At 37.5% G+C, this 72089-nt stretch overlaps 1 protein-coding gene and 3 non-coding genes across 4 annotated transcripts; 3 read left to right on the top strand and 1 right to left on the bottom strand.

Annotated features, from left to right (window-relative positions):
* Positions 1–4436: 4436 nt before the first annotated feature.
* Trnav-aac (transfer RNA valine (anticodon AAC)) lies at positions 4437–4509 on the top strand. The gene has a single exon. It is a non-coding gene; the product is annotated as a tRNA-Val (tRNA).
* A 13504-nt stretch (positions 4510–18013) lies between these two features.
* On the bottom strand, positions 18014–18086 carry Trnav-aac (transfer RNA valine (anticodon AAC)). The gene has a single exon. It is a non-coding gene; the product is annotated as a tRNA-Val (tRNA).
* Positions 18087–20673: 2587 nt separating this feature from the next.
* Trnav-aac (transfer RNA valine (anticodon AAC)) lies at positions 20674–20746 on the top strand. The gene has a single exon. It is a non-coding gene; the product is annotated as a tRNA-Val (tRNA).
* Positions 20747–32863: 12117 nt separating this feature from the next.
* LOC135085421 (peptidylglycine alpha-hydroxylating monooxygenase) lies at positions 32864–52899 on the top strand. The gene is made up of 9 exons (XM_063980247.1): positions 32864–33177; positions 34340–34397; positions 34599–34686; positions 36858–36933; positions 46526–46652; positions 48754–48802; positions 49639–49784; positions 50873–51062; positions 52673–52899. The coding sequence occupies exons 1-9, from the start codon at positions 33070–33072 to the stop codon at positions 52839–52841; spliced, it is 1011 nt and encodes a 336-aa protein (XP_063836317.1). The 5' UTR covers positions 32864–33069; the 3' UTR covers positions 52842–52899.
* The last annotated feature ends 19190 nt before the right edge of the window (positions 52900–72089 follow it).

The following is a 72089-nucleotide window of genomic DNA, read 5'->3' on the forward strand; positions in this document are numbered from 1 at the left end:
CATCGGTCTACACTCATATTGTCTTTGACACATTACTTAAACTCTAGTTTTTCTTGACTTGCACCACTAATCCCTCTTGGTCGCCCTTTTTCCCGGATCAACCACGATTCGGGACCGTAACTCGATCATATTGTAACATGATTACTGAGGTCCCACTCCATGGGAAGCTTTTATCTATAATGGTGCGTAATACTGTGTACACTCAAGCACTTGTCCACGTTGAGAAATTTTATTTGCATTGGTTTGAGTGGTGGATAAAGATAGAAAATAAAAAAGAGTATTTTTTGGGAATGAACTTGCACAAAGTGCTTTTTCGCTCTGACGTTTGTGGTCGTAATATGATTCTTTTCGGCGCTGGTTCATTGATAGGTTTCCCTGCCACAAACTTGGAGTTTAAAGCGGTCAAATTGCAAATCCTGGCTAAACAGTAAATCATAGCAGTTGAAACGAAAGGAGGAATTAGTTCTGTATTGATAATAATCCAACAAATGTGTTATTGCAGTCGAACCTGCTTTGTTATGCCTAAAAAAACTCTTTACTCTTTAATTACTGTAAGTGGCCTCCACCACTTTGAGTACAAAATTACTAACTATTTATACTGGAAAATCTAAAACTGGAACGGTACATTTAAACAAATACTGAAACAATGAAGGCGGATGCATACGCCCACTAAAAAGATAAAAAAATACCAAAAGGAAATCAAAAACAACGAATGTTTAGTGAATTGTGCCAAATTGTTCACTGAAAGGAAAACATAAATAACAGCTACTTGTAACATTTCAAACTAAAAACCGTTATTTGGAAAGTGGAGGAAGTTGGGACCGGATGCAGCAGTCTGCTGTAGGGGGCGCTGCGAGAGTCGCGTCGAGATATTCAGCACTTCCGGTGTGCGAGGGAGATGGGAGGAAATGAATACGTCTGCCGAATGAAGTGCTATTGAACAATCTTTGGAAATAGTGCAGTTTGGTTCGATTTTTTGTCGAACTTGAAACGCGATTGAACTTTTTCTTTTGACGGTATGGCTGCATGGATTTGCAACAGTCTGTTATTTAAAAATACTGGACCTGGGAAATCTAATGTGATTTCACGTGTGATTTTATAATTTTTATTACATCTTTAAAATATCACCCGACATAGGACACATACCATTTTTCAAAGAGTCTCGTAGTAGACAATTTTTATCTTTTTCTATTTTAATAATCCTAAACTAAAACACACCGAAGAGATAGTAACATACAAATCTAAAAGTAATAGGTATCTGGTTCTGTATTCAGACCGCGATTATTATCTAGTTATTCATAAAACTAGCATTTTCCTGCGGCTTTTCCCGCATTAGAGTTAAAGTCTGTACATTTCTTAATGTTCAGTTACTTATTTATATTGAGAAGGTTCCCCAATAACCTATCACCACCAATCTAATTTTTTTTCTTATCTTTCTTCTCCTTAAGATCTCGTCTTTCCTTGTACTATCTAATATTCAGTAGTTTATTCCAGAAAATACAGTCAGACAGTGTTACTTTTAAAATAATATAAGCAAGGATTTCGATTAAACCCCCTCAGGAATATTGGACGTCCCTCAGTACAACGCATCACGTCGCACACCGTCTGAGCTGGACACTGAAAGCAATATCACGTCTGGCTCGCTATAATAAACTGTCGCTGCCATAATACTTTGTATATTTACTGAATAAGCTAAAGTGGAAGAGGGTTACAAAGAAACGAAAGGGACAGTGGAATATTTCAAAGCTTTAAGTTTTGATGAATCTTTATCGTCAAAAATTTTATTTCAATCGCCGCTCTGCTATCTTTTGGGTCTACTTTTACACAATTTAAATCATGTATTTCCATAAAGCTTCTGCTCGAGGGTTTGCCTTTAGTTGAAGTATACTAAAAGTCATGCTAAAAAAGAGAAAAATGTATAGCACATCTAAATTATATAGGGATGCAAATGTTCTAACAGTCAGACAATTATTTATACTACAATCTGTTCTCAAAGTTCACAAGAGCTATAATATAGACCCAGATATTCTCAAAAAGCGAAATCCATACTCTGTTATAAAACAACCTCCAGCTAGAACACTATTTGCTAGACAGCAATTCTTGGTACAATCCATATTTATATATAATAAAGTAAACAGACTAAAACATATTTATACAATGTCTTCTAATGAGTGTAAACAGACTTTAATAAATTGGTTAAAGGAACTTGATTATGATCAGACTGAACAGCTACTTTCGCGGTAAAGCGGTCGCTACCTCCTCGCCGCAGAAATAGCCGTTCAGTTTGTAGGTACTTATACAGATAAATCACAATTAGGGAACAAGCAAACACAAGAAACAACTAACGCATGCACACATCCACACAAACCCACACACACAATATCTCATACTCACACAACTTTTTGGTACGAATTAATTTGTAAGTAAAAAATCATGTAATTTTATTTATTTTCTTATTATATAAAACTGATCGAAAGAGCGGGCGTCTCCTAATACAGGTTTTCTAAACTTAAAAGGAGACACCCAACCCCTGTAAATGTGTCTTATAAGAAAATAAAGAAATTTTGAATTTTTGAATTTTTTTTTTTTTTAGTGTACTTTATTCCAGGCTGACTCTAAATTTCAATCTACGAGTAGGTGCAGTCCCTATTGTGCAAAGATTAAAAGAAGATTTTATTTAAGATTTTATTTATTACCAAAGGCTTACTATCTGAAAAGCTTGTACTCTTAAGCCTCCTATTTTCTCTACTTATTTAATTTAATTCTAAAGGAGTAACAATAATGTCCTTTCATGGTCCCATATATCAACTACTATTTGCAGTTGAAATGTAAAATACAGATCATCTTTATTCAAACGAACGCATATTATTTTAGTCTGAAAGAGAATTTCTTCAAAATATTCCTAGGTACACAATACATTTTATAAAATCCGATTTGTATGAAAATTTAAATAATTAAAATGAAGATATCAATTTTCTGACTTCACAATGCCATTTATATGCCAATGTTGACATGGGCTAGTGTCGGCTCAAATACCCATTTACCTAACACCCTATATGAAGCCACAGATCTTCACCTGCGCATGTCATATCTCTATCCATGTACTTATAAGGGATCAAGCACAGAATAATAATAAGTACTACGTACAGAAGTTTTACTTCGCGAAGGTATTTAAAAAAATGTACGCTCAATGTCATTAACAATATGGTGTAATTTAGCTTGTCTCAAGAGTCAAGCAAGTTTGTCAGAAGTTTTGTTGACAAACGTCAGTGATCGGTACTGCGCCGAAGCTATAGGGCTGACTTCGGTAAAATGATGTGACGTGAGGTGCCAATCTGCAGAAAATGGCGGAGGAAATACATGATTTAGCATGAATTATCATGAATAATATTAACTACTTATTTACCTCTCAGTGTCTTCAGGCAACTTAAAAAAATACATTCTGTGTTTTTATTATTATTTAGGCAGTTAAATACTGCACAGTATTTAGTACACCATTTTCTTTATTTTTTTCCATCATACACAAGAATACGCGTGCGTGAGTCAATGTTCGCTCGTATGTGAGGCCTTGTCGAATAGTACTCTTGTAGGGGGCAATCGTGCGTGTTTTGCTTTCGATGTAAACTCGCGGAGATGAACAGGCCTGGATCAAGTATAAAAGTCAACTAATCATCCGTAGGGTACCCTCGTTACGGGCTGTCACTACCGGCCGAACTGAAAGATCAACTTTGAACAATTTATGAAGGTTTGTTAGCTAACCAATATTGGATCGTGATAATTACTATTTCAGTAAACCAGTGGTTGTATTATCGGACGGTCAGTTAGTTCCAAAGTATACAATATTTATACAGTGATAAAGTTAATGTGTGGGTGCATCTACCTACATAAAACTAGTTCGATATACACTACTATTCCGACCTATCGTTCCCACCGCTGCAACTCCTGTGTAGCCAGGATCTACAGCTTGACCGCTAATAAAATCCAACAAGTGAAGATCAAGTTTGTAGTTCGATAGAAGTAAGATTGATAATTTTTATTAATGATATTACTGATAGATAACAGGAAGCCTACAATAAAAGTAATCTTATTTTATACAAGAACGTCAGAACAAGCTATGCTAAGGCATTCCACGTAGTTGTATTAAATAGGATTTTTTAACAATAATGCGAAGTCCGATTTGCATATACTTGAAGACCATGATGGACCTAAGTAACAGTTGCCCTGCCAAATTTGCGCTTATTCTTAGTAATAATAAGAGTGCCTTTGGGTCTATAGGTATTCAATGACTGTAGTTCCTAGTGGTCATTTACTTTCGATTATGTAGTTATTTGCACATACAGCGGTCTTAAGGTCACACCTCGCATGTGAAAGTAAACAGAAATAAACAAGTCAGCGATAAAAAAAACGCGGTGCGTAAATCGGACCAATACATTCAAGTTTCCGTGGTGTAGCGGTTATCACATCTGCCTAACACGCAGAAGGCCCCCGGTTCGATCCCGGGCGGAAACATACTTTTTGTCATTTCGGTATCTATTTTATACATACCTTGTAGAGACATATTGCTTATAATAATATGTAAAAAAAAAAACTTTATTCGAGAAATTCAATAATTTTGGAGCTTATCAAATACAACAACGTTTTTCATAGCACTAAAACCGTAATGTCACCCTTTTTAGATCGGTTTATTCATCATCATCATCATCGTTTTCTGATATGCATTGGGCTTACGGATCTCCTCATGTCTGATTCGATCTCCTAGAGATCGGTTTATTACATGCTGTAAAATCTGGTGTTTATTACGCTAACATGTCATAATACGTTTCTACTGTATCCTTTTCTTAAGTACTTGTCTCTTATAAAATATAAGATTACGCAATGACCGTGTAAATTAATACTGATAAAGTGGGATCCACTAAATAATCGTCCGCTAACAAGCTCCCGTGGCACACCCTCGTCAAACCAGGCTGTCATGGCGGAAAATGTGAAGGTGGGGGCTTGAGCTGAGCGGTAAGCGGAGCGAGCGAAAGGACTTGAACAAAAGGTATGACCCACCAGGCGAGAGCTTTGTCCATACCTGCTCGGTTTGATCGGTGTCTAGCTGGCTACCTACCATCATCTATAATTTACCTACCATAACAACAATGTTAACAGCATTGCTGTGTTTCGGTGTTAGGAGGTAAGATAACCTTCTGTTGTTGAAAATTCCGTGTGAAGCTTGTTTTCACCTTCAGCCTGATCATCACTTTCCATCAGGTCAAGTAGAAAAAAGTGGATAAAAAAGTTTCTAGAAATTCATGATTTTGCTGTCTAAGTTCGTTCACTCACAATATATTATTAAGACTGATTTTATGTCCTCTCTAATTCTCTACCAACTTTAGTCTGATTTCCTACTTCTTACACATGTGTAAGAACACCCCGATATTACTGTGTCAATTTATGTCATTATACTCATAGCTGGTAAACATCATCTACCTAGTCATTCAATATCAGGCTTGCGGAGCGGCTGAATATCTCCTTATCAAACAAAAGTCACCATATTGTGTAAGGAACCTTATCACCACCGCTTTTCAATGTGAGCAATAAAATGTTTACATTATTGTTATTGCACAAAATATATCCCATCCCATCCCGCCCGCAAATCTTCATAACCTCAATAAAAGGAAAAACCCGAACTAAAACCGTTTCAGCGGAACAAACTGTTTATTATCTTTAATCCGAGCGAACAATACAATTTATATCCGTATTGCACAGTGGTGAGTTCCTAAGGCCTTTGTTGCGCAAAAAGGGGCGAAGGCTTATATCGCAGTTGCCCGTCATTCAATATCCACTGATATCTCATTTTGCCACGCGAATAGAAGCGAACAGAATGGATAGCGATTCGGTGGCCCGAGGGTTTTGGCGCAAAATGTGGAAAAACGCGATCATACTTTTTTTAGAATGCTAACCACTGTGCAAGCATTACTTTAACATTTTAATGCAAGTAATGACTAAAATATGCATGTACCAGACAGATACGTATGGTGTTAAAGTTATTCTAACGGTACTTCCTCACTAACATTATAAAGAGGAAAGATTTGATTGATTGTTCAAGTGTTTAAAGCTTCAAAACCACTGGACCATTAGACAAAATCTTGCACCATAAGATTTCTAAATTATTTCTGATGGACATAAGCGATATGAAGTTTGCCGGGTAAGCTAATTGTTGTAAAATGAAAATACTCGAGCTACAGTTTTTTTGTTTCGAACCACTATGCAATCAGTGCCCTAACATTTTAATGCAATTAATGGCTTTTCTTAGGTATACATAAGTTGTTAAAGCTATTCAAGCACGTACGTACTTTGTTTAAATAAAGTGTTAAGTTAGTTACATGACATGACGTCTCGAGAGTTGAGAGGGTTATAAAATGTAACTTTAGTGCCATCAAAACTTAGCTTATATCCAGGAATGCTAGCTATAAAGTCTGTGCTTACATGAGATGACATTAAGGAACTCATTTTTACTTTATTATAAAAACATACACTTTAAAATACTTATTCCGTGCCCACTAATCGAATTTGCAGAATATTGTTTGCCATAAAATATCTTTAAAGTGTAAGCCTGTTTTAGAAATCTATAAGTATTTTATAAATACGAGTACTGAAGCACAAATACAAAGCTTTACTAAATTATAGATTTTTCTTTTTCTTTGCAAGACACAAGCCTAATACCAAGAAAAGACAAAAACCTGCATTATCAGCAAGGTGCTTTTTAAAGCACTGCCGAACTGCCAATATGCTTGTTTGTTTAGCACGTGCCCAATCACAATCTCAGACCAATCGAATCCCCAAAATCTGCGACGAACCTCCAATTTCCCCTGGCTTGAGTCCAAGATCATCTTCCAAGAGACAACGGGCTCGCGCGTGAACATTGAATCTCGTGTAGCGACACATTTTTGTGTAAAATGTCATTTTGAGGACGCGTTAAGGTCCGGTTTCCACCATAGCGGAGCGGTGCGGAGACGAGAGGAAATGTGCGGCGAAACTATTTCTACCAAGGCGGATCGTTGCGGAGACGGGAGGAGATGTGTGAGCTGTGCGTAGCTGTCAGCTGTCAGTCTATTGCTTAGGGATGTTATGGATATGTAGTTTCGGTTATAGATACGGTTACGGATAGGTATAGGAATATTATTATACCGGTTTCGGTTACGGTTACGGATATTTTTTTATTTCGGATATCCGAAAGTTTCGGTTACGGTTACGGACATCTGTTGTTTAGAATGCAATTTGCAATAGTTGTCCAACACGGTTCATTCATGGCTGCACACTTTACATCGAATAAAAAGTAATAAAATAATAAAAATTGGTACTAGATGGCATTATAAAGGTAAATCAGGCTGTTATGCCTTTACATTTATAAGTGCTGTACAAAAAAATATTAAACTGCCTACATCCGAAACTATCCGAAACTTTCGAATCGGTTACGGTTACGGTTTCGGATATTTTTTTGTTTCGGATATTCAAAAGTTTCGGTTACCTACCACACCTCTCTGCACATCTCCCGACCGCTCCGCTCTTCTCCGCACAGCGCCGTGCCGCCGCCGCCCCTGTCAAATTCTATAGAAAAACAAGTGCGCCCGACACTTAGTCTTCTCCGCTCAATCCATTTCCACCGAAGCGGAGCGGAGTGTAGATGTGCAAATAATGGAATCTGATTGGTAATTCAAAAACTTATCTGCTCCGCTCCGCATCGCTCCGCATTGGTGGGAACCAGGCTTAAGCGCTCCGGGCCCGTATTATGATGTTACTAGAATATTGTTACACTGTTTTAGGGAGAAATGAGACGTGTTACGTCTTTACGTCGATCAGGATTTTTTTCATCAAAGACTCAAGGTAACTCGAGTGCTCAGGCTCGGAAATTGCTTTCGTCAAAAATACGTGTTTTTCTAGAATCCTTTACATGAATTTTCTTGACTTACATTCTCATGAAGATGAAAGAACGTATAAATTACAATAAGATCATAAGTGTTATAAGAACTTTTCATAAAACATTGTAAACGGAAAAAATACGAAATAATATTAATAGGTTACCTAACTAGTAACTAATTTTCATTTTATCATCGATTGATTGCGACATACTTATCCAAAAATTATCACTATAGTGTTTTCTCTTCAGCACAAAACTTTAAACTACATACATTTCCTTGCGCCCTTTTGTGTAACCCTACCAATAAACGAATGATGAATCTAATTCCAAACCAATGAATGACACTACAGACGCCCTTTTAATTACTATTACAGTCAACGATATTCAGAATGTATGAAACGTTACAATCAAGGTCCACAACAAAATGCCTTTGAAGCTAGATAGAAAAACAGGACAAGTGTGACTCTCTTACATTTCATGGTTCCGCAGTTATATTTTATTTTGTCGAGTTTACACAGTGTTTCAAGGGGTCCACTCTACCGCCGGTTCTATTCCATTTCAACTCCTAGTCGGATTGGAGAGCATCAGAAGTCTTGAGGATGGCCATTGGCCAATGTACCCGACTTTTGGAGTCAACTCCTATACATACGAGTACAACAAAGTTACGTTAAGGTTATTATAACACCCTTGAAATGGCTCACTCGCGTATAGTGCATAATATACCTTGTATTGTGTCATAGATACCGCGCTGCCAAACCTCCCGTTAAGATAGCTCAATGCAGCTTTCACGACCACTTAGCTACCATGTAAAGTTCGATTACACAAGACATAGTGAACTTAGTATTTACAGTAGAAACTTATCTTCAAGTCTAAATATTTATAACTCAAAGGTGACTGACTGACTGACTGACTGACTGACTGACTGACTGACTGACTGACTGACTGACATAGTGACCTATCAACGCACAGCCCAAACCACTGGACGGATCGGGCTGAAATATGGCCTGCAGGTAGATGTTATGACGTAGGCATCCGCTAAGAAAGGATTTTACGAAACTCTACCCCTAAGGGGGTAAAACGGGATCCACGCGTACGAGGTCGCGGCCGGCCGCTAGTCCCAACTAATATTATAAATGCGAAAGTAACTCTGTCTGTCTGTCTGTCTGTTACGCTTTCCCGCTTAAACCTCGCAACCGATTTTGATGAAATTTGGCATAGAGATAGTTTGAGTCCCGGGAAAGAACATAGGATAGTTTTTATCCCGGTTTTTGAAACAGGGACGCGCGCGATAAAGTTTTTCTGTGACAGACAAAATTCCACGCGGGCGAAGCCGCGGGCGGAAAGCTAGTCTTCTATAAAATAAACTGCTATTACCATCATCGTTAAAGTTACACGCGATGAAAAATGAACCTTTGACTTTCAACTGCGAAACCTTGAAAAAATAAATGTAAAGCCCGTTCTACACTGTCACCTCCAATCCACTTTCAATTAACGTGTCCAGAGAAGCGTTAACGCCCGACCTACACGCCTGGGGTTAGGCCCGGTGCACACAGGCGAGCAAATAGCCCGACAAAATTGGAAATGGAATTTAAGGTGCCAATTTTGGGATAGGAAAAATGCAAGGGCTTTTTTGGATATTGAAAAAATACTAGGAAGTATAAAAATGAAGTCAGGTTGTGTCTTGTGAGCTGTAACGTCCTTGGTATTGATAGACTGCTAACCATTATGGTTCTTTTAAAATCTATTACAAAAAAGAGTAAATTCTTATTTTATGGTAGACGTGCTCTCTAATCTGTGGATAGGGGGCAAACGAGCAGACGGATCACCTGATGGTAAATTATTACAGAGTAACTATCAATATTTCAATGTGAGCATTCTTATTTGTTGTCACAGAGCATTTTATTCACACTAATAGTTCCTGTATTGATTATGTGCCTTCTTTCGAACGACTGATAAGTCTAAAAAATTTATTTTTGCGTCAAAAAACCCACCTTGCTCTGTTCTTACAGAATCCTCTTTCAGTGTTACTCAGCAAGCTAGTTCCACCCTAGTCTCCTCCCAAACAAAACTCTGTGCTCGTTCCTCTCACGTCATGCGTCAAATCCGTCCATTGAACTCTTGACTTTACAATCTACCCTCTACTCAAACACTCCGGAGGGTAGATGCTAATTAGGGACCTGACTACTGACAACATCATTATCAAGTGCGGGTAGGAATACAATTCTATTGCCGGTTTTAGGAGGCTGTAGACTGGAAGACTTGTTTGAAACTGTTTTATTAGAAGGATGTTGCTAAGCTTGGTTTCTAAACAAAGAAGATAGAGACAATAAATACATTTGTATAGTCAAACTATACTTCTATACTATCTTTATCTATTTTAATATTATAAATGCGAAAGTAACTCTGTCTGTCTGTCTTGCTTTCACGCCTAAAGCACTGAACCGATTTTGATGAAAGGCATAGAGATAGTTTAAGTGCCGGGAAAGGACATATGATAGTTTTTATCCCGGTTTTTGAAACAGGGACGCGCACGATAATGGTTTTCTGTGACAGATAAAATTCCACGAGGGGACGGTAAGCTAGTAGTAGTACGTCATATTTCTATTTCGCCAACTTATATAGAGTTCACGTGCATGAGAGAGAATATAGAGAGTTCACGTGCTCTCTCCTGCAATTACGTCACGTGGCAAGATAAAAACCTTAATCTGTAATTCAATTGTAATGATTGTAGTATTGAGTATAAATTTTATTATGATAAAGGACCTAGAAACTGAGTTTTAGATGTTCCTTGATTAAACAAATTAATAAACGCGCTTTACTAATAATGAATCCTAACAGTTTAACAGACATAGCTTATTTCGTTGGGTCTCGTTCAAAAGTTCTGTGTACCCTACACAGACAACTAATTCAAAACTCATAAAATCCCAAACATGTCTGGAGGGATGCTAATTGTGAGGCTTTGGATACAGCCTAGTGCCTGTCAATAGTAGGGCAACTCTAACTTTAGAGGGGAATACAAGATTACAGATAGAAAGTAGGTACGTAGTTTACAAATTAAGGATATCTGTAGCTAACATTTTCAGTGCTAAAGTTTGTGAAAATACAACTGATGTCATACAAACAAAAACTATTGGATGTATTTTAATAAAACGTAAATGTAGTAGGGCTACTTTTAATAGACATCTATTAGAATGAAAATGCAGGCGAAAGCTGGTTATTAAAATGGTAAATAATTGTTTATTTATTTATTTAGGACAACCAACAAGACAGACACAAGTACTTACATATTTTTTATTGTTTTACAAAACTGAGCTGTAACTAGCTCGTAGAATCCTAAGTGGTATCATGAGACCATGGTGACCAAGTTTTCTATTGTGTCTCGATTTGCTGGTACTTGAAGGGCTAAATAGTCATCAAAATAGTAAAACATTTTTATTACGGATTTTTAAACTGACCTTCACCTGACATTATGGTTCGCGTCAGACTTGTGGATTTGAATTCAACGTGGACCAATGTTAGTGTAAGTGAAGTCACGAATATTCCAAAAGAAACCCTAACTCAAAAAACTTTCAGCACATCCTATCACTGCCTCCCCTCACACACTGAAACACCCTTTCAGGAGGAAGGTATCAACGCAAATTCAATTGGACGGGGCAAAATTGACGCTCCCTTAAATTTAAGCCTTTCATAAATCGCTTCAAAAATCAAACTTGCTTTAAACAACACGGCAGGTTGGGCGGAGTACACATCAATTTGGTTGGCACTAATAAATGATCGTTAATGTAGAGACGAGTTTTAAAAAGCCTTGAAATCCCCAAAAAATTCTGTTACATGACAGTGATATTCAATTTCCAGTACCAAAAAGTAGTCGAGTCAGCAAAAGAGATGTTACTTATTCCTATGGCTATAAAAAATCTATGTGGAATTGAAATAGCGTTTTGACAGAACCTACTCAGAAAAAAAAAACAATTGAGCATCAACACAACCGCAACAGTAATTACACAGATATATATCTACCAATTAAAATTAGGTGGTAGGTATTCCAAGATTTTGGCTATAGCACTTAATTACGCAAATACTAAAAACTCTATTAATCCTTTTGAGTTTTCATGGTTTCGATATTCAGTCCCTCATGAAAAGATGATATTATTATGAAAACCATTACTAATAAATGTATAAATAATGAAGTGTGCACAGCCCGCTAGATGATCCGACGATATAATATAATTACCCGGGCCGGCGCGGCTAAAAGCCGTGTAACAGCATTACTTTCGTTTTTGAAACGCGGCTAAACCAATTATGAGTGGGTCCGCTTAGTTCCTGGATCCGATCGGATTTCAAAGGCTTTCTCGGCAGAGATGAGTTTTGGTTGATATTATGCGGACATTTTATATTATTTTGATTTTATGCTTTTAAAATTAATATTGAATAGAAATATTTTACCTATTAAACCAAACGCTTTGCACCACGTTATCATAATTATCACCAGTAGGCCTAGGATGCGCGCCGCAATAAGCGTTCATACGTCATTTGTCGTCTAAAATCATCGATAAGATTTTATCACGGCGCGCATCCTACCCCGGCTGGTCATTTAGTCTCCATTGCGGGATCACGGTCTCCTCTAATTGATGGAAAATTAAGTATATTAGCAGGCCTCCGTCACTCGCCTATGCCGGCCGAGATAATTACCTACAGCGCGCGACAACTCCAAGTTGCAAATCAGTCAGGGCCGCCACGCGCCTGTGTAGGTACACATGCGTACCTATACACGCTCGCGCTCGGTTGATCATCGTCGCAATCAAGGTTTATTGTTCCAACAGCACTTTAATTCGTCTTTATGATGGAAAATCGTAATATTTAAAAATAATAATTAACTGTAATTTAAAAATAGTAATTCAAATAATGAAAAATAACTGCAATTTGAAATACTTAAGACAAAAAGCTGTAGCAAAAACATTATTTTAGCTAATAAAACATTAACTTTACTTCACCGTGTCTATTTTCCGACACTACACCTTTTAAAACTGTTTGTCCAATTTCGAATAATCGCAACACTCAAGTTTATTAATAGGTACTTTGGAGATGGTACGAAATACAAACACCACTAGATTAACGTTTACCAATCGTAAAAACAATAAATGCTTCTTAAAATTAAGTTTTTATTTATTTTACTTTGTTTAAACAACCCTGACGCTTGAGCTGTGACGTAGATCAATTCTGATCACAAAAAAAATTGCGGTCTTGTGAGCGTAGTAGTAGGGTGCGATTTCGAATGCACCAGGTTCGTTGGAAATTTTGCATTATTATTATTACCGTTAAAATGTCGGCATCTGATCCTACACAAAGGAGTGCAATTTCTGTTGCTACTATTATGTATTCTGTGATATTAGTCCTACACTCCCAAAGCAGACAAAGACGGTGTAGTTTCCGACAGAGTAGAATAGGCCCCTTCCCACTCTTTCCATGGATATAGTATATCAACTAAGAGACTAATATGCGAACATCAGACCTCGTCTTTAACCCATTTAGCTAGCAAGGTGTAGTATAGGCCAATCCTCAATTTGCCTCTGATATAATAACAAGGGATGTGCTCCTGCAGTGAAGATTAAAAAACCCACAGACCATAAAAACTAAAGAAAGATGTGACAAGGGGGCGGAGCCGGTGTCGCAGAAAATATGCCCAAAAACAGAACACATTGCTCGTGAAAGCAATGATGACAGCAGCGACGTCATAATGTAAGCAGTGTACGTTGCTTGCGTAGTACTAAAGATTATTCGAACGTTGAATACTGATACCGCAGTGGATAATGAGCACATATTTTGATTTCTTTGTGCGTGTGAATTTCTCTCTATATCTCTATGAAATATTGACAATGGCAGGATAGAATCTTAAGCTTAAATCTAGTTTCGTAATAAGGGCCCAAGGATAGAGACATAGTCGTAAACCCACTGTACGCTAAAGTAATTTACGCTAACGTTGTTTCGGTGAAATGAAGTCCGAAAGTTTTTCTCTGTTCCGCCATTAACTTTATAGTCGCCTATAAATCCTTGACACAACATTCTTTTGTCTTTTTGCACGTTTTCCTTTTTACTGTTGTTTTTTGGGGATGTATGGGGCAGTGTGGAAGTAGGTCGTTTATATTCGATTCTACGTGACAGTAGTAATGGACATGGCGCACAATTTTTGATGAAGATGCAAAAAAAAACTACAAAAAATTAGAATGAATACTGTATTTTTACTTTTTTGATATCTTTAAAAATAACTGAAATATTCAAGCTCAAAGTGCGCTCTTCCGCTCGGAGCGATTTTCCGCGCGGATTTTGAAAATGTGACGTAGTAACATGAAAAGCAGCATGCAAGATATTATCTGTGTACAATGGTTAGAATGGTTAGTAGGGGAGCCGAAGCGGGGATTTCGGGACTTGGCAGACTAACATACAAGGAAATACTTTGTACCTGGTTGAGTAGGTACCTCTAAGTATGAATTTTTGATATAAAACGGCATTAGTTCTTATGCCTCTCACCCAAAAAATACCTCAATTAAGCCCAAATTTGAGACATGCAGTCAAACCTTGAGTGACGACGGAAACTAGCCTAGATGGAGGACATATGAAATTGAACTTCTGCTTCTTCATTGATAAAGACTTATCATTTACCATACCTTATCATTTTGTATTTCATTTTCAAGTAACTTTTTAAACAAAACGTGGGATTTTTTTAAATCTCAGGTCTTTTGAACGCACATCTGAACGATGTCTGGTTTTAATTTTACCCTGTTTCTGCTGTAGACTACCTCCAGGGTAAACAGTTATAAAGCATGGGATTCTTTGGATTCTCGCCTTCACTGCTTTTAACGCTACTACTACTAGGTCTCCCTATCCGTGAGATGGGAGACAACTACTTTTATTTTTGATTTTTTACACTTAAAACTTTATTGTACCTATTGTTCACGCAGAACTAATTAAAGAAATACATTATTTAGTTTCGAGAATTTATTGTACTTTAGACAATAATATTACATTGAAATTGGAGTTAACGTGCCGGCCGGCACGTCAAGCCGGTTCGGTGGCTGATAGGCGAGAGGGGGATACAGTGATTGTCGGCCATTTGGTGTAGTGGTTCAGAACGGACTACTATGCCGAGAGGTCCCGGGTTCGATTCCCGGCCGGGCAGAAATTGAAATGATGAATTTTAATTTCTGTGACGGGTCTGGGTGTTACTATGTATACTTAATATGTATGTATTTAAAAAAAAAGTATATAAGTAGTATATCCATTAAGCTAGCACCCATAACACAAGCATATTAGTTGCTTACTTTGGGGCTAGATGGCGATGTGTGAGATTGTCCAAAGAAAGATATTTTATTATTATTAGTGAATGGAAGAGTGAAAGCGCGCGCGGACCGATTGAGATCGACCGATAGTGATGTGTAGCTGTCTGTCATAGACAATTTTTCAGCGCGACTAAAATATGCTTTGGCGCGTAGCCGCACCAATGCAGCGTGACAAACAACTGCAGTTCGGACTTCATTATGTGTCCACTACACATACAATAAAATTCGAACTATCGCAAATTTTTTCTTTCTAATTCTAATTCAGTAAAAAAATGTTTTTGAGACCTTCATTCAAAATTCAAAAGTGTGACAGAACTTATGACCAGACTATGTACATTGAATAAAATATTTTTCTTTTTATCATCAAGCTTAGCAGTCTATTAAGTTACTATGACACTCGAGTTAATCCACATTCAGCACCATAGCCTCCCCTTCTACAAGGCCCTCTACAAATGTCAAAACGTCACTTAACCCTTTTAGCACCAGTTCTTTTGTTTTTGAGAAGATGTACCCAAATTTTTATATCAATTTAATTATAGTCCAGTCGTTTGGTACAGATTAACGTGGTTACCTGGAAAGTGTTCCGGGAGTTTTGAAATTGGTGATTAAAATAGATTTCGCTATGCTCTCTGTTAGTCTGTTAGTTAAGTGTGATTGCCGCGAGATGGTGTTAGAGAAGATTTTTGATAGTTACATTCTTTCCTATTTCGTCGTTACAGCCAAATGACGTTCACTGCTGGACAAAGGCGAGAGGCCTTTGGGTTTTCCATAGGTTTTTCATAATGAACAGTCCTGCGCTGCCCGCATTCAGGTTATTCCCGCGACCTTTACCAGATCGTCGGTCCACCTAGTAGGAGGCCTGCCCTACCGCTACGTCTTCCAGCCCGTGATCGCCACTCAAGATATTTTTTGCCCCAATGGCCATCGTCTCTACGAGCTATGTGTCCCGCCAACTGCCACTTGATTTTAGCAATTCTGCGTGCTATGTCGGTCACTTTGGTTCTCCTGCGGATCTCCTCATTTCTGATTCGATCACGCAGGGAAACCCCGATCATAGCCCGCTCCATTACCCTTTGGGTGACCTTGAGCCTTCTTATGAGGCCCATAGTAAGCGACCACGTTTCAGAACCTTAAACTTTCCTATTTATTTCACGACTAGCTTTTGCCTGCGGCTTCACCCGTGTGAAATTTAGTGTCACAGATCGGCATAAATTATAGCCTATATGTTAATCTGGGTTACAAACAATAATATTGTACAGTTTCAACAAAATCCGTTGAGTACTTTTTGCGTGAAAGAGTAACAAACCTGAGACACAGGAATCTTCCTAGTTAATCGGTAAAAGGTATCAACCTACCAACATTCTTACTTTCTGTTTTTCCTGATTGTTTGTTATCATAATATTATCTGTTATGTTGGTGAGAAATAAACATTACTTTACTTTATTTTAAACTTCCAGACATCCAAACTTTCGCATTTATGATATTAGTAGGATACAATTATTATTATGTAATGTAGAAACAAACAAGACAAAAAAAGTATACTTCAGCAACGCGAATTTTTTTATACTACAGCATATTTAGGACACCCGGCAGCGTGTCCTGCCACGATCAAAGAAAAAAGAACTCGCAATTTAGCAGGTACATTAATTTGACTGTTTCACAACTTACATAACATGAAATTTATCACATTTATCAAAGCTTCTTAGCTTGTCTATGTCCCAAAAATTATAAAAAGTAGTTGTCAAAAACCTTTTTAAGGCGGATTTTTTTCAATAAAGAGGGGGGGCGCGCGCGGCTATAAACGAGGTCACAAATTCGGAAAGAACATAGCGAAATCTATTTATTCACCAATTTTCAAAAATTCCGGAAAACTTTCCAAGTAAAGTTAACAAATAACTGGACTATTTACTCGTTATTGAGCACAAAGACACAAACTTGGTTATTTTTCCAGAAAATTTATATTTAAGTGCATAAATGTAAAAATGGCTTCATAGTGCACAAAATTGGCAATAGGTGGCATAATAATGGTTACTTTTTAACGCCTAGTTTGAAATGTGATTGAACGATGACAACTAACAACAGTTGTCAGTTAGGTAAAATTTTATTTTAGTTGGAAAAAGACAAAAAATGGTAAATGGGTTAACGTGCGGGGGCTGCAAATTCATGTTGTGACGTCACGCGCGAATATTGGAAATTTTTGAAAATTTTAAAAAGTCCGTAAACTTCTCGAGGCTCTATCTTCGGTAATACTGGATGGATTGAGGTGAAATAAAAACTAGTGTAATGTGTGTGATCTAAACTTTAAATTAAGTCATAATTTAACTTAATATTACAACTTATGCGTGTTGTCCATTAGAAGGTCCGATTGAGTCATGTCAGACACCTAAATATCATTATCGTTAGCTCATAATCTAGTATCTACTGTACGAGGAAGACCCCCTCTCTAATTTACTAAAGACTGGGCCCATACACCCCGTGCAGGTCAGACGAGTGGGTGGTACACGTATACATTTAAGATGACTTATGTGCTAACACAACCCCTAAATTATCGATACAAAATTAAAATAAGCCAATAAAATCGATACTATGCTATTCTGTCTCTTTAGTTAGGTCTACCAAAATATTACGAGTTCTTTCGTTTCAGCCGAAAGACGTCCACTGCTGGACAAAGGCCCCTCCCAAGTAGGTATAATTTCCTCTGACTGGGTTTTCTTTGGACTTGCTGACCGCATTCTATTTTTCAGTACCAAGCATACTTGTTCAAAAAGCAAAAGTATGTTTCCGCCCGGGATCGAACCGGGGGCCTTCTGCGTGTTAGGCAGATGTGATAACCGCTACACCACGGAAATTGCTTATTTGCTCAGAATACAGAACAAACCAGAAGGAGTGTTCGATAACATTTCTACGCGGCAACTTGTGTCCAAAATACTTCCCCTCCCGCGCCCCTCTACCCCCTTTAGTGTTACTAGCGCCGTGTGACACCCCCATTTTTGGGGTAAAATTATGTAATTTTTTAAAGAGATGTTAAACAAGTAAAAAATAAGTAAGTGAAATAAGTACACACGGCCACAGTGTTAACTATCCATTTCCGTTTTTGCTCTCGCTCTCATCAGATGGTGATTCTTTGCGATAGAACGAGACGACATGACTGGCCATAGGCATAGATAGTACGTACCTACCTATGAATTTAATTTTTACTCCGAAGTACCTAACTAAGTGTAGATGATTATTTATTTCTATTAAATAGTGTATTAAACTACATGTAGGTATAATATGTTATTTAAAAGTCAATTACAAAAGTCGAATATAAATTTTAGAATGCCAAGTAAAACAAAAAAGAAACTTAAGGTTCTTTATTATGTAAACATATCGACAACAAAACATTTGTTTACGGCGCAGTAGTGCTTTTAGTTTAACTTTTCTTGGAGTCAAAAACAGAATCCAAATCAAAAACATCACCAATACTTGAATTTGATTGCGAGGCAACTCTGGCTGTGTATCCTGAAAGAAAATCAGAGTAAGTATGTAAGCAATAATTAATTACTTAAAATTATTATTAAATATACAAATATTGCTGCTGCTGATCTGTTGATTCCAATGCCTTACTTTTGAATAAATGGGAAAGTATGAAATTCACGATAGTAATTTATTATCTCCTCATTATTTAGGGAGTAATATTATAAATTAATTCAAATATTAAAATCAAATCAAAATCAAAAATATTTATTCAGTTTAGACCACAAGTGGCACTTATAATTTAATTAATCAGGTTGTCATGTCATGGATGAAATTACACTAAAAACTAATTAAAACAAAAAGGATGGGAAAAATATTCCATTATTCTGTGGTAACGCTAACAAAATTAACGCGTGAATTTTTTATAGACAAATGTAATTCAATATAAAAAAGTAGGGTAAAATATTCCGTTGACCTGTGGCAACACTTACAAAATACAACCGTGATTTTTTTTGAAAATTATTATTTAATTAAAATGAATTGGAAATGTGCTACTTACGGATAAAACATGATCCCATGCACTTTCTTCGTAATTCCAGTAGCATTCTTACATGTTGGAACGGCACAAGACGGCATAATTTAATTATAAAGTGTCAATCTGACGGATATGTAAACAATGCGCGCGCCGGCCATTGACTAATTGCTCTAAAGTCAAATTAGTGCGATTCGGAGTAATTTATATGAATACACATTTACGCCCGTTGACGGTTTCTGGTTTGTTCCGTATTCTGAGCTTATTTGATATAGATTTACGAACGGCTAGCGTGGAGTTGTAATGTCTTACGTTTCACTTTCACTTCAAAATCTCGTAAGACCTTGACCACACTCATTGATGAAAATATGTAGAGCAATTATGCTGTATCCATACTGCCGTGTTATGCTAATAACATGGCCGTAATTGGTGGTGGATACAAGGTGGACCGACGACCTGATAAAGGTAGCAGGAAGGCGCTGGATGCAGGCCGCTACCAACCGTGCGATGCGGAAGTCATTGGGGGAGGCCTATGTTCAGCAGTGGACCTCCTATGGCTGAAATGATGATGATGATGATGATGATAGCCGTATTGGTAGTTGTGGCCATAATTTTACTATGTCAATCAATATGGCAGATGACAGCAGGCAGTAGCTGTATGAAAACTGTAGTGTAACCACGCCTGTAGTGTAATTTAATGCCACAATTACCTACTGTTGTAAATGGGACCTAGATCATAGATGGTATTGTAGTGTGGCTCTAGCATTATACAAAGCAAGAATCAATATAAATGAACCCTCAGAAAAAGTGAACAAGAACTAAGTGTGATAGTCCAATTTATGACGGTAGAGATTTCAGGATTTGATTGATTTTGTAAGAATGTAAGAGGTTAATTTCAAGCAAATAAGTCGATGGTAGATACAGCTAATGATAATATTATGAAGTAAAACAAATATTCATGCATTCATATAATATCTGATATGTTTATAAAATGTGTAATTCTGATCACAACATAAAATTGGAAGATTACAGATAAAATTGTTAGCTCGTAAATTTTATGGCTTACCTAATTTATTGGTACTGATAATAAATGTAACGTACCGATATAAAATTGTATTGAGCTAATTGGCTCCAGAATTTGGATTTTATATGTAAGTATTGTGTGGGACTCAAATCCTTACTTCTGGATATGCTACTCCGTTATGGGAACCTGCAAGCCAGGTAGAGGTTTGTATGTTCAATGGGTAAATTATCTTCGTTATGTACTTACATAATATGAGTTAGATAAGTGTTAATCTGTCATTTCTTAACCAAACTGCATCTGCTTTATAACTGCTCTACATTTATCAATGAGTGTGGTCAAGGTCTCACGAGATTTTGAAGTGAAAGTGAAACGTGGAACATTATTGTCACTGCTAGCCGTTCGTAAATCTATATCTTGTAAGCAAGTTTCCGTGGTGTAGCGGTTATCACATCTGCCTAACACGCAGAAGGCCCCCGGTTCGATCCCGGGCGGAAACATTTTTTATGTAAGTACGAGTATACAGTGTGTGTTTAGCTCTATACCAGGCAAGGTGACCAATTTTTAAAAGTTCATCGTATTTTGTGACGTAAGTTTTATTTATAATGCACTTTATTAATGGAAACAAAAACATGTTGCGTCAATGTTAACTAATAACGTCAAAAAATCCACTCAAGAAATCTTGTTCTTATAAATTCAATATTCTATTATTGTGCCACACTCCCTTCACCCAACAATAACCGACGGCAAAAAGAATATTTAACAGACGTTAATTTAATCTCTTGAGCAATGCAAATTATTTTCCACGCAAATATTTGGGTTTCTACAATTAAATCTGCCGTAAAAAAATAAACAACTCAGTACTCAAAGGCTGTAAGGTTTGCATGGAGAACGGTCCCTTCCGCTCCGATAGATTTTCCATATTCTGCTCAAGCTTGCGTAGCGCAAATAGAACAAACAGAACACAATACTATTTTCCAGATGAGGAAGTAAGTAGGAATTGCCGCAAGCCTGCAGTATGATTTTATAAAAGAAAGTTGAAGTGTTGAAGTCACTACAAAAAACTAAACCATTGACATTAACCGAGTATGTCTGGCATGGCAATTGTAGAGCACATAAAATTAACATTCTCTAGATTGTCTCCTATTTTAGAGATAAACTGCTTGTGACCACGGCTGCAGCATCGCAGCCGAAACGTCAAGCCGTGAGTACATAATGTAACCCATTAATAAACGTCGCATTAAGACCCGTGTCTTACTATTTTAGATAAGTTTTTTAGCTTTCAAATCTACTACTGTAACAACAGGATGCAATCAAGATCTATGACTATGACAATGTTGTGTCAGTTTGCTTGAATCAACATTACACGGTTAATTTATCGACTTGCCGAAATTATCGTTACAGTTGTATCGACTTTCTAACCGGTCATTATGGCAAATTTGGGCGGCCTATATTCAGCAGTGGACATCCTGTTGCTGAAATGAAGATGATTACTTATTGAAACAAAATTACTGAAATATTTATTTTGTGCCAAAAACTAGACTGGCTGTTCTCTTTACACTTTGTCTGTAGTCCGGTCCTAATTTGAGATTTGTTTGCTTTACCGCCCGATTGGCTTGTTTTGATAGAAGTTTCTGTTGTGATGTTTATTGTCGGATGAACTGCCGCTATTGATCCCTACTTAATGTACTGTGCTAATTGAAAGAGACCCGAGCACCACAGGGTTCGGTGTTGCTGTTTATTTTTGACAATGTCCAATGAAGCAGTCATTTGTCGACATTGTTTTTGAGGAAACACTGGATAATAAGCACAGTTTTAATTTAATATTTATATGTTTAATTAAAGAAAGCATCAAAATAAGTAATTAAATATTTATCCGCAATGTCATATTATTATTATCATCTCATTACAAAACCTAGCACGTCATCATCATCGTCATCATTTAATTTAGATTGCACTGAAAGAACACTACCCTCTTCAATTTACCAGAGGTAAACGGAGGACTTGGTCTGCACTCCTCACAATGGAGAGACAGGTTGCAGAGGCCTGGTTTTAGCATAAGTAGGTATATTTTCTCATAGAAGTCACACTTCATCATCATCATCTCAGTCATAGGACGTCCACTGCTGATCATAGGCCTCCTCCAATGTTTTCCATGTTGCCCGGTTGGTAACGGCCTGCGTCCAACGCCTTTCTGAGCTGCTACCTTTACGATGTCGTCGGTTCAATTTGTGGTCACTTGGCTTATTAGTTTTAATAACGATACAAATATTAAAGCTATTTGGTGGTAATCGGTTTGCTTCCAAGGTCTCTTTGAGGTAATTAGTCTGACACGAGGCTGTGAATACATCCACGCGACAGAAGAATATTATGCTAATGTTGTAATTATTTTTGCCAGTTTCTTCTTACTGCTATGTTAAATAGCAGACGACTCCTATAAGTAATAGAAACGAGGCCCAAAGGAGCACTTCAAACATAAATTCCAGCACTTCCAGATGATAAATAACAGCAATAAAAATATTATGACCGTTTACCACGACACCTTATCATACCGATAAGCAGAAAACAATTAATGCTTCAAACTGAAGTGCGTGGGCCAAATTAAATTTTCATTTTCACGACTTACTCGTTTATCTCGCCGGCCAGTGACGTCCAAATTTGTCAAATGTCCTCCACTAGAGCTGTTAACCTGCTGACCTATTTGTTTGCCAGTTAACCCACGATGACATATGTTTTCGCGGCTAAAATGACCCCATAACACGCGAGCTGGGTCACTATAAATTATGTCCAGCGCGCATTGAAGCAAACCCGCGACACATGCCATAAAAATGCCCAATAAAAAGCAACACAAGTGTCAGAAATAAAGAAAAAATAAAAGAAAGGTTTTTAGTCTGTGACTCTTAACCTTTAACCGACGACGTGATTTTTTTGTCACGCCGTCTGCGACGTGCGGTCTGTGGGACCGCTATACTGTTTACTCAAAAAGTAATATTTTTTTGTATAAAAGTATATTGGTTTTATAATTTTTGAGAACATTATAGTATTACAAATAAACATACGTAAAATTTGCGAGGAATCAATGTATATTTTTTATTTAATTATGGCTAAAACTTTTTTGACCCTTAATTTCATTGAAATTACACTAGAGCTCAATAATACCTATATAACTTGTAAATTTTAATCAAAGCAAGAAAAACTATACTCCTTCCTAAATATAGTGAACATAATGAATAAAATAAAAATAAATGACACGTAAATTACATGCACAAAAAAAATTGACGTAGGGTAAACATCAGGCAAAATAAGGACATTTTTTTTTACCGCATGCCAAGCATTTTCGTAATGCATAGGTAACACCTGTAAGATTATTTCGTTTTCAATTTAGGTGGACTAAAATGTACGTCTTTTTTGTAGCTGGTGCAATGACATCAGGCTGATTTGGCATGTTAGAGCCTAGAATACATGTCACTGTTTTCTTTACCACCCGTTTCGCGGTATTTTTTTACAGACTACCATCTTTTACATAATATTATGTTCAAATTAATATCAATATATCATTAGGAAATGTCTTTTCCTAGGTTGTGGTGGCCCAGGATCCATCATTTTTACAAAAACTTAGTCGTCTAAAACAAAAACGCCAGTTTCAGTATGGTACAAAAATGTCACGTAGTCTGCGACGTGCGGTCCCACAGACCGCTGTTGAACTTTAAATCTAATTATCTTATTAAAACTGCCCTCGTCGATGTAACCACTACCTGTAGTGGCGTTTGGGCAACTAAACTCGAAGGTACTGAGACGCTCGGGACACGGGAGTAAGTAGAACATTGCAATCCAGAAATTTCAAAAACCGGAGCGGTCTGTGAGACCGCACCTCGTCGGTTAAAGGTTAAGTCAACTGTGACCTTGCGTGATGGAATCCAGTTACTAAAATGTCAAAGTGTACAATTACTTCCCCTTTCCCAGTGTCATTGATACTACTGTTTATTATTCTCAAGTTTAATAGGTAATAATGACGAGTCTCTACAAATAGATACGAGTAGCCCGAGTAGGTAGGTAGACTCATAGTTTATTTTTATTGTTACAGATTATATCAGCACATTAGGATTATTAATGACCAGTGTCACTACTGTTTAATTTCATACGATTACCTACCTATCTAGATTACCTAACTTTTAAAAACCAGCTTAAGTAATTGTTTTTTAAACTTGCCTTAAATTAAAAAAATCTTTTGAGCCTGTATTTTCATAGCCAGCCAGTAGAAACGAAGATCATGTAATTTTCATTTGAATTCATATTTTAGATACTATCATTTAAAAAAATCGAGATCATTAATTTCGTCCCTCGCATGACTAACTAACCTATCTCAGTTTTGCCACTTTCTCAAAACCACGGGTTTTCAGTTACATAGGTCATTTCAAATGGCAATGCCAGATTTTGTATGGAAGGTGGCGTCTTTTTTTTTTTTCGCGCGGCCATCGACCAAACTTTGTTTTTTGATTACAAAATAGTGTAATAAACCAAACTTACTATGGCAAGTATAGGTATCTACCTCTAAACTCAGTCTGAACTGAGTTACGAGCATTAGAAGTTTTCATACTAGATTTGCTTTTTGCGCGCAAGTTTTGTAAGAATTGCAACAAAATATTGCGCTATTTTTTTATTGCGCTGATTCTGCTGCATAATGATGTCTGGAGCCTTTAATGGATGGTACTGTTTGTTTACACATACAATGTCACTAATTAACGATACCATCTACCCATCTACACTTAAAACGATGCCCAACAAGACTGCATCGCTCTCATACCTACTCGCAACATGTTTCCGCATCAGTCCGCCCGCCCAACATTCCTGGCGAATCTATCGATAAAAAGCGGTCCGTACCTATCGCGGGGATGCAGCACGATTGCACCCCACTGATACATTGTATTGGTATTTTGATTTTTTCGCGTGACTTCAGAGGGTGGGGTTGGTGTGTGTTCCAAGTTACAGAATGAAGAGGATATTAATATAGAAAAGTACAGTTGCTAATGATGCTAGTAAAAATTCACTCTGCATTCTTAGCGATTTCATGTAAAAACACACAATAATTGTATGTTATTACAGATTCGAATCAGACACCAAGTCACAAATTGAATTTCCTACTTACCAACATTGTGTAGAACATTACGTTATTAAAAATACAAGCAAGTGTTAAACGATTTTTTCTGTTTGGTCTAAAAATTAACCGGCAGAAAATGCCATATGGGTAGTTCTACTCACGGTGGAATTATTTAGGACCATAAAATGAATCTCCAGTTTTTGTTAGTAATCAGTATAAACAGTGACTAAAGACCGAGAATATACTACAACATATCCAATTTTTAACGGGCCAGACAAAATTATGATAAATATTGATTTTATAGCGGTTTTTCTATTTTCGATGGACAGGGAAGTGAGAACATATACAGGATAGTGAAAATTTAACTGAAAGATGCATTTGAGTTTATAGTCTTTATTCTAAAAATAATAAAAAATAGTTTTATGTGCATCATAAAGGTCCACTATCAAGTGAACATTGAACTCATTTAGGTTGCTTCTTTTTCCGTCACCTGATCTCTTTGACTTTTCCCTACTATTTGTATCTCCTTCTATTATCTTCCTCTTCTTTCCTCAACGCTTTTCTTCGACTGGAAACAATTCGTTAGTATCTATTTTCAGCATCTCCAGCAATCCATCAGGATCATCAATGTTCATTCAGTCCCAGTACACTCGTAAGGTCAACCAAGTCTGATGAATCAAAATACTGGTGTTGCAGGCATTACTGGTCTCAGTTTCAGATTCAGTTTAAGCGTCATCAACATTTGCTTTCATGGAAGAATATTTTACGATGCCTATTTGGAAGTGCTCGCACACGTTACTGCAAAAACAGCTAAAAGTTTGTATAGAGTCAAGCAAGTCAAAATGGAGTATCCAGTTTCAATGGAGTGTATGCATTTGCCTGCACTTATTGTATTTGTAAAATGCCTTTATATGGCAGTAAGTTTTGCTGGTTAGTCGATATTAACTTTTCCATTTTCTTCGTAAACCCAGGGAAATGATACACAGGGAAGTGAGATTTTTTATGTATTTTGCTAAAATCATGAATTATATAAACTTCATATCAAATTTAATATTATCAGTCAATGGACGCAAGCGAATTTGACAATATTGTTTCATAATTGCCCTAAAATAATATAAAATACTGTTATAAATACGTAACAGATGAGTGAGAAGTTGTCTGGCCCAGACACGACAGACGATGATAACAGCGTAGCTGCGTCTAACTGACTGACGATTAGGGCGAAATAAACGTTTCACTAGGCGAACTTAACTGCATACTTAAATACATAAGAACGACAACGTGGCTTACCCTTTGTTTTGTTACAGATTTTAACGTGTTTATAGGTGGCAGGGAAGTGATACTTAATTCGTGTCGCCTTTGTTCAGCAATCAAAAAATTATGTAAATAGGGAATTCAAACATAATCCATATAGGTTAAATGAAAGATACACTAATGGTTACTTTCAATACAATGTTATTTTTGACTAATTATATTTTTATATATTTTTTATTGTGATTTACATCATGAATTCTGGAATGTCACCCCACAGGGAAATGAGAATTTTTCCCATTTGAAGCCATTTTTGTCTGGGATGTTTTTATTAAAACGTGTTGAAATTCAGTGACCAAGTACTATGTGAGTTAAACTTTATTAATACGAGAACTTTATTAATACCTAAAACGAGAACTATTAATTGGTAATTTAAGGAGCTGCAAGTTGAGCCCCGTAAAATTCCCTGATTTGTAGAACTACCCATATGACACTGTACGCCTTACTACGAATTTTGTGTGGCATTAAAGTCTAAATAAATACGTTTCTTTAAATTTATTAAATAGTTCAATTGCTTCTTCAAATCGCATTTTTCTTTAACTCACGACAACCAAATATTAGGGGTCTTATATCCCAGGGGAATCAGCGGAAATTTTATGTTCCATTCAATTCAACTGCCAATAAATTGCTCCTTCGGTTTCTGTATCTGGATTTACACCAATAAATACTCCGAACGAAGATGTTTCACGGTGATTCAGGCTCTGACAATCGTTAAACAAGGTTACAGGCAATTTGAAAACGAAAACAAGTGACAAACGTTTTTAAAGCTGCATCGAATTACAATATTTTGTTTTACAATGACGAGTTTACACAAAATGATCGTTTTTTGTTTTTTATCGATTTGGTTTTTTAATTAACTTTACAAATCCTCTCCTCTCAGTATGAAATAAGGTTTTCTACTGTTAAAAATAAATGAATAAAAAACCCATTTCAGCAAACATTCGAGTTACTTGAACCCAGAGATAAAAACTCTAAGGCTGGGTTGCATCATCTTACTTTAACTTTGACAAACGTCAAAAATCTGTCAAACTCCATACAAAAATCACCGGTTTTCGTTAAAGTTACGGTCAAAGTTAGGTGGTGCAACCCACCCTAAATCTATAGGTATTTTAATGAACAGTATGACCAATAGAAACGCTACTTTTGATAGGAAATTACATTTTCTATTATGTACAAAAATTATGGCCAAAAGGGTACAAACTTCTAAAACCTGATGATGACGGTAACATAATAATAGAATAACAATACCATCTAACTTTACTCTAGACAGAAATACTTAACTAAAAATAATGCTGAAAAAGATGAAATGTCTGAAGTGAGCCTGTAGGTAGGCGTTACGAGACCTTTTATTAAGCTTTTTCTACGGTGGCCCGATACTTTTGCGACTGGAACAACGCAAAGGTTTCCGTAACTACCTTGCCCTTACTCACCGAATATCTTGGGCAGGGTTGCCTGCTTCTGATTGTGAAATTTTCATTTTCTTCACACCATAACTTAGGTACCTAAGTGTAGGTACATTACACTGCCCTTCGAACGAAATCTAAATTTCAAATCGTGCTTTATTAACTTACTCTGGTAATTATCTAAAAACATAGTGATGTGATTGATGATTTATAATTCAGTCATTTTAGGAACTGTCTGTGCCTGCCACTTATATTTATTTTACGAGTAGACAGCCAAAAACCTAGTTACTACGAGTATGCATATGAGCTATGATTGACCCCATTGATTCCCAATAACTTTCTGATTTTTGCAGATTTTTTTCGCTTTCAGCTGTTTTATTAGGTATCAATAGACGTATTAAAGCAGTGACCACTAATCTCTTTCTCCTAGCCTTTCCTGATGATGTGCAGACCTGCCAGCCCTAGCCGTAACCAGTTCCAAGGTCACACGTGAATGTATCAGGTCGTGATGTACGGCCCGATACACGCGCGTGATTTGTGTGCAAACGGCCTACGGACATAGAGTAGGGAAGATACAGAAATAATGTTTGTAGTTTGTGCCTACTGTTGTAACTAACAGGAATCTGGAACCACCTTGGAGTTGGAGCCTCCCAGTGCCTATAAGTTCTCATTAATTAGATAGTTAAATACGTAGATACTCGCTGCGTTTAAACGTTGAATGAAATAATATGTAGGCCTGAACTATCTTTTCTTCAGCTCTCAGAAGTGCTATAATTATTTTTAACTGAATATGCTGTCTACAATAATTTCGCGCGATGCATACTTTACCTTTTCATAAATTAAGGAAACATATTTATTTGTTAAAGTAAAAAACTAAAGCTGAAACTGATGTGTGAACCTCTGTACTTTTCATATTATTTGACCGCAAAGGGTATTCTTATTGCAACTGGACGTAAAATAATGTCATTCAATATTTCTTCCCATGTGCCAGAGGTAAAATTGTTTTTGGCGTGGGTTTTCTTGGAGTAATCATTAATTTTGTTGGCTTCACCTAGAAAGGTGGTAGATAGTATGTACGATAGCAGCATGTTTCTTTTAATAAAATTAGAAATAGAGAACAACCTAGGTGCCTATTAATGCATTTCGTTATTGGTGCTTCTGTATAGTTGGGTAATAAACTCAGATCATAGATGAGGTAAATTAATGGAACCTTACCGTTTGTATAGGTCTTTTCAGAAGTAGCTATCGCTACAAGATGAAATGGTGCGTTGTTGCTTCAATCAGAATCGCAAAAAGATAGATTTTTTCCAGACACGCAAAAAATCGGTAAGTTACGGCTTGTTCTATGTACTTAATACAACAAGCTTATGTGAGCACATTTAATTTTGTCCCTAACGGGAATTGAACCTCAGCTAAGGTACTCATAAAACTCATTAATTATGCAAGTAGGCTTTTAAAAAGCACTTTTACACGTCCCAGTATTAACCCTACCACTGCTTCAGGACAATAAAATGGGCCAGTGCTTAAAAGAAGCAGCACATGAAACTCAGTCACTATAATATTGTCAGCCTCTTTTTCAAGGGTTTACAGTAGATACACGTGAACTACCAGACAGCTTAATGACTACATGTGTTCCACTATAACATAATTAGAGACGGTTTAACGACCCAATATCCGACCTAATACAAATCAATCAGACGTAGGCAAATGTCTGTACTGAGGGCATAATTAATGCGCAGATTACTCTGATCACATACCTATTCAATTGGATGAATCTGGGGGCACGGCAGTGCCCCCACCAAGTCGAGCAAAAAAGCGGCACGGCCGTACCATCCTTTTCTCGAAGCAATTCAGGCCATTTTCGACCGCCTGTAACTTCGTTGTGGATAAAACTAGAAGGCTGAATTTTCATTAGCTATGCAGGCATTGTAAAGACACGGTATATTTAAAATTTCATTCAATTTGAACCAGTAGTTTAAGAATTATAACGGGTCAAAGTTACTTAATTTTGTCACTCACTGACTCACTGACTCACTGACTCACCGATCATCAAAACTCTAAGGCACTTCTAGCAGACCTAGAAGCTTCAAATTTGGAATATAAGTAGTGTTTGGTGTATGAATCAAGGAAAAACTTAAATATTTGGGGGCACGGTAGTGCAACCGCCAAGTCGAGTAAAATTTTTCAATTTCGGTCCAGTTTTCTAGATACATAACTGCTGTCTACAAAATACAAAAAGAAATGAGATTTGGGGGCACGGTAGTGCAACCGCCAAGTCGAGTAAAATTTTTCAATTTCGGTCCAGTTTTCTAGATACATAACTGCTGTCTACAAAATACAAAAAGAAATGAGATCCCATCAAAAACAATACTTGTCAAAAAAACCAAGTCTCGCAACTCAGTTGTTCTACGGTAAAAAGTTGTGAGATCCATGTAATACCAAGTCCAGGCCAGGAAATCTTTAACGTTTTACATAAATATATTGACTTGGCCATCGCATGAAAACACGTGTAAATTAAATTATTTAGTGCGATGGCCAAGTCAATAATTTATGTAAAACGTTAAAGATTTCCTGGCCTGGACTTGGTATTACATGGATCTCACAACTTTTTACCGTAGAACAACTGAGTTGCGAGACTTGGTTTTTTTGACAAGTATTGTTTTTGATGGGTATTATTTAGGGATACAAGTTACAACCATGTTTGTTATCCACTATGTTAGTATAATACTGTATCTAATCTATTAGTTATCCATGTACAGACAGACAAGTTTTAAGAGTGATTTTGCAACAAAAATAATAATAATAATAATAATAATAATAAATATTTATTTGCAAAAAACATGGTACAATTTTGTTATTACATATTGTGTAGTGTGAACAGGCATGTTTTATCGATATGACGATATGCAAATATTTTGTCGTCGTGCAATCTATTCATATTACAATTAAAATTCATTAATTACCTTATTTTAAACAATACATAATACAATTCCATAAAAATACAATGTCAGTCAGTAAAAATAAAATAAAAATCTCAAATTCATTAGCACAATGTCAAACTTAAATCTAATTATTTATAAAATTACGAGTAAGTCACATTGTTATCCTTAATAGCCTCTCGAGGCGACCACTACGGCTAAATTGAATGAATTCATTGATGCTATAGAAACAATTCTCAACCAAAACCTTGAATATGACTCTCTTAAAGGTAGTAAATGGCAGAGTCTGGACACAATTCGGAAGCAAGTTAAATATTCTGACACACATGCTATAACTATTATTGCTGAAACAGGTTGTAATGTTAATGTGGAGAATATTAAATAAAATGTACCTACCTATTGTTTATTAATTTTGAATTTTTTGCTGATCGTTATATTAGCCAGTTATCTAAGGTCAGTGAAACCAAAGATAATATTAAAATATCTGATAGTTAAATTCATAAGCTTTACGCATTTTTATCGTTATGATTATTTTCGTAAAAATAACGTCTCACCAAATTATGGTTTCTTCTTTTTGCCAAGCTTTTGCTGATCTTGTTTTTATGGTTAGAGAGACACTTTATCTTTGTCTCGGAGATAACATCACCCCACCATGTTCCTACCTACCTCGCCAGCGCGGCAGCGCAACCACGATCACTCAGACAAGAGTGCCCGACTAAGAAGAGACTTTTAATATAATATTATAAAGAGGTAAAGTTTGTGTGTTTGTATATTTGTTAAATTGTAAGGGGTAATCTCGGGATCTACTGAACCGATTTTAAAAATTATTTCACCAATAGAAAGCCACATTATTGCTGAGTGTCATAGGTTATTATTATAAAACCGAAAAATTCCATGCGGGCAAAGCTGCGGGCGGAAAGCTAGTTTGTCATAAGAATACGATTCATTCACTTACTGAGAAACTTACATTTTATACAATATTACATTTTTAAGAGCAATATAAGTATTGTGAAAATAATCTAATTTATTTGCAAAAAAAATGCCGGAAATTCAACTAAATCTTCAATGTTTCCTCCATTTTCTCAGTCTTAAATAACGCCATCTATTGAGGATTAATTGAACTACTTACCCATTGCCTACCACAAGGACTGAGAATACCAACCTTACGTTGACATTGACGTTAATGGCTCTAAAAACTTATTGGTAAATTTCTGAACGAAAAACAGAGTTACCAGATAAAGCGACAAAATTACCCTTATCTGCATTTTTATCGGGGCTTGCTTATTAAACGGTCGCGCTGGACTATTGTTTAAATTGATATTTAGTATGGAAATATATATCATTATAAACTCATTTTTAACGCCTGTGAGTCTAGACAAATTCAAAATTATTTATTGTGAAACATAGGTGTTTACAGATAAAAAATTACATTGTGGTAGTCTCACAGTCTCACTAAAGTGCACATTAAAATCGTAAACCAGTCAAAAAGTGGTCGAAAGGCCTTTTTTTGTATGGAGTTTTGAAGGATTCGATTTTTGATTCGATCAATAAATGTAACTTGTCTAGGGGGGCAGCTGTTTACTGATTTTTGTAATACACCTTTTTTTTTTTAAATCAGTTTGTGGTGCGCAGAATCGTGAAAATGTGTATTTTGACTTGCTGAAAAGTGATAAAATATAATCTTTTATGTTGGATAAATCTACATAAAATAAAATACAAACAATATATTAAGTCAGTTTGTCCTTTATTTTAAGGTTCAATGGAATTAATTAGATATATTAGAATAAATTAGACAACTCCTATTTTTTTAGGAGATTTTTTTGACGTTGACAACACCCGAATGACGTAAATCACAACGATCGATCGCTCGCTGGTTGGTTTTTCAGTGCGATAAAAATACGTAAACACACACATCTCAATGCAAATCGAACTTCGAAGTAGATAAGCTACGCGCAAGTTTTCATTTTATTTTACCGCTAAATAAAATTAACACGTACCTACGCGCTGACTATTCGTCGCGGTGGGGAGTACCGCAAAACGCGAGTGTAACTATTAAAATTTTTACTTAAAAAATGAATTTCTTGGGTTTACCCATCCTTGTGTGTGCATATTTTAGTTATGTATACGCCTACGAAGTCGATACATATGATTTTCTCATGCCAAATGTTTGGCCTCACAGAGTAAGTTAAAATTTAAATTATCTAAATATTTTTTGTTCCTTGTTTTCAAGTAATATTCAGAGTAAATGATAAAATAAAGGTTGTGCTGTTAGCTTAGAGGACATTTCAAATAAACTGCTTAAATTTTTATCTGCACTGCACTGTTATAACTGTACTGCAATACTGTAATTAAACTTCTTCATAAATTTTTTTTGTGCAACTAAAAAAAGTCCATAATCAAATTCGAACTGGTGAACTTATCAGGCTATGTAATAGTATGCCAAAATGTGAACTTGCAGTTACAATTTTACGGCATTTAAACACAGTCCTAATGCATAACTACTAGGTACATACATTTCATTTTTACTTAACTAAGAGACAGAATTTATGTACAATTAACTTTTGCCCACTACTACACCTGCGTGAACGTTAAGTAGCTACATCTCGGAAAGACTATTCGGTGTGTCCCTCTTAAAAACTCAACACTTGAATCTATCCTTTGTTTTCCCTGGATTCCAAACTATCTCTATACTTACCAAAAGTCATCTAAATTGGTTAATTTATTTAAACATTGAAAAGTACAGACAGACATGTTTACTTTGCATCATGGAACCACAGAGTATTTTAACATTTCATTAATTAAACTTGAGTGGTTACTGGTAAACTAATCAGTAATTATAATTAAGATTCTGAGTGTTTCATCAAATATTCCCCCTTATCATAATGGTCATCCAGATAAGCAGTGTGGGAGTAAGAGCCTTATTATATTGCTGTTGACGTTGATATATCTTCTATCAACCTTGAATTAAAGGTCTCTACAAAACAGCACAGTTAAAAATAATCTATTTTTATTTATACAGAGGTTTGTTTTGTAACACATTTGAATAAACCTAGCCTAGCAACAAACTATGAATAAGATTTTTTACGTACCTATCTAATTTAATATGCAACATTGAGATGTACTTATAAGAATCACATCTTCTTAGAAATGTTATAACTACATTTTGGGTAGGCACTAATTTTTAGGACATGAAACTGCTCATAAGCTTCTAGGCTACGTTGCACCACCTTAACTTCGACTATAACCAGTGTTTTTGTATGGAGTTTGAAAGACAGTTTGATATTTGTTATAGTTGTAAGTGCAACCCAGGGTTAGAAGACTTATGAACTTGATTTTTTTTAGGATGAGCTTTACCTCTGCACCCCAATCAGGATCTCTCCTCGCAACAACTATTACATAGGTAAGAAATCTACTAGATTTATCTTTTAAAATTACTGTTTCTAATATCACAATATTCTTTGAATTGTAATGCATGGTAACATACAGGACTCTGTTTAACCTCTCAGCCCCCAAGCGGTAACCGGCTGTCACGTAACAATTGATTACCTATTGTGTCTAGATTCGCGGAGCTTGAAGGATTAAAACCATATTTAATTTTCAGTGGGATTTGAACCTAATGCTACAATGCACACTGCTCACCACATGCTGTTGTATGGATGCTCGGAGCCTGGAACTGACGATCCTGTTTGGTGAGATTTTTTACTTTTATTCTCTTTCAGATCTGTGCTGACACTTGTCAATTATTCTTTTAGCGATAAGACCCCTGGGGAACTCCTCATTCACTGATGTGTTATTGTATCATTATCATTTACAAAGATTGAAAGCAGCGCTTAAAATTGTCTCATTCAAGTACATAATGCATTGATAGAAGATAGATTGTTTGAGGATAGTATGGTTATTATTAGCTTGATTGACGAAATACTTCAAACTGATAAACACAAAAAAACTTGTTTGCATAACATAAATTGCATCGAGCAGGCTCCATGAACATCCATTTCTCAAACAGCAGGTTTTTTGGTTGTGAATATTTCGTAAAATAGGTACGTAATTTTAATTAGGTCTTGCAACTTTAGGCAGGTACTATTTAATGCCAATTCAGAGGTTTAATGCCTTTTGAATATTTCAGTCAATTAATGTACCTATTTGTTTTGTTATGACAATTTGTTTAATTCAATTACTTTTTTTACTCATCTAGTTTACTGCAGATTGAAAAGTGGTTTATGCAATAAAATACAACGAAGCTTAATCGATTTTGTTATCAATTTAAAGTGAAGCCCGTATCGTGGGCCTTCGTTTATTTGTACTGCATACTAGGTACCTACTTACCGATACTTTCATTTGATTGTATTCTCCGATACATTCAATAAAAAAAAACAAAGGCTTTTAGGATAATTGAGAATGTTACTAGGTATGCAAAATCACTTGAAACCTATGTTACAGTTAAGCTTTTACATTTACAAATACATTAGTTTTTATTTCATTCAAAAATACCCAGTAGTTATGATTTTATAGGCATTCAAAGTTCGCTTAAATATTGAGTCCCGCCGACGGTCACGTGACCCCGTGTGACGTACATTCACAGCGTCCGCTCACAAGAAAACGGATATAAACATACTTAAATAATTTTTTTTTGTAAATACAAACTTATTATACATATTAAGACCCAGACCCATCACAGAAATTAAAATTGAACCAAACCCAAAGTTGATGCGATTGTGTCGTTTTATTGCGAATTACCTTCCAGCTCCAACATTAGACCCCGATTACTATATAGAATTAAAATACTCATCAATACAAAACGAACGAGCCCAAACTCGATGCATTTAAGTCGTTTTATTATAGAGTTCCTATGGCCACCTTCCAGCTCCATCATCAGATCAGCTCCATGTCATCATAATATTGCATGGTCATCCAAATCACATGTGTTTGCGAAATTTCAGCTTAATCGGTTGCCTGGAAGTGGGTCTTAATTCAGCTTGCAAGATTCCACCCATACAAATATAAGCCAGTCGTTGTAATATGACGTCACGCGCATAAAATGGCGGGCCGGCCGCCGCCCGCACTTTTAAAATTCAATATCTTGGAAACTAATTGACGTATCGAAATAATTCTTTCACGTGTATTTTTTATTTTTAACAGAGAATACAGAAAGCTAAAAAACAAAATTAGTGAACATTCTTCAATAAAATTATTATGTTTAATGTAACTTTCTTTTAACCTTGAGGCTTATTAATGTTGAAAAACAATTTTGCACAATGCGGGCATCGAACCCGCTACCTCTATCGACTTGAGTTGATATCCACTGTATTCACTGGTCCCTTCCAATCTAGTTAAAAGGGCTAAGTAAGTGCTCTTTGATTAAGTAGTTCTAACACTTGACACTATTTGGTTAGAGACCTACTTTTAACTACTAACTTGTCTAACAACTTCGACTTTGTCGCGAGTAGTTAGGCTGTATTATCAGTTATCTACTCATCAGTTATAAAACGGCATTGGCGGTTTAATGGCACTAGATTTCGTTCTTAATCCACTTGTCATAAGGTCGAAAAATAATCAGGATAATAATTTACTATGGTTACTTGCTTTGCATTTAAAGCCTTAATGAGGGCCCGTGAAAACCACGTACCTATTTCACAGCGCAGTGACGCGCGTTAACTACTCTGTTAAACAAAAAACACAGATCTAACTTGCGATTGCTTTGCTTGCTACGTTACTATGATATTGCGAACACATCTTGCCCGATGGTCAACGCCTACGCGCCTGAAATAAAAACAGCTCTCATGGCGCCTGACGCTTAAAGTAAAACACCGTCTAAATGTGCCTTAAATTAAAACAGATAGTAAGAATATTTCATTTCCAGGAGCTGTGGAGAAATGCAGAGTAACGACATTGACGACCAGTACAACACGGCCAGCCCCTGCCGGGAGGGATCTCAGGTACTTAAATATCATTTCATTTACACCTACATATTCGTTCGTTTTAGCAGGCCTGTTCATCTTTGCGAGTTTACATCGAAAACAAAACACGCACGATGGCCCACCTACAGGATACTATTCGACAAAGCCTCACATACGAGCGAACATTGACTCACGCACGCGTATTCTTGTGTATGATGGAAGAAAATAAAGAAAATGGTGTACTAAATACTGTGCAGTATTTAACTGCCTAAATAATAATAAAAACACAGAATGTACTTTTTTAAGTTGCCTCAAGACACTGAGAGGTAAATAAGTAGTTAATATTATTCATGATAATTCATGCTAAATCATGTATTTCCTCCGCCATTTTCCGCAGTTTGGCACCTCACGTCACATCATTTTACCGAAGTCAGCCCTATAGCTTCGGCGCAGTGCCGATCACTGACGTTTGTCAACAAAATGGTGCTTGACTCTTGAGACAGGCTAAATTACACCATATTGTTAATGACATTGAGCATACATTTTTTTAAATACCTTCGCGAAGTAAAACTTCTGTACGTAGTACTTATTATTATTCTGTGGTTTTAGCCAAATGACGTGGGTTACCTCCGCCATATCGAATACCATTTGATCGAAGGTCTGTGAAACCATATAGTCGTGTCGACAAAAAACCTACACAGTGTCAGCCCAAAACTCCGCCACAAGAGTGTCTTTGTCAATAGCCTTCATTAAATCTTCCTGCGTGCAGTTACTTGGGCACGCAAGGCACATCATGTGTTTCGTCGACTGGTATATTTATAATATTAAAGCTGAGTAGCACCACCTAACTTTGACGGTAACTATGACGATAACCGGTGCTTTTTGTATGGATTTTGACAGATTTTTGACGTTTGTCAAAGTTAAAATAAGATGGTGCAACTCAGCCTAAGTATCTGACAGTTAAATTCGTAAGCTTTGCTTCGTGTATACCTTCGTTTCAGCCAAATGACGTCCACTGCTGGACAAAAGAGGATTTCCGCAATGACCGGTTCTGCGCCGGCCCCATCCAGGCACCTCCCGCGACCTTCACCAGATCGTCTACACCTACATTTAACTACCTACTTTAAAACGTAAGGAACTATGGACGACGGACATAGCTCGTAGTAACGGATCAATCGATATGGCTGATTGTTACTTTTTGTTGTATGACTGGGCTTTTTAACCACAATGAGGCGACGACAAACTTAATAAGACGGTGATTTGCTAAACCATGCGGACATAAAACAAGCCCTATAAAGCAAACCGAAAAGGTCGTTTTTCCCCCACTGGATATCGAACATATTATTTATTGGGACATCAAAACTTGTCCATACCACAGAGGCGGTTCGAATAAAAGAATAAACATTTTTGGACATAGCAAATAATTCAACCTGGCGAAGTGTGGGTGGGCCGCTATAGAACATGCCTATTATTCTGTGTTTTCTATGTAAGTATATGAATGTATTTATAAAAAAGTATTTAAGTATGTTTAGGTCCATTATCTAGTACTAGCTTTGCTTAGTTTGGGACTAGAGGCGCAGTGTAAAATGTCCAAGGATATTTATTTATGTATTAATTTATTCAACAGAAAATATGTATTTTAATAAATATTATGCAGCGATTGCAATGGCTATTTCAAGGTGATCGAACGGATTTGAATTCTAAATATCAAATTTTATACAATACCAGCATCTGCCCAAATCTTGTGTAATCAATATGTTATGGCCTTGACATAAAGAATGCTAGGTTATTATGAACTCAGTCTAAAAGCATTACTGGAGTCAGGGCCGCCGCAAGCGGGCGTGCAATGCGTGCACCGCACGCGGGCGGCACGCCCAGGGGGGCGGCAAATCGGGCGCTCAGAGCTTCCGAGAAGAGAAGCTCAGGGCGCTTAGAACAGCTGGGATCACGCAGCTGTTCCCGTCTGACGGAGGAGATGGTGTGTGCAATGCAGGCGGGGGCACCCCCACACTATCAGCCGCTGACCATCATCGTGGAGAGGAATCAGGAAGCGATCATATTGTCCCCTCATCTGACCCCTCCGCCGCCGACGGAGTGAGGGCGCGTTTGGGCGCGCGCGCGCGCTCTCGACTTCTGTCGAGGATGTCAACCCATATGAGAGCCCCGTAAAGCGCAATGCTTTTCAAAATGCTGGCGTAAAGGAGCCGCCATTTGGCTCTCGAACCCCCCCACGATAAAGCATCCGCGGCCTTAAGTAGGCGCTATGACAGTATGGCAAAATGAGGGTCAAACTGACACCGGCTATCCGACTATCAGGCCCAGACAATTGCTCTGAACCTTAACTTCTATCCTGACTCCATCCACGGTAAAATAATATGGGCGTTAGGAGAAACACTCCAGTCTCCAGACGCGCGCAGGCAATTTAAGTGCTGGCAGTGGTCGCCAAATTGGCCGCGTCCATACAATCCCTCAGGCTGTGACGAGTGTCACCTGCATAACTGATAACATCTACGCCCGGGAGGAGGGCGCCGCTTTGTACCCAGTCATATCCGATGTTGAGTTACCTGGACGGCCTTCCTTGCGCAGCAGGCATAGTTATCCAGCCTAGGCAGGCAAAGAGGGGCTCCCTCCACAGCTGAGTTGACACTGCGGGAATCTATCATGGATGGTAGAGCGAAAAAGGCAAAATGGTTCGGGAAGAGCGCTCGCAAAACCTTGTCTAGCAGAGCCTGCTCTTTAGTCAGTGGAGGACCAATAGGCTGTAGTTGGTTTCTAGCATAAAATCTCCCACAGTTAGTATCGTCGTCCAAACTTGCGAGCATTTCTGCCCTCGCTCGGTCTTTGGCGGCTCCGATTTCATAAAGGCAAGCCATATGACGGGTCTCGTGAACGTTTACGCCAGCTACGAGTGAACGCAGCTCAGCTAGTTCAGCCGACCACCAGTAGACAGCACGACAAGGTGTGCGGTAGCGTGATCGAGGCATGTTAACATCACACACCTCAATTAACGATTTTCTTAATTGGATGGCCGCCATATCACCGTCCGTGACTATCGCATACGAATGCAGCCTCCTTGGCCATCTCCCGATCAAAGCGGGTAAGCGCCCATCTGGGTAAGGGAGAGGAAATTGAGCGGGTTGCTCCCGCACCCTTCATTGCTCCAGTGCGGTTAGAGCGGGAGTAGCACACGAAACGTCCACCACTAACCCTCCCTGCTATCGCACACTCGTGTGCACCGTCCCTCTACCCAAGAGGGATGGGGAGGCTACTACGATGATTTTTGTGCAAATGAAAATTTTCTACCTTGTTTAACTTTTTCTCAAAGACATTTTTCTCATATAGTCAACTATTGAAGCGTTAAATGTAAAAAATAATTAATGTTCGGCCCTTTAACTCAAGATGGTGACTAACGCTCTGACCTCTCGAGTTCGAAAACATACTTTTTTCATAACTAGCCCATACATAAAAATATACTTAATACACATTAAAACATTTTACTTTCCACCTTTTGCAGGAAAAAAATACCAATTGATTGGACTATTAAGTTTAAGAAAATATGTCATAGCATGAAAAATGAGAAAACATCAATTAAATTAGCCTTTTTTTTGACAAAACTCATTAAGTAGGTAGTCGTAGGGCGGCATAATCGGTTTTGCACGCGGGCGACGAAACAGCTAGCGGCGGGCCTGACTGGAGTCTCCTATGTGCATACTCGGTTTTGATTATATTAATACAACAATACCTAAAGATTTGCTTGTTATATCGATGTTTGATTTATCTTTTGATGTATTATTAGTAAGTGCGGTAAGCGTAGGTATTGTTGACATAAATAATAATTAATATATATATTATATATCGGTAAGTGCGTTTTCGGTGAATTTTGTTACTAATATCCGTCAATTTAAACTTCGGCGTAATAAAGCATCATTCTATGGAACAATCAATCAATGATGTGATGTTCTGTGAAATGAAATCATTTGACATTTAAATTCGCGTAGACACTCTTTTCAGTCGTTTTATCGTCTAGCATCCCAAATATAAAGCTCCTCTTTGGGATAACATATCTGCTGGAAGAAGAAACTAACAATTTACTGCCCTGCCCAGAAAACTACTACCTGTCCTTACTGACTCTACGGTGCTCTATAAAGTAGGATGTTATGGATATGTAGTTTCGGTTATGGATACGGTTACGGATATAGGAATAATATTATACCGGTTTCGGTTACGGTTACGGATATTTTTTTATTTCGGATATCCGAAAGTTAAAGATATCTGTGATTTAGAATGCAATTCGCAATAGTTGTCTATGGGCGACGGTAATCACTTACCATCAGGTGATCCGTCTGCTCGTTTGCCTCCTATCACATAAAAAAAAAAACACGGTTCATTCATGGCCGCCCAATTTACATCGAATAAAAAGTAATTTAAAAAAATTTTGATACTAAATGGCATATATTTTTTCGGATATCTGAAAGATTCGTTTACGGTTACGAATATCCATAGCATCCCTTTTTTTTTTTTTTTTTTTTTTCGACTGGAAAATGCATTGAGTTGCATACCCAATGGCTCGGGGGGGCCAATGGGTTATGTGGGGCTCTCCCTGCTAGAAGAGCAGGGCCTACCCACTAAAAACCAGTCGGGTCCCTCTGGTCGCGCTTAGTGGGGCACACCGCGAGTCAAACAAATTGTTCGGGTGCGTGCCCCCACGCTACAGCCGCAGCCTCTCCCATAAGGCGTCTGAATAGGACACCCTCTCTCCAAAGCGCGCGGGGACTTCGCGCGCACTTCGGGCCTCATCGTTAGGAGGCGGACACCCCCGTGTCCACCTCCATAAGGTTAGCCGCCGTGCCATTCTGTGGCACCGACTTAGGCTTTTGCGGCGGCCTGGGGGCAGTTTTTTGCCCCCAGAATGTGCTCCGGCGCCTTCCCAGCCGCTACGCATAAAAGGCAGCGGGGGTTCTTGGCTGAGCACACCTTGGCCTTATGGCCCTCTTCTCCGCAGCGGAAGCAGAATCCACTGCGGTCAATTCCAGCCGTGCACTTGAAGGCCGTATGGCCAGTGCCCCAGCAGGCGACACACCTAGACGGCCTCGGTTTAAGCAGGGTTATCTGCACCGAAGCCCACCCTATCAGTAGCCGGCTCTTAGCCAGCTCCTTCGCTGCTTGAGCGGGTACCCGCACTATGACACTGCGGTAGGGTTTGCTCCCGGGAAATCCCGGTACTCATTTTTCCCGGGAATTCCCGATAATCTAATCCTTTATCTAGTTCCGGTACTGACGATGCAATTCCCGGGACTTTCGGTACTTTCGGGACTTCAATAATTTATTTTTAATAACAATTTTTTGACTAGATGCCATCATGTTTTTACGTACACACTATCAACAAATGAAAAAATTTTAATAATGTTCCTAATTCATTACCTACTATCCTTTTAAGACTGATTGTTTTATCTGATTGTACTTAGATACTACTTATTATTTCTTTCAACAGCGTGTTTTTTTATAAACCTAATTTAGTTAATTTATGTTTTGTCCCTAAGAGTAGGCGCACACCGTTGTTTTTTCGTCGGCCGATAGTTTAGTCGGGCAGTTGATCAGTATGGGCATGTATGGGAGTGCGCACACTACGCCGCGCCGATTCGATTTGGCCGAATCTTCATACAAATTAAAATCGGGCACAACTATCGGCCAACTAAAAATCAACGGTGTGCGCCTACTCTAACTCTTGTCGCTGCCAGTATTTGACATTGATAGAAAGTGAGAAAACATATTTTAACTAAAATAGGTTGATTAAACGATTGTTGCTTTTTATGAATATGGCGGTTATGATTTTTAATAGGCATTTATAACTAGTTTTGTCGTGTTGTGTAACTGTTTGGACTGATTTATTATTAAGGTAACAAACCAATTGAACTGAACAGAAAAAGTTTAATATTTTTGTTAACCTATTTACATTTTTATTAAAATTACGTACAAATTAGGTAATTTGTTTTAATAAATAATAACCATTCACGTGGGTACCGAAATTCCCGAATTTCCCGGTTTTCCCGGTACTGGCTTAGACCTGGTACCGGGAATTCAGTAACACTCCTTAGTACCGGGACTTGCAACCCCTACACTGCGGGTGTCTCTGGCTTGACTGATTTTACCCACTGATATAGCCTCCAGTGGGCAGTTCGCCTTACTCGCGATAGCTGCCGAGACCTCCATTGCCCCGGTGGAGTCATCAAGACCCGTGAGACGGAGGTCCTCGGACTTAATCGGTCGCCTAATGGTTACCGTGTCCTCTCCGAAAACTGGAACTGCTCGCAGAGCGGCTGCCAGTTTGTCTGCCTTTTCCTCTGCATCTGAGCTGGATAAAACCAAGAGTTTTGTGGCTGACTGGCTCGGTTTAAACCGAAGGCCGTCCATTATGCCTAATTCGGCTAGATCCACCTGCTGTCTGGCCATGTGCATGAACCAGACAAAGTCGCGAGGTGGATCACATCGGGCGGCCTCCGGAGTCATAGTGATGGCTATGGCCGCTGTCCGTGGGACGCGCACCCTCCGCGCATTACCCTTGGTGCGGCCAGGGCCGGTTCTCTGATTTTTGGCCGGTTGCGGCTTAGCTGGGAGGGCCTTAGTTTTGCCCTTCTTCTTCTTCTTGCCCCGCTTCACCACCTCAGACCAGCCGGCATCCATGGACGCTGGCGGCGGTGGCAAGGGGCGGGGAGCCACTGGGTAAGACGCGGGGGCAGATGAAACATTGCCCCGTTTTCTTCGAGCGCGGCCCCCAGATGCAGATGACGCAGGAGCCACGGCTGCCGAGGAGGGCTCAGCAGCAGGGGACAGTGTAGGCGCCGTCTTGGGGTCGGAACACACCTTATTGGAACGAGTAGTTCTCGCACAGGGAGCCGCCACTGCCTCCGCTAGAGTGGCAGGCGCAACTCTTTTAGTCCGTGTGGCAGGGCCAATGGATGTTGTCGCAGCAGGGGGTGAGGATACTTCGGCTGGTGCCGGTCCCTTTACTTTGTCGGACGCGAGAGAGGGGCGGAGACAGAGCACGCGGACGTTGCCCGGGATGCACCACGGGGAGGTCCCTCACCATCGCACCCCATCCATAGCATCCCTGCTATAAAGCAGAAATAATACTTTAGCTATCTTAACCTCTAGACCTAGAATCTAGGTCCTAGATAAATCTGTTTGCGCCCTCGACCTAGATAAAGTAGAACATCGATCGACAGATACTGCACTATCTACCTGCAGATCTGGGAGGTGAATTGTAACAGGGTAACATAATTATGGCGGCGATCACAATAGAATCGGTAGAATCGATAAAAGTTGAAACTATTCGCGATGACATCACTATTGAACTAGAACAGCCGTTCAATACAAACAAAAATAATAATGTAAGTAAAACCAGTACACTTAATAGTACATCAAGTTCAATATTTGCACTGTAAACATCGCGCTTATTTCGTATGAAATAAGGGTCTCAGGATCAACATTTACGTCTAATGACTCTGATGTACAGTCAGCGTCAAATACACTCAACATCAAATAAATCGCACCTTCCGCGACGCGAACTTTAAAGATTTTCTTCTGACACAATCATGGTGCCCCAACAATATTGGTGTTATTTGAAAGCCCAATAAATATCCTTAAAGAAAAAACACATTTAATTTCTAAATTTCTAATTAACATATTACCTACCATAAATGTGACTTGAAAACAGACCTCACTTTGGGCTCACCTCTGGAATCAATTAGACCAATTTTTATGGTTATAAAACCAAATAATGATCTCATGTGTCCTCTTTAACAGATGGATAACGATTTATCCCAACTTAACAGTTTATAGCCATAAAAGTTGGCTCTAGCGTAACTACCTATTTTTTTTAAGAAGTGACTCTGGATCCTTTTACAGACACATTTTTGGGGTAAAAACGCTTCCTTTAATGAAATGAAGTTTAGAACTAGGCTTTTAAATAGTGCCAATATTGTTGGGAAGTGGGGATGCATACGTTTGAAGCTTGTCGCGGGAGGTGCGATTTATTTGATGTAGAGTGTAGTTCGTTACACCTAAAGTGGAAAAAGTTTACAACACAACCTCATTCTAGTCGTAACAGGGACCTGTTGCGAACTTTTTGGCTACTTTGGGTGTCACGAATTATTGATGTTGACATTCGTATTGCGGGAACACCTAGTTTCTTTATTACGCCTATGTACTTTGAATAATATACTTTATACCAATATGCTAAAACGGCAGGCCGCCAAGGTCATCCTACATTGTGTGATTTTACAAAACGACTATCTACTGCTATTTCACGGTTATTTAACCGTAACATTATTTTATTCAACTGTTATTTTACAACAGTAAAAGCTAGACTGTGAGAGTAGACATCGTGTGAAAGCACAACAAAATTGAATTAAAGTTTCATTAATTATTTTAGACACTAGCTTTTGCCCGCGGCGTCACCCGCGTTTGTCACAAATTGTCATAAATTATAGCCCAATGTTATTGTGTAAAGTTTCATCAAAATCCGTTTAGTAGTTCTTGCGTGAAAGAGTACCAAACATCCAGACATTCATACAAACTTTCGTATCTGTAATATTAAGTAGGATAGGTATCCAACAAACCTTACAGTAGACCGATTCTCCCTATTATTTCATTATTCGTTATTTTATTTAAATAATAGTTCGCCTACTGTTAAAATTTTGGCATTAAAGTATAAATAAATAAATAAAAATATCGTTAAAATCTCTTGAAATTGTAAATTCCAACGAATTTTCGGTTTCAACATAATATATAAGCGCACATTGCGAGATGCCGAGATATAAGATTAAAAGATTTTTACTAAATCTTTCGCAAGCATAGTGACTATCAAAAAACTTTTGTAATTTCTAGTATCATCATCATTTCCGAGACAAGATTTCCAGATTGTTTAGTTTAAGGGACTATTCCCTCTCGTTCCCACCGCTGCAACTCTTGTGTAGCCAGGATCTACAGCTTGACCGCCAATAAAAACCCAACCAGTGAAGGTCAAGTTGGTATAGCAATTAAGTGTAGTACCAGGCCTGTTCATCTCCGCGAGTTTACATCGAAAACAAAACACGCGCGATGGCCCACCTACAGGATACTATTCGACAAGGCTTCACATACGAGCGAACATTGACTCACGCACGCGTATTCTTGTGTATGATGGAAGAAAATAAAGAAAATGGTGTACTAAATACTGTGCAGTATTTAACTGCCTAAATAATAATAAAAACACAGAATGTACTTTTTTAAGTTGCCTCAAGACACTGAGAGGTAAATAAATAGTTAATATTATTCATGATAATTCATGCTAAATCATGGTATTTCCTCCGCCATTTTCCGCAGTTTGGCACCTCACGTGATCACGTCACATCATTTTACCAAGTCAGCCCTATAGCTTCGGCGCAGTGCCGACAAGTGCCGATCACTGACGTTTGTCAACAAAATGGTGCTTGACTCTTGAGACAGGCTAAATTACACCATATTGTTAATGACATTCAGCATACATTTTCTTAAATACCTTCGCGAAGTAAAACTTCTGTACGTAGTACTTATTATTATTCTGTGGTAGTACTTAATCAAAAAATAAAAACTTAACAATTGAAATCTTCAGATCGTGTACGCTTGGGCCCGCGACGCTCCGAGCCTGCAGCTGCCCAAAGACGTCGGCTTCCTGATCGGAAAGGACTCGCAGATCAAATACCTGGTGCTGCAGATACATTACATGCACAAATTCCCAGGTGTGTATCTATACTTCTATCATTCGATTCAGCCAAATGACGTCCACTGCTGGACAAAGATATCCCTTAAGGATTTCCACAACGACCGGTTCTGTGCTACCCGCATCCAGGTCCAGGTACTTCCCGCGGCCTTAACCACTATAGAAATATTATTTCTGATGAACATAGGCGGTACAAAGTTGGGGCAGCTAAAGCCTGGTCCTTATCGCTCGCGCGTAATTATATTGCTGTCGCGACTGTGCGACGGGCGCCCGCAGTGAGTGTGCGAGCGCGACAGCAACATAATTACGCGCGAGCGATAAGGATGGGTAGCTTGGGGTCATTGGACAAAATTCTACGTGCTCACGGACCAGGCTTTAGTTACTATACTCGATGCAGAGACTTGTGGCAGGCGGGGCCATCATAAGTAATTTTTGAAACAGAGATGCACACTCGCCAATTTTTTATTAATTATTACGTATTATAAACAACGCTATGCCTGCCTCTGTGTGACGTGACCCATAACCAGTGAGAGTGCGAGAGAAGACATGATAAGCACTGTTTTTACACCGCCTGGCACGTGTCTTTGCGCCGAGTATAATATAAAGCAGTCAGATCCTTTTAAAAAACAACGCTCAAAATTCGATTCAATCTCGAGCATAGATTGAGGCTTCTCATTGGTTGTATTTCAATAATTAGACTAAACACAAGACAGAATCTTTGGTCAAGATTGTATTTAGTTTAATCGAGCCTTCTTTCGCATTGCACAATAAAAAATAACCGATAAAACTATTTACACATTCCATTGTATGTTTACTGTTGCTAACTTATTGTGCAGTTTGTTTACAATCGCTGCAGATAATCGTATTGTCATTTGTAAACAAACTACATGTTATTCGTATTGTTAATATTTCTGTGCTATGACGTATCAGCGACTGTTTATTTATATTACACATTGGCAAAAATATAAACACAAATCACAATTTTTTTTAAACTTTTTAACGATTTTTGCAATGTTAACAGCCTAGGCGCAGACTAACGACTTTTAGTTGGCCGATAGTTGGGCCCGATTATAATTTGTATGAAGTATCGGCTGATACCAAATCGGTGTAATGTGCGCACTTCCATACAGCTTGACTTACTTGACTTAAGGTCCTATGTCCCCTAGATGGGGCAGAGGGCGTCCACAACCGTCCTCCATCGCATTCGGTCTTGAGCTTCGCGTTTGATCTCGCTCCAAGTCTTGCCGATCTTCTTCGCCTCGTCTGCCACAGTGCGCCGCCAAATTTTTTTTGGGACGACCACCTTTGCGTTTTCTTTGAGGGTTCCAATCCAGAGCCTGCTTGGGGATGTGATCGGGATCCCTTCGGAGAGTGTGGCCAATCCAGTTCCTTCCATACATCTCCATACTGATTAACAGCCCGACCCAACTATCAGACAACTAAAAGATGGTGGTCTGCGCCTAGTCTAAAACTTAGCTAATATCCTTCTCGTCTCAATATCGTTTTATTCAGACCGCTTGAAGTCACAATATCTGCACTCAATGAAAAGTTCTGTATTATTGACGCTGAATTCACATTATGTACTTGGAATATGTTTCAACAGGTGTGTGTTAATTGGTTTCAGTTCCAGTATTTATCATCATAATGTGAATCCAGCCAGAGCTCTTGCTTTCTTTAGTGTCTTAGAAAATATACAGGGTGGACTTAGAGAATAATCTTGTAAGGGGTTATAGTACAGGTCATTTGCAACATTTTTTTGTATATGGACACTTATATGCAAAAGTGAAAAAAGTAGACCTTTGATATAAGAAAATAATTGAAAAAAAAAACAGTATCGTCCGAGTTTTTTCTTCATTCTTTTAGTTTTTAAGTTACCACCTAGGATTTAAAAAAAATCAATAATGGGTCACTTTTGCATATTCTAAAATGTTGCAAATGACCTTTACTTATAACCCCTTACAAGATTATGTTCTAATTCCAATTCACCATGTGTAAATAAATAGTTCTGCCAGCAGTTTTGTCACTCAAAAATAATTAGCAAATGGATTAATTCATATTTTGTTTGAGCCTCCGATTTTTTTTCTGTTTTTCTCCAATTTTGTTGTTTTCTTTCATTTCAGAGAGCAAAAGGGACAATTCCGGAGTGTTCATCAAATACACCAAAGAACCGTGAGTAATGTTTGTTTAGTTTACTAATTCACAAGTTTCCTTGTAAGGTTTTCCTTCTATAAGGCTTGACTTATTTACTTTTGTTTCTATAAATTGTTATGCAAAAACAGATTTAGTTTTGTTGCACGTGTTGATAAATTTACTAATAATAACGAATCGCTTATCGATCGCGTTGGAAGTCTTTAAAAAGAATTAAACTTTAGTGTAGTATAAATAAAACACAAAACCAAATAAGCGTGATGACATCATCAATCTGTCAACACGATGCTCTTCCAATGAATTAGAGACCCACTGCTAAGTGACGTCACATCGCTTATTATTTTATCTTTAGTAAAACATTATCTGGGACTCGAATTTGAACTCAACTGAAGTATTGCAATATTTTTATTCTTATATTATGCGTCAAAACCACGCTCTAAAAATAATTTCTAATGCGGACGGGGACTTGAAAACGTACTTACAAATAATAAAAGCTAAGGTTAAGGTATCTTTTCCAAGTACTGGAGCCAGTGGCGTAGCTAGGTAACCATGGGCCCTGGGGCAAATAAAAAATGGGGCCCACTGCTATCTAAACTTGTTAGGTATTATCAAGGTTATTGACATTAACTTACTTTATTCCTGATACAGCATAAATTTTTTGACCGTTCTCTTCACAATTAAACGCACATCTATAATCGAACAATTCGTAATTCTCTCTATTTATTTTCAAAATGGGAGAAAAATTTCAAAAGTTCAGTTCGATTGAGATTTTCTGATAAGGATTCGAGGCCTTAGTAGCAACGCCACTGACTGGAGCTTGAAACTAAACTTTCTTAATAATATTTTCTTGCTTTCAGCATGCATCGTCAAGCGGGAGTCATTCTACTAGGCACGGGCGGAGTTATTCCCGCCAACAGGGTGGAACATATGGAAACGGCTTGCACCATCCGCGAGAACAAGGTCATTCACCCCTTCGCGTTCCGCACACACACTCATGCGCTTGGTAAGTACATATTATACAAAAACACTAAGGCTGAATTGCACCATCTTTAACTGTAACAAACGTCAGCAATCTGTCAAACTTTATACTAAAATCACCGGTTATTGTTATTTACGGTTAAAGTAAGTTGGTGTAAATCAGCCTTAAAAGATGCATGCACCAAGCGGGTATGATTCTACTCGGCACGGGTGGCGTTATACCATACCAGCCAATAGGTAAGAACACGACAAATGGAGACGGCTTGCACCATCCTCATGCGCTTGGTAAGTACTAATGTACACTTTAATCAATTTATACATACAGAAAAAAGTAAGTAAACTCGGTCCGGTCCAAAAAGGGGCGAATTTGTTAAAAGACTTCCCCATACAAATATAGGACCGCGACTGATCAATTTATTTACGGGATAATTTGTTTATGGCCTTCTATACTACTTCTTCGGACCCGTGGTCGCCACTCCAGAATTTTTTGCCCCAGCGATTACCAGCTTCACGAGCTATGTGTACCCTGCCTCCCACTAGGACTAGGAGGACCGACGGTCTAAAAAAGGTCGCGGGAAGTACCTGGATGCGGGCAGCGCAGGGCCGATCGTTGCGTTGTGGAAATGCTTTTAGGAAGTCTTTGTCAAGCTGTAGATGGTCCATTTGGTTGAAATGAACGAACGTATGTTATGGTTGTTGGAGCTTAGGATTATAGTTTGTAGTTTCTTGGAAATAGGGGCCTTTTCAATAATAAGCCATTCTTCGGTGAACATTGGGGTTTACTTCGGTTTAAAAAATATTATAGGTACATTACAGAAAATAAAGCCTTTCTTGTTGGCGGTAAAAAAATGGAAGCGACGCTTCGGTTGGCGGTCGTCGCATAGACCAAAATTCTCTCGGCTCCATAGACCTCTTTCTATGGAGCATGCTTGATTATAATAGGGGGCGCTAGCGTCGCCGGTGGTGGCGCTGATGTAGCAGCGCGAACAATGGTTCTATACAAAGAACTGTAGGTACTAAGTTCATAAGGTATATGAGCAATAAAATGAATCCTCTTTCTCACAAGACATGTTTTTGATACACTGTATTCATAATGATCTTGTATCATTCCAGGCACAGCAGTATCAGGGTACGCCGTCCGCAGAGAGGCGACAGGGGACGTTTGGCAACTAATCGGCAAGAAGAACCCCCAACTGCCCCAGATGTTTTACCCCGTGGCCGACAATACCCCCATAAAGCAAGGAGACGTGCTAGCCGCTAGGTGCACTATGAACAATACGCATACCTTCCCTGTTAAGATTGGGTAAGTCAAGTCATAAGTCAAAGTTTTTATTCAGTACCTAGGCCCTTTCCAGGGCGCTTATACAGGGTGTTAGGTAAATGGGTATATGAGCCGACACTAGCCCATGTTAACATGGTGATATAAATGGTATGGTGAAGTCAGAAAATTGATATGTGCATTTTAATTATTTTACAAATCGGATTTTATAAAATTTATTTTGTATGAAAATTAAAAAAATTAAAATGATGATATCAAATTTCTGACTTCGCCATACCATTTATATCACCATGTTAACATGGGCTAGTGTCGGCTCATATACCCATTTACCTAACACCCTGTATACGTCCCAAATATAGCTTGCCCTACCACTACTTCGGGACAAAATATGGGCTGGTGCTGAGAAGTGGTGGAAGAAACTCAGTCACCTTTGTTTTTTAACCTGTACCTGTCAACAAAACGTTAGCCTCTAGGTGCAACATGAACCCTTTCCAATGAGGGCTATCGTTTTAGCGCTCACCAGTTGGCGCCACTGTAGAGTAAGGTCCTGTCACTTGCTAGTCGCGAAGGCAGTGGCGCCAACTTGTGAGCGCTAAAGTGGTAGGAGGACTATCGCATTTGCACTCATCAAGATGGCGCCACTGTAGAGTAAGGTCCTGTCACTTGCTAGTCGAAGGCAGTGGCGCCAACTTGTGAGCGCTAAAGTGGTAGCAGGACTATTGCATTTGCACTCATCAAGATGGCGCCACTGTAGAGTAAGGTCCTGTCAATCGCCAGGGGTGCCAACTGTTAAGTATAAAAACGATAGCCCTCATTAAGATTGGGTAAGTGTTTTAACCCCCAACTGCCCCAGATGTATTACCCCTTAGCCGATAAGAATCCCGTCAAGCAAGGCGACTTTTGAACACCCAACTGCACCATATATTTTGCAGGTATGCCACGAACAATACGCCTACTTAGGTAACTTACTTTCTTTTGCAGTTAAGATTTTGTAAAATTGTTTTTTAATCTACGACTACGTTAGTTGTCTCTTTACGCTAATAGTCACCTGTCAAAAAGTGAACTTTAGCTACTAGGTGCACTATAAACAGTTAGGCTAAGAACTCAAGGCGCGATTTTCATCCGCGCCCGCGGCGGTTGTGGAATTGCGGTTTTCAAAACTCACGGGAGCTGGACCCGATTACAACCGCACCCGCTGCGGGCGAAAACCGCGTCGTGAGTTTGTGCATTAGTTTTTACATACGTATCTGCATTCTACAGAAGCTGCGGGCACGCAAGCGCCGCGGGCGCGAGTGAAAATCGCGCCATGACTTCTTAGCCTTACTGTTACCCTTCCATGTTAAGATCGGACGATTGTTTTGACCCCTAACTGCCACAGATTTTCTACCTGGCGGCCGATACGACGCACATGAGACAAAGAGATGTCTTGGCCTACAATGCGCCATGAATAATCTGCGAACATTTCCTCCTCGAGAAATCTAGTCAGTGTTGGGAGTCTAGGCTAATTACTACTTAAATTAGACGTGGTCGTTCCCTTTTAATGGAAATTAAATGACCTGATAGTGAAAAAAAAATAGCTAAGAAAAAAGAATTTTCTGTACTTTTATAAACCGTATTGTGTTCTGTTCTTCCAGCGCAACAAACAAAGACGAGATGTGCAACTTCTACCTAATGTACTGGGTGGAGAACACCTACCCGCTCGACCAGAAGTACTGTTTCAGCGCCGGGCCCCCCTACTATTACTGGGTGCGCGCGCCGCAGAACTTCAATCGCGTGCCGGATCTCGAAGCCAGCTCCTTGTAAAGGACTGAGGTAAATGGGTGATCGGAAATGGTGATGTTTGTGTTTGCCGCGTACTAAAATATGGTGACAATAGCCTTAACGGATTCAGTATCGCACTGTCGATTAGATTAAATGATTGGTAGTTCGATCTCTGTCTATTAAATTCTCACTAACACGGGATAGTAAAAATGTATAATGTTTAAAATGAATGTTTAAAATATTATAATAAAAATCTTGGTCAAATTCCTAAACGCCTAACACAAGCATCATAAGTAGCCGAGGAATGTATATCCTCCGTTTCTAAACAGAAAAGGCGTGTTCTTATTTAAAGACCTGATGATGTTATCAGAAAGTTATAGTAGCCTATGTTTTTATTATTGGAGTAAAAGTGGAGAAGTCAATAATTTTGTTGGAATATCGCACTTATGACAACTGAATATGTGCCACAATTTTAGCCTTGATGAACGATAACTCAAAGAGAGATCTGCAGTCAGACCTTTATCTTTATTTGTCTCTCATTCCTACAGTGCACTGAGGAATAGAGAGGTAAATATAAATGTTGCCATTTCCGATCATGATTTATCTGCGTTAGTTATACGATAGTAATGTGTACTAATACTATGACAGAAAACCGAAAAAAAAATGTTTGTCATATAAGTAACGTTGTTGTCACTTATAGTTCTCGCAATATTTTCTATAAACGTTTCAGAGATAAAATTGTCGATCGGTCTATTGCTGTATTTAAAGAAAAGGCCATGTCGCCTAATAACTTGTTCTTCGTAGTCAACTGAAGCTGCGTGCTATAAGCTCCCTGTCTATAATTTGCCATAGACTCATAATCTTCAAAGACAAAAATATTTTTGAAATTTTATGAATCGACATGATCTGACCCCTTTTTGTAAGCTAAACTGGGTTGCTTGTGTTAAAAACAACTAAGTACTAATCACAAATACTAATAATATGTATAAATTATAACGTATTTATACTTCTAGTCAAAAAAACTCAGTGAAATATAAAAGACTTCGTAAAATTGTAAGTATATGAAAGACATCACAAGAGATTTTTAGTAATTGTACAAACCACAGTTTATGTTTAAATACCAAAAGACTTTAGATCTGATTCAAGCGAATTTATATTTTTGTTTTTATTGTTTAGTTAGTTACAAGAAAAACATTGAATCTTTTACTTTTATGTCAACAAAACTATGTAATATGTCAAATTCTTATAAATAAAATATTTAAGTAATTATGTCCTTTTCAAAGATAACTTGTCTCGTTTTTGAAAGAGAAACAATGCTAGCATACTGCGTTCTCTTTCTTACGTCTGTAGGTACTATTATGACATTTAGATGTAAGTATACATTTTATTGTATCGACCATAGTTTTAATGTGACTACTTCGGCGTGAATCTTGGACTCTGATGTGTGTATAATGACGTTAAAGTATAAAATATATAAATGCATGTATTATAGCAAACAGATTATACGAAATACTTCATACGGGGGTAGATTTCACATGATCTTATTATTTTTACTATTTCGTTTGCCCCGAAACTTGATGTATATTATTACGTAGAAATGTGTAGCTCAAATGTTATTTCAATCCATTCCACTATAATTTTACGTTAAGTATTTAATTTATGAATAGTTAAAAAGCATAATATTATTTTATAGTTTATGACAATGATGTAAAGTAACTAACGCAGCTGATGGAAAAGTGCATAGTAAATTGATGATGAAAAAAATCATGTTGCTTGCATTGGTTGGATGACGTTTGATACGTCATGCAATTGACATGATTAATGATTATCATTTTCCTATAATCATATCTTATTTTAATAAAAGATAAAACTATATTTATACAATTATTATAATATAACTTATTCAGACACTTTGGACTTTTCAATCGAAAGTTTCTGAATGACAAAATATTTTTAAACATAATTTTAATTCCATTTTAATTAAACTTTAGTATTTTTATTCGGTTGTTTAACGACTTTAAGTGAAAATGATCTTTGTTTATAATAATTGATTTATTAGCACAAAAAAGCTAAATAATGTTTTAAAATAATTTATATATTGATAGAAATAAATAAATACTTAATTATTTATGATCTGTTTTTGCAAGTTGCAAGAAAGTCAATCGAATACAATGTTATTTTATTTAAAATATTTTTCATTTTTGTTTCATTACGTTCTATTGAACTGCATTTCGTTCTGGTGTAGCATATTTTTTGCTGTCAGTAAGTTATTGACAACTTATAGTATAATCTTGTAACTTGCAATCCTATTTATTTATGTCGCTGTTGTTATTAAAATATTTGCTGTATAATTACAGCTTGCACGAGTAAGTTCCAAGTTTTCCTATTGTTATACAATCTATGGGCCATTTTGGCTATCTTTTAGAATTTTCTAGACCTTCAAAGGTCTATTCTGGCTTTAATATGTATCTATCTAAACCATACGTCAGTGTGATCTTTAAAAGATAACCTGTATGCCAATTTGCACTGTGTACAAGAATTTATGTATTGTTGGCTGCGACCAAACTTGTGATTTTGTATAAGTTGTTAAATTCATGGATTGCCGATAATTCCATGAAAATAAATTCAAATGTCTTTTTCTAAAACGTAGGTCGTAATTAAAAGCTATTTTCTTGATGGCCTCCTTAAGCGACTGAAATAGCTGAATCATACTTAGCATGCTTTCAAAGAAATAAATTATATATTGTAGGACATCTGGGAATCAAACATAAAACCTCTGAATCAAGAGAGTCAAACTAACTTTAGACCATCGTTCGTGTTTATTGAGAATTCTTTTAATATTTTTCAAATTAATAAATGTTGAGAATAAAATAAATTGCAACTTTGGCCGCAGCATTATGTATAGAATAATGTAACATATTACTGGGGTGTTTAACACTGAAACAGGCATTTTAATCAGAAATCTATTTAATTATATCAAATGTTATTACACACTTCTAGGATATTGGATGTATCAAATCATATCGATGTATTTAGCTCTGATGAATGTTATAATATAAATGTATGAAAAATGATCTGATCTAAAAAAATACAAAAAAAAAATACGAGTACAATCACATGCAAAAATCTTGTTTGAAAATTTTGTGTACATGATTGTACTTTGACCCCGCAATATGTCAATGTTTTGAATTGAAATAGACTTATTTGACATTCCATGTGTATGTAAAATACAAATTAACCAACCTGGTATGTAGTAAAGGCAAAAAATAATCTGAAATGTAAAGAAATAAAATATGATATATTTTAACCATTGGTCTTTTTATTTACTCTATCCTATGCGTCATATTAAAAAAAACTTAATTTGACAAACTATCGAAATTTCTATGAGAAGGCAAAATATATTTGATCTTTAATGCGTAGAAATTCAATTAAGCATATGTAGGTACTCTTTTATGGCAGCAAATTAAGCTACATTTTTATTGATAAATACCACTTGGTCAAAGATTTGAGAATGATTTTGATTTTGAAATCTGTTTCTTTTACTTTTTTATTTTTAATTCAAAACACCGTTTGTTTGTTTGGAGCTCAAACACTGGTCACATTTTTATGAAACTTCAAATTAAATAAATAATTGTTGTGCGGGTATCTTTAATTTACCGTAATTGACCGGAAGGTAGATTTTTGTTATTGTAAAGTGTCAAATCGTCAGTATTCGGTTCGGTGTCAGGCACATCGCGTCGTATGCCGTATTTATATTTATTTATTCGGGATTTTATATCATTGAGGGCTTTTTTTAAGTGTGTGTTAAAGTGTGAAAAAATAGTGCTAAGTGCCTTGATGAGGAGTACCTACATACAGACAGCTGGTGCCGGGATTTTAAGTGATCGTGAGGTAAGTACTTAATGCCTATTTTTTTAATTAAGTTTTCTATTGAATACCAAAATATTTTATTAAATCATATATTTTGCCCATCGATTGTAGCTTGGTAGTATGCAATTGCTTTATTAGATCCCAGTGTATCAGTCTCTGTAGAAGCTGTGTGCATTTTTACTTGAAGTAGTTTTCGCACTCAATGTTATCTAGCTCAAACTATGTTGCCTCGAGTCCCCGATCGACTTATTCATGACAATGATGCATTACCTAGACCTAAATCAAAAGTGTTAAGTCCCGTTAAAATCGTACGGTGAACAAAATAACGAAATCCGAGGCGACTTAAATAACCCATAATTTAAGTAGTTTATTTTAATTATTACTTATTGGTGGAATTACAACAAAACACTCATTACAAACCGTCGGAGAAAACCTTTCCTGAAAAATGTAACCCTAAAACAAATGACTAAATAGTAACGTGGGGGGGGGGGGGGAGGCCTGCCTACGCTACGTCTTCCGGCTCGTGGTCGCCACTCAAGAACTTTCCTGCCCCAGCGGCCGTCAGCTCTACGAGCTATGTTCCCTGCCCACTGCCACTTGATCCCACCAGGTGGACCGACGATCTGGTGAAGGTCGCGGGAGGCGCCTGGATGCGAGCGGCGCAGGACCGGTCTTTGTGGAAATCCTTGGGGGAGGCTTTTGTCCAGCAGCATTCGGCTGAAACGAACGAAAACAAATGACTGCAGTTCAAAAACACGCCCATCGTCAATTAAATAACAAAAGAGGATAGTCAAAAAATTAACACAAGACTGCCGCAAACGTGTCTACCTCAGATCATAGAAGGGAATAGATGTGAAACGGGGGCGTGGCGCGTGTCTCCGCGATATGCCCAGAAACGAACATCGCCCGCGACGCCAGGTTAGTCGCGATTCAGTCGTACTGAGGAAATGTTCTCCGATATTGTTGGATAATGCGTCGTAACGTGCAATAACATAAGTGAAACGAAGAACTACAGGAACAATGAAGTCATTTACCACATGTAAGTATTGCAAATCCATTGGTATTTTGCTTATAAATAAAAAAAACTAAACATTTTTACGAACGAATTCAGTGCCGTGACATTTACTGCGATATCGAAATTAGTGGTGATAAAAATTCAAACACGTTGTACATTGACGATTTAGTTAGCAACCACTTTATGTCATGCGTAACTACTGCGCAATGTATTTTATTTCTTCCGATATCCACTGACGCGTGAAAATACACAGTACGGCCGCATGTGCCGGTCGTAACATAGTGCAGGGCTCGTGTTCTAATACGGTTTCCTATTATCGATAAATAGAAGTAAATTATTATTTTCTATTTTCTAATTTTGAATGAAAAAATCATGAGTTGCTTGCGATTTTTAAGTTTTTACAAAAACAATAACAATAGTAGAAGGGATTAGTAACTGTCAACTATGTAATTACTATAAGAGCTAGTTGAAAGCCTAATATAGGCATTATTTTTGATAAACATAGGCGGTACGAATTTCGCCATAATTAAAAAGTTAATGCGCGATAGTAGTTAATAATAATTACAGTGATCCTGTTATTATTATTAAAGTAAATAATAATATATTACCAATATTGTAAATACTGGTAAAAATCGCAAGTACCTACTTAACCCATGACTTTTCATACAAACTTTGTCAGTCTATAACTTCTATACTCCATCGATAACGACATTGAGCTTTGGTTGGGGTAAATTAATATAAGGTAACTTCATTTAGTCCCAATAATTGATTCTGAGTTTTTCGTCCATACAAAATGGAACTGACTCCTTTATGCAAAAATCGTTAAAGAACATAATAATAACGTATAATAATAAAAAGGTTTTCATACAAGCATTTTTTAAACCAATTTCGAGCCTTGCCCCCAGGATTTAAAGTATCGATATCTTATCGACTCCATTTTATCTTTCTTCTCTCTAATTGCTTTTTTCAAAGTGTGCGTCACGTCACGCGGCCATTGATTGGCCATAAGGCACGCCTTCTGGCCAATCACAGCACTTTTAAGCCGGTTGCACATGTTGTCGTAGACTCTCAGTCGCTTTGTTTTTACACAGTTGAATGTGTGTGTGGGAGCTGTGGTGGGGGAAATGTGGGGACACTGGTTCTCGTTGTAGTTACGCGCGACTTCATATCTATTCTCTTTCTATGATCTGAGGTGTCTACTTACTTAATTATTTGAATGGCTGATGGATTTTTCGCGCTGTCCACGAGCGTTTATAATTCAGACGGCATATCGCCGGACACGGGATCGCTCTCACGGCTTAATTTGATTAATCGAGCTGGAGATGCAGGGATGGACTAGTGCAGTTTAGGTTTTAATTTTAATAAAATTGGGTTTCAAATATCACAGTTAAGTACCTACTTACTAGCCGCTAACTCGGCACATTTTGTGCCACGACGAAAGTGGTTGTTAAAATTACATAGGAATCGCAATCTGCCCTACTACTTAAAGGTTCGGCCAAACCAACGTGGTCAGCCGGCGTGCACGATGGCGATCAGATTTAAACGCATTGATGGCGATCGCCATTGCGCACGCAGGCTGATCGCGTTGGTTTGGCCGAATCTTAAGATAAACGACAGGATATATTTTTATCGTTACCTAAGATTGTCAGTGGGATATTTTCAGGGTGTCTTATAACCTAACTTATATCCCGGTGGGGAATTAGTACCAACTAGTAAGACGATTTCATGCATCTGAAATTCAGGCTTTGTCATAATTTTCTTATTTTTCAATGGCAAAGACACACAAAACAAAACCTTATTAATTTGGGTTTATTGCTATTAACTTATACTCGGCCGCACATGATGTTCTACCGATTGGCCAATATTTTCCAGTAGAAATCAACTTTTATTTACCTTTTAATGAATATCTAAAAATAGAAGGCGAGTGCTTTACGCCCACAAACTTAATGGAAGCCTTCCCAAGTTGCCATTTTAATTTATTATTATTTATTTTCCTCAATCGCAACACTTCCCATTACTTTTGACAATGATCTAAACCTTTTCAATAATTACCTATTGTGACAGTAAAACAGTAGATTATTAAAACGATTAAAATACCTCCCTGTCTCTGACAAGTTTCCCTAACTCCATTATTGCGTGCCATGTTCCTATTTCATGGAACCTAGATAACAGTTTATGGCACTAATTCCACATCTTGTTACGTCTGTATGACTCCTGTGTAGCTAAAGGATCTAGAGTTTCACTGACAATAAAACCTAGAAATAGCTAGTTTGTCCCGGGGGAGAGTAAACTGTTTTTGCACCCGAAATAAAATTAATGAGGAGAAAATTGATGAGCTGATTAATCTACTCCAGTGCAAAGCGGGTAACATTTCTAAATATTACAACACGTAAGCTGCAAGGTACTTAGTATTTTTCTTTGCAATTTGTTTTAGGATAAGACACGTATTTGAACTAGGTGGATCGACTACTTCGTAAAGGTAGCAGGAAGGCGTTGGATGCAGGCCGCTACCAACTGGTCATTATGGAGATCATTGGGGGAGGCCTTTGTTCAACAGTGGACATCCTGTGGCTGAAATGATAATGATGACACCTACCATGATAATTTTATTTTAATTGTTCATTTTCTGTTACTTAAACTATAGTTACGATCGACTTAAAATCCACTGGCCTTTGTAATCTGACTGCTTTGACAAGCAATATCTCTGCTTCCGTTTAAAGTCCATCAGAGAAAACCCATCAATCGAACAAAGCGATCCTTGATTTTCACGACCAAGCCTCTTCCATATACCTACCATCTGTTGATGCACATCGACCTTCACATTTTTGTTGCAAATTCGATCTTATCACAACGGCATAAGATGCTACAGTGTTAACTTGATGTGACGTCACAATACCAAACAAGGGGGTGAGGGGCAGGGGTGTTGTCGCACGTTCTGCCCCCCGCTGCGCTTGTCTGTGGGCCGTGCGTGAGACTTTATAAGCTAAAAAGTATGGATACGGACTCAAACATTATTAATGATTAATGTAAAGGTTATCGTTCCTTAAGTTTAGTGTTAGTAAAACTAGAAATCTTATTAAGTATTTTTTAATATCTGAGAACTCTATCAACTTACCCAAATCCTATCAAACTATTTCTAACTAGCGCAAACACAAAGCTGGAAAAAGAACTAAGAATTAAAGAAAAGCTATTTGTCGACTATTTTCATCGCATTGGAATCATCAAACAGAAAATGGCAATATAATAATAATTATTTTTTTCATTATCCTTTTATTAGTCCTACGGCCCACCAAAGAATTATAACAAAGTACTGTCCTACTAAAAGGATACGAAGGAATTGAAGTCCCAATAACCAAAGTAGGAAATACATAACATATTAATATTTTTTTTATTTAGTAAGTACATAATGTACCATTTGGAATAGATAGAATCCAAAACTGCGTCGACAATCATCTAAGTGCAAGTTAAAGATCAAACAAAATCCGGTTAGAGCCCTCCAATATTAGAGTAAAAGGTAGGTATAGCTGAATCATTTAATAGATGTTACTTATAAAAGCCTTTTCCACACCTACACGCCCTTTTCATGGGTTTTGTAGACTGAAAGCACTATAATTACGTATGTCCGAACAGGAGCTTTTCATTTGTATGTGTTTGCGTTAATACGACATATATCTACTTCAATCTAGGGTTGGTACAAAAAATGTTTTCCATATTAAATTTTTGCTAACTATGTCTATCCAATATAGCCTGATTAGAATGACGGCTGTCAAACGAATGTGACTAGTGCTGGGTATGTTTCGTACGGTTCACATAGATGTATCGATAAGTTTTCGAAAAAATGGTTTAAAAAAATGCACCCAATTTTTCTTCATATCTTTATTCATAAAAATGACAATTATGATTTAAATTTAAAGACAGTAAAATTTAAAATTCATGTCAAGGGTGTACAACCTAAGTCGTAGTCATTATCATCAGTGTTCTTCAGTGGTTTTTTCCTCTCGCTAGAGGGTGGTGGGCATCTCTTCTAGAGCAACGGTGCTATGAATACCCAAAAAATTACCGGTGATTGATTTCCGATGTTTGATTATTTAAGAATGAAATGTTTTTTGGTTTTTAATAGTGAACATTTAGAAAAACGTATAACTTGACTTAAATATGTTAAAAAATTAGTTAGAAAAAAAATTGTTAAATATGTTAAAAAATTAGTTTTAATTTAATATGACATTTGTCGATATGTCCCAACACTAACATTTTTGTAACTCGAGATAACCTTGTAGAGACGTCGTTAATACTCTAGCTTGATTTTTATAATTTCGAATTACTACTTATTGGAGTAATTTAACGCTGCATTTACACGAAATTAACATTTTTATTGGAAGCACTGTCGTCGAAAATATTGTTTGTAGGTCAGACGTGAATTATTTCTTGTCCGCCAATATTTAGCTCTCAATGATCGCTACTACAAAGTTATGTCGTTACTTTTGAAGGCAGCTGTCATTCTAATCAAGCTATATTGGATAGACTATAATCACTTTAAAACTGGGTTTATACGAATTTTACAATGAATAATATCTAAATTGTTTTAACAATGAAATTATTGTATCTATCTTTGAAGATGAAATTGGTTAAACTTTTTGAACCTAAAATGGAATCAATCAGAATTCAGTTCTTTACTTTCAATCAGAAAAGGATGATAAAACATTAAATTAGTAACATTATCACATTGTGAGTTACTTTAACAAAAAAACAAATTAAAGATAATTTCCCTGATTTTTGCATCCCTACCAAAATTTCACACAGCCCTGTAGGTACATTGATGTTTGGAATAGTTTGCTTTGTATTGAATTTCCCTGTAAGTACTAGCAATTTAGGACTTGAATCTGTGATTTCACTCCTTACTGAGTTATTTATGCATAATGATGACATCTTACTGTGATGAATCATATAATGAGCAAATTAGGCCTCAAGATAGAGCGGTGATACCTACATAAGAAATGACCAGTAGGTACCGTGTAAAGTTGCCGACGATCAAATCAGTGATTTATAACTACAACTACTTTTCATTAAAATTCACTATATTGTAGGCTCTGCCAAATTTCCTACAGTCGTGGTCAACTAATTAGGGACAGATAGAATACTAAGCAATACTAAGTGTTCATATCCTATTGTTGTGAGCTTCATTCGATATTACTGGCTGTTACTTTGTAAACATATTGACTATCAAGTACTCTATTTAACAGAATACAATAACAACAAAAAAAACTTACTAACTTAATAAAAAATCTAAATCAAATCACATGAATCGGTAATTATGGTACGGACGGTCTGGCCACCTAATTAGGGACGCTTAAGTTTTTCCTTCTAAATAAAAAAAAAATAATAGTAATAACTTTTATTCTGTTCATTTGTAATTTCGGCGTCAATTTGAAAAGCGATATTCTTATCTTGCGAGTTAAAAACTCATCAAATTATTAAAGGTAATGGACTGAAAGAAAAGCAACAATGCGCTAAGTTATAATCAATCTTTATCAGTTTGGATGGCCATACCGGTAAATTGCAGATCATCTAAAATGTTCAAAAACATGAATCTACGATGCAGTGGCTTATTTCAAAATCATGAAACCACAGAAAGTATGCCTAGAAGGAAGAGGCCAATAAAAACAACCCCACAAGATGATCGCAGAATGGTCACTCTCGCAAAGAGAGACCCCTTTAAGGGTTTCGTTCTGATCAAGAGCGAGATTTTTGGACCAGAACCGACTGCTGGAGTATCTGCGAGGACCGTCAGAAGGCGAATGGTGGAGGCAAAGCTTGTAGGAAGAGTTCCTCGAAAAGTTCCACTACTGAAGATGGAACACAAAGAAGCAAGATTGGCGTTTGCAAGAAAGTATGGACATTAGGCTTTTGCTCAATGGATAAATGTGCTGTTTTCTGATGAGATCAAGATAAATCTTATTTCATCCGATGACAGACAATACGTGCGACGACCTGTAAAGTCCGAAATGATACCAAAGTAAACGAAGAAGATGAAACATACAGGCGGCAATATAAAAATCTGGGGATGTTTTTCTGGACATAGAGTGTAACCTATAAAAAGAACTGAAATTAAACTTGAGCAATTCCAATACAAACAAATATTGGAGAAAACGATGCTATCGTATGCTGAAGAAGTCTTACCAGTCTTATTAACATTTCAACACGATAACGACCCAAAACATACCGCGTACTCTGTTTAATCGTTCCTAGCGCAACAGTCAGTGACGGTACTAGATTGACCCGAAAACAACTCAGACTTAAGCCCTATAGAGCTTATGGTATGAAACGAAGGAAAAAGTTGCAGCTCAACGTACTGGCACTAAAAATCAGCTTTTCGTGGCATTCCATGGTGTTTGGAATAATATTTCTTTAGAAACCTGTAATGATTTGATTGCATCCATGCCGCGCCGATGTCAAATGGTTATAACTAACAAAACCAACCATATTGGTTATAAAAATACGTTTGATGATTTTGTTTTGTATTCTATATTTATTAATGAAAACTTTTTATGTAAGAAACACTTAAATAATTTCCAATTTATTTACATTTACAGTGAAAGTGTTACGTGTCCCTAATTAGTTGTCCATCCCTATAGTCCGATTTTTAATTCGACGGAATTCTGACAGCTGTCATTTATTGACAATTCAGATGTAATAAGCCTTTTTTGCTTTGAATTATTAATAAATAATATGAAATGAAATTTCATCAAGTACAATTTACAAGAATGAACTATTTTTGTTTTGTGAATTCAATGAACACTAATTATTATGTACATTTTAGAGATTAAATAGAAAAAAACGTGTTTTTAACGTAGTAAAACAACATATTATCATAAACGAAAATATGTATTGATCATCAATCATCATTATCGTCATCATAATCAACTTGGATTATAAAATTGGCATCTTGTTAAGTTGATTATTTTATGAAGCTAAGATTTTATTAACAAAAGGATTTTCATAAAAAAGGTTTGTAACCCATGGATTATTGGCCAGGGAGACCAGTAATAGAAAAATAATTTCCCAATTTTTTTTGTAACTTCAAAAGTATGATAATAAAAATTCAAATAACCATTTTGAAATGATCGGTACATTTTTAAGCCTTAGTTTCTTAAGTGAAACCTTAAATTCAAAAAAGGATTATTTTTTAATTTATGAAAATGCTCTCCATTCTTAGTGGGAATGTTTCAGTGTTGGCAACACTTCTGAAATGTCAAAATTCCGTCGAATTAAAAATCAGAGTTTAGGTCAATAAATGTGTAGGTGGCAATGATTTATTTATTTTAAAAATATTGATCGCAACTAGCTAGTTTCTTTTCTGGCCTTTAAATATTTAGAATACTAGCCAAATTACTTGTTATTAATAGGCACAAGCTTCAAAGCCTCGTGAAGATTTTTTTTTCGGACTGGAGAGACCTCAGATCATAGAAGGGAATAGATGTGAAACGGGGGCGTGGCGCGTGTCTCCGCGATATGCCCAGAAACGAACATCGCCCGCGACGCCAGGTTAGTCGCGATTCAGTCGTACTGAGGAAATGTTCTCCGATATTGTTGGATAATGCGTCGTAACGTGCAATAACATAAGTGAAACGAAGAACTACAGGAACAATGAAGTCATTTACCACATGTAAGTATTGCAAATCCATTGGTATTTTGCTTATAAATAAAAAAAACTAAACATTTTTACGAACGAATTCAGTGCCGTGACATTTACTGCGATATCGAAATTAGTGGTGATAAAAATTCAAACACGTTGTACATTGACGATTTAGTTAGCAACCACTTTATGTCATGCGTAACTACTGCGCAATGTATTTTATTTCTTCCGATATCCACTGACGCGTGAAAATACACAGTACGGCCGCATGTGCCGGTCGTAACATAGTGCAGGGCTCGTGTTCTAATACGGTTTCCTATTATCGATAAATAGAAGTAAATTATTATTTTCTATTTTCTAATTTTGAATGAAAAAATCATGAGTTGCTTGCGATTTTTAAGTTTTTACAAAAACAATAACAATAGTAGAAGGGATTAGTAACTGTCAACTATGTAATTACTATAAGAGCTAGTTGAAAGCCTAATATAGGCATTATTTTTGATAAACATAGGCGGTACGAATTTCGCCATAATTAAAAAGTTAATGCGCGATAGTAGTTAATAATAATTACAGTGATCCTGTTATTATTATTAAAGTAAATAATAATATATTACCAATATTGTAAATACTGGTAAAAATCGCAAGTACCTACTTAACCCATGACTTTTCATACAAACTTTGTCAGTCTATAACTTCTATACTCCATCGATAACGACATTGAGCTTTGGTTGGGGTAAATTAATATAAGGTAACTTCATTTAGTCCCAATAATTGATTCTGAGTTTTTCGTCCATACAAAATGGAACTGACTCCTTTATGCAAAAATCGTTAAAGAACATAATAATAACGTATAATAATAAAAAGGTTTTCATACAAGCATTTTTTAAACCAATTTCGAGCCTTGCCCCCAGGATTTAAAGTATCGATATCTTATCGACTCCATTTTATCTTTCTTCTCTCTAATTGCTTTTTTCAAAGTGTGCGTCACGTCACGCGGCCATTGATTGGCCATAAGGCACGCCTTCTGGCCAATCACAGCACTTTTAAGCCGGTTGCACATGTTGTCGTAGACTCTCAGTCGCTTTGTTTTTACACAGTTGAATGTGTGTGTGGGAGCTGTGGTGGGGGAAATGTGGGGACACTGGTTCTCGTTGTAGTTACGCGCGACTTCATATCTATTCTCTTTCTATGATCTGAGGGAGAGACGGTCTTGTGTTTTAGTCATATAACGTCCCTAATTAGTTGACCACGACTGTATATGCACACCTATGCTGAAAACCAGTAGCTTCATTGAAGTTATTCCAACTACACACGCTGCTCATTACCCTAATCCCTCAAATTACCGGTCAAAGGTTACCATACAATCGCGTTGCGTCAGTCAGTTAGCAAATCGCTCTAACACAACACTTTCGCGCATAATCCGCGCGAAGCCAATAACGGGGCACGCGCGGCGCCACGCGACCTACTACCCGCACGCGATGTCTTGCGGGACATGAGTTTAGTGCAGGATCTACGAAAGGGAGGATGCCCTATGCCCTGGACAATATAATGACATCATGCCTTTTTGTCTCCACTGCAGGAGCACGACCAATACCACTACTCCCGCCACGGCGCCAAGTACAGTCCTCTAAAAGCTTGGGGAAAATAGAGACTTTTCCATCTCACGTTACCACCCTTGGTAAAGATTATCCACATCTTGAAATTGCAGCTAGAAAAGATAGAAAGGGGAATGAGTTTAGTGTAAAACGAGAGTCCTCCCCAACCTGTCTGACTACTCAGTGTGGGGGTTGTAGATCTAATCCTTCATGAATAGCTGGTAAATGGGAAAGAGTCGTGCTGGCACGAGTTGACGATGATAATGATGACGAAGTCGCATAAAAATGCGCACGAAATTATTGAGTTTTTATCGATGCATATTTTTTAACTATACTCGTAATTATGTACATTGTACATAAATCAGTGCTTTCATATCGATGCAACCTACGCGCCTTCATTTGATTGCAGACAATAACACTTAAAACCTACCTAAGTAAGCAATGTGTCTTTTCAGCACAGACCGTCTATAAATACTTTCAAAAACAAGTTCTTGTATGTCCTTAGGCAATCTGTGTTCTATTTGCGTCTCTGTGTCATTAAAGTGCCTCTTCGTCTGTCCAGCGTGTCCACAATGGTCTGAACTTTGATCCTACTCATTAGTACAAGTTCGGATCTGTCTGTTAAACTTCGGCCAAACCAACGCGAGAACGCATGGCGATGGCGATCACTGCGCGTGCAAAGATCGCCGCGACCAATCACAGGACGCGTTGATGTGAACTCATCGCTACAAATTCATACACGTCGTCTGGGGGCTTTCAGCCAAACCAACGCGAGCAGCCGGCGTGCAGCGATGGCGATCAATGTTTTTTAAGTCTGATCGCCATCGCTGCTCGCCGGCCAGCTGATTGCATTGTATTGGCTGAATCTTAAGTGTGAGTTTATATCAAACGTCCTCACTAGTGAGCGTGTTAAAAAAATATATGAAAATTTTAGTTCTTCAAAGTTTCCGCTAGGGACGCTGTACAATGCGTCATACATTTAATGTCTTTTTTTACGCGCTCACTAGTGAGAATGACGACGTTTGATGTAAACTCACACTAATGCCCGTTTCCACCATCAATCCCTAATGTTTAAGTGACCCCTATGGTAACACTTAACAGGAATTTGTTTTCATAGGTGTCACTTAAAAATTAGGGATTGATGGTAAAAACGGGCATAAGCCTCTGATCGCCATCGCAAACGCAGCGTGCACACAGGCGTTGGTTGGCCTAACACATTCTGAATCTTTAGTTTTCGAGAGTTCGTCGAACTTATGTTGCACCTAAGGTCACCAGCGGTCAACGACGTTTTAAAACTGCTAGAAAGTAACAAGACAGTGTGTGTATCATCTGACCCAGACGTTGTGGTCTACTTGCGTAGTGATGTTGCTATGTTAACTTTTACCAAGTGGATTCCTAGACCCGCCTACAAATGGTAGAAAAAATCACTTTCCCATGTTAATTAATTATTATTGATAGGTGGTAACTGGTTATTTTAGTTTGAATATTGTTTTTTTAACGATGATTACTTTTATCAGTTTTGTATAAGTAGCATTTACGTAGAGTTTACCCAAAAATATATTTTTACAAAGAAAAATAAGCTCCATTATGTAAATTTTTAAGGGAAGCTTACGATTAGCTCTACCCAATTCTATTAGACCATTTTCAAATATTTTATTAATCTGAATAACATAACTGACACCGATAATCCCAAGACACAATTAAAATCTTCTTAAAAAATTCTAGGTCGGAAAATCTGCCTGAAAATCTGTACTTTTTAAACTACCCTACTGAAACACGTCAGAATTCAAAGCGTTCTAGCAAACCCTTCGTAGCTCCACGTCAGGCTTGTTACATAGACATAACACAAGAAATAGGCTTATTCATACATACTTCTCATAACGTCTATTTATGGGCTTCCGCGGGCGTGTCTCCACTTGGCCACTATTGTTCGCCTATATTTACCTAATCTTACTATTTTTAATCCCGGTTATGTAAAACGTTAGCTAAGAAAAGAAGACTTATTTCAAGTCAAATGCATGTAACTGGTTATGTGGCATGCTTATTGCATTTATTTTTAAGTCTACGCGTTATGTGTTATAATACAATGCCTTGTAATAATACACATGAATAGAATTATAAGAGAATACGCGCATTATTTAAACCTATCCTTCCACCATAAGGTGCACCGACGACCTCATAAAGGCAGGAAGGTGCTGGATACAGGTCGCTACCAACCGGGCGATGTGTAAATCATTGGGGGAAGCCTATGTCCAGCAGTGGACGTTATTTGGCTGAAACGATCGACTTAATGCATTTTCTTTAGTAGTCTTACCATCGAGCAGGTGTGAAACCTTTAAATCTGTTTTTGCGCATGTGATGCAAGACAATCCCTATGTGGCATAATGTAGTATAATGTAGAGACGGTAATTACTTATGTAATCAAACAAATTCGCTCCCGCTTAGATTTTTTAAACTACAGTTTTCAGCTTCAGCAATTGAAAGAGTGAGTCAAGAGGAAGATTTATACATCATACCTAGCATTAGAGCGAAGCCAAGTCGCTAGTTATACTATCTAATAAATTTCTAGTAAGCATAGCTATACAGGAGCTTCCTCGTTGTGGTTAAAAAAAATCTAGCCAGCTCAAATGCAGATCTTTTACTAAGGCAACTAAATAACAATTGCATTAATTGTGTCCTTAACAAACATAGTACCTGATAATTAATATTAAAGCCGTTAACAATGTAAATTACTTTATTAATCTAAAGGGTTTCTCTTGATAATCAGAGAGACTTGACAATACTTCTTCTTCCCACGCGTAAATTCCTAGAACAATAAGACTTCGAAGTGGAATTTCAGGCTTATTTTAAAATGTAGTATGTCCTTTGTCTGTATTTACTTAGCTCATTAAATTATGTCTTAGTCAAATGGCTTTGAGATAATGAATATTAACGACAAAGCTCGAAGATTACCGAACATACCTAATTGTATTAGTAATATTTCCAAGAACAAGGTTTGGTATTAAACTAATAGTATAGTTAAATTATCAAACACTTACATTTGGCTGTGATTACACCCACGAAGATTTCAGTCTCAAATCCCAGATTTTACCTTAAAATTACTATGATAGTCACAAAGTTGTTAAGATAGTCAACCGCTGTTTTTCTAGGGAAGGTACCTAGTTCTCCTAAGTTTAATCTTGTGACCTACAAAATACATCCCTATTCTTCATAAAAAATTGATTCAATCGTCGATTTTTATCATGAAAACGTTACAAAAAACTGTCGTTGTAAGTCTTTCTAGAGAAAAGAAGTTAGTTAACAATTATTCAATGAATTCTTGGCTTTCCTTTCATTCAAGCTTGAAGTTTACTCTTTTAACAACTTTACCTTATACGGATATTAATAAATCCATTGTGACTCTAGTCAACTTATGTCAGTCTCTTTTAATCTTCTAAACTCTGACTTTACGAAATAGCCCCATTTTCTTTTTGTATGTTTCAGTAACTCGCTCACGTGTCGACCGCGTGAATGAAATCAACCCTTCTTACAAAACAAACGAAGTTCTTTGCAATAGCACCTTAAATTAGAATGTTCGTAACACAGATTTTGCAAGGGAAGCGAAAATAGCCCTACCGTAAAAACTTGACCCTACTTTTCTGGGTTTCCCCAACTTGGTTGGAGTTGGACGACCGTTATGAAGAAATCGTCTACGCAACTCGGAGTCATTCACTCTTGCAACAAAAGTCGATGGTAACGTAACTTTGGAGTTAAATGGCGATAAAAATAAGTTTCAGGGTGTAATGTGAGAAAGTTTATCTCTTTCTTTATCCACAAAAGAGTTCGATGTGCTGTTCATACACAATAGTATCTAAATAATAAGTAATAGGTAAAAAAATATCTAAATCTGCAGGCATTGTCTGGAGAAACAAATCATCTTGAGACAAATGGAAGGCAGACGTGCTCGGGGCAGGGCACTGACGAGATGGTCAGACGCGGTGAGAAAGACGGTGGGCGGGTTTGCATCGTGCGGTCCACACAGCTTATGACCGCAGTCTGTGGAGTGACACTATCTGTGGTCGCGATCCTCATCAGTGAGGGACTGGGAGAGAAGAAGAAATGTGAAGGATCTGCACAAGATTTTACACTGACTTACTATTTTAGCTTCTTATGTATGTAGTCTGCTGTGTACAGCAAAAGGATTATCTCACTAATTGAACTATCGTCAATGAGTATCGCGTAAAAAAAGATTAAAACATTTTAAAGATACCTTTTCTTCCAAGAAATTGTGATACTTAGCGTTGAATAAATTATTTTTCTTTCCCTATCTAAAACTTGATGAGACAGTAATGGAGATAAAACATTGCCTTTAAATGTGAAAGCTATAAGCCTCAGAAATCCCGAGATTAGCCCCAGATAAGACGCGAATTACCGACGGGGAAAATATGATATTTGATTTAAACAATTATTTTCTTTTAGAAGGTAGAAGAACCCTCTTAAAAAATAAACTAGCAGAAACAAAGGATTGGTGAAAACGCAATACTAGATATGGTTTTTAGAACATGATTCGTCATGGTCATCATTGTAAACCTCTTCAATAGGACTTCTCTTCAAAGGAGCTCCATTGCTGAATCTAAGTATCTACCATAATATTTTAAAGTCCAAAAAGTTTGCGTCCAGTGGCTTCCTGAAATTCATCAACTCACCAGTCGTGGAAGGCTTACCGATTCATGTTTATTGAAAAGTAGCTCTAGATTGATTGCTCCTATCTTCTGAGCCCAAAGATCCCGAACCCAAACTAAACCCGTATATCAGACATCAAACTGTTTACCATCCTAATTATCAGGGAATCCATGTCAAACAAAGTAAATACTGATCCTAACACGTTTTAATACGTGGGCGTAGTCTTTTGTCCACACGAAAGTAATTAAAGAATTTTGTCAAATCCCTTAAACACCGTAACCTTTTTGGAGCCATGCCCGCATTGGTTGGGAGGATCTCTTTGTTAATTGTCTATTGTTGAGATACCCAATTAATTTGTGTTATTCATCGTGTTGAATGCGTGATGATGTTTTAAAACCGCACATCTGTAACTAAGTGCCTCAAACCCTCAAAAATTTGAGCCATGGATACATCAGGGGGCCGATGTCCCTTGCAACTCAGATCCTACGTGTTGCAGACACGTTCCCAAACTGCCC

The sequence above is a fragment of the Ostrinia nubilalis genome, chromosome 1, assembly GCF_963855985.1.
Source record: "Ostrinia nubilalis chromosome 1, ilOstNubi1.1, whole genome shotgun sequence".
NCBI classification, from domain to species: domain Eukaryota; kingdom Metazoa; phylum Arthropoda; class Insecta; order Lepidoptera; family Crambidae; genus Ostrinia; species Ostrinia nubilalis.

Excerpts from the sequence above, each read along its gene's own strand:
- LOC135085421 (XM_063980247.1), top strand. The coding sequence starts at position 33,070 with ATGAATTTCTTGGGTTTACCCATCCTTGTGTGTGCATATTTTAGTTAT. Across the intron at positions 34,398-34,598 it reads TCGCAACAACTATTACATAG|TGGGATTTGAACCTAATGCT; the intron begins GTAAGAAATCTA and ends TTTAATTTTCAG. Across the intron at positions 49,785-50,872 it reads CACACACACTCATGCGCTTG|GCACAGCAGTATCAGGGTAC; the intron begins GTAAGTACATAT and ends GTATCATTCCAG.